Source organism: Passer domesticus, chromosome 2, assembly GCF_036417665.1.
Source record: "Passer domesticus isolate bPasDom1 chromosome 2, bPasDom1.hap1, whole genome shotgun sequence".
In the NCBI taxonomy this organism is placed as follows: Eukaryota; Metazoa; Chordata; class Aves; order Passeriformes; family Passeridae; genus Passer; species Passer domesticus.
This window is the reverse complement of record NC_087475.1, coordinates 59,376,497-59,448,585: the sequence shown is the minus strand read 5'-3', so window position 1 is coordinate 59,448,585 and position 72,089 is coordinate 59,376,497. Positions and strand designations below refer to the sequence as shown.

Here is a 72,089-nt window from a genome sequence, read left to right as displayed (position 1 = left end):
TTGGAATAATCTATCCAGGCTCAACACTGGACTATTCTAATACCCAGAAGTGTGCTGGGCCATCTTATTTAAGTTGTGATTTTGCCAAGGTGATCCTTTAGCACCCAGTCCAACCTTGTACTCTATGATCCTACAATACTGTTAGTCATAAAATGTTCTATACCTTACACACTACTATTTACTGTGATAAATGGCTAATCATGGTAAACACAAAGATGAGGGAGGGTCAGAGGAATGGATATAATAGATAGAGGAACAAAAGGAATATTACAATATTCCAGTTTTCCAGTTGGAATATTTTCTATGGTCATCACAGGAGAAAGCTTAGACAAGGATTCTTCCAATAAAACTCACCGGGAGGGAACTGGACAAATGAAAGAGGAAGACCAGCATGAGCTGAGCACAAGTATGGGAAATTGGAGTCAAAAGATGAATCCAAAGGTAAATGGCCAGTGACCTGCTACTACAATGAGAGACACAGATCTGTAAGGCTGGATGGGAGTCACCATCTGGGTACTGAGGGAGCCATCAGAAGAACTTGACAAGCCACTTTTCATTATTTATCATCTGTCATGGATAGCCAGCCAGATCACAACTGACTGGAAGTTAGCAAACCCACCCTCAGGAAAGACTAGAAAGAGGACTGAGGGAACTACAGGTCTGCCAGCCTGACCTCAGTGCTAGGGAACATCATGGAGCAGACCAACCTATGGACCATCATGTAGCATATGCAGAACAACCAAGGGATCAGACCCATTCAGCAAGGGTTTATGAAAGGCAGGTTCTGCTTGACTTCTTCCATGGCAGTGACCATGGAAGAGTGACCACTGTGGTGGATGAGGGGAAGGCTGTGATTGTTGTCTACCTGGACTTAAGTAGCATCTAGTATACCAATGTGACACAACATAATATGATTTAATTTATTATGATGGTTGCAACTTAGAAGAAAACATACTTTGAATCAGATACTTGCCATCAATTTAAAACATGAGTTTTTGAACTCATTTGCTGAGTGTGATGGGACAGGATGCCTGTGAAGCACAAGTCCTTGTAGATAGCCATGACAATCCAGGAACACTGATGCATTCCTGTTTTCTTATATTTGAGACCATTCATGATGCACTCAAAGGCATTTGGACAGTCGGATAACTGTGGTATTTATTAGACAAAATTAACAAACTAAAACCAGAAGTGAGCATCAGACCTGTGAGATAAAATGAAACTTTCCCTTCACTGTCAGAAGAGACATCAAAATATATAATGGTGTTGAAACCAATTGTACAGGAGGTCTTTAAAAATAAGTGTAAGGTCCTGGTACTATAGAATGATTTCTTTGTTTATAATATCTGTAATGGACTCTGGAAATAGCACTATTATTAAGGAAATTACAGTTCTTCCTATGTTAAAAGATGAAGGTGAAGGGAAGTTAAGGTCACTGCAGTGTTGGTTTTTTTTCTAAAAACAAAGGAGAAAGAAGGAACACTAGTTTTCCCTTTTATTTCAAAGACCTTGAAACAGCACCACATCTCATAACATCACATTCTACAGAAGATTCATTTTCTCCAAGGACAGTCGGTACTGACCTAAGCCAAACCTGCTTAATGTGCAGAATGGTAGTGTTGTTTTTTTCCCTTAATTCTGTTGACTGAACAGTACCACTGACTTACACTCTACAAAAATACAATGCTTATAATGCATCACAACTTTTTTCCACTCTTCTGAATTTCCATTTTAAAGAACTGATTTATTTTTGGGGGGCAGAACCACTTCTGTTTTAGAATACGACATGAAATCTTATTGCATCTAGATTGAATACAACATATTGAAAATTAGTCCAGAAAATAGTGTTGTTTTGGGGCCTATGTGAGCTTTTCTTCCTCTACTTTTTTTTCTGATTTGTAGTAAATAATTATCACCCATATTCTGGTGTGCTCTTATTGCTACTCTTGAATGTTTTCTTTGCTTTCTTGTTTGGACAGGTTCAAATTTTAATGCCAATTATGAACATCTCCAATTTAAGGTTAAAAGAAATCTCTAGTTATGCGTAATCCAATTCTGGAAGCAGTACCAAGTAAGAAATAGTGGAGGATATTTTACTTTACAAATAGCCTCTTTCCAAAAATTAGAAATAAATCTAAACTTCATCAAATGTGATGAAGTCCCAACGTTATTAAATATAGTATTTCTCAGTTTAACTTTTTTTTTTGCTGAGGTTGTTTTCTGTTTGGAGATACTCTATCTAAAATATACTTCTAATGGACAACTGTGCAGCTCTGGTACCTGTGGCCTTCACAGGTCTTTAATGTAGACATACACTGGAATCTTATTAGCTTTATCAAGGAAAAATGGAGACCAAATCACATAAACCAGTAAGTTTTCATGGGAAGGATTAACCAGCACAGACTCTCTTTGATAAAAGTCCTGGAAATTAAGAAACACGTCACTCATCATTTGCTTTTACAGAAATGGAAAGAAAGGAAAGTTGTTACAGATAGAAGGGAGGGTAGGGAGCAGGGAGAAAAATTGCATTTTGTGATACAAGTCAGAGAAAAATAAGAAAATATAAATAATAATACTAATAATTAAAAAATAAAAATAAAAAATAAACAAAAACCCAAAAAACAAAAAAAAAACCACCCAAAACCAGAAGACGACTTCCTATTATCCAAAATAGTTGTTCAACAGTAGACAGAAATGAAGTGTTATGACATGAATAGGTGTTGTATATTTAATACGCAGTCTTATTTTTGTCCCGTATAAAATAAGATGAAAATTTTTTGACAGCCTTTCAAAGTGTCTATGTTTCTTTACTTATGTTGATACAATTCCCAAAATAATAAATAAATCCAGAATTTAGTTGGCATAATCTGTACAACTATAATATGGAAGAATTAGCTCTTAGCAAAAGCTAAGATCAGGATTGTTAGGGAAAATCAGTGGTGCTTTCACAATTATGAGGTTACAGACATGAGTGTCTGCATTCAGAAACCTTAGATGAACTCTCTCATATCTGTGTTAAGTGCTCAGCCAAGCACTCCAACAAACAAGTTAAGCAGACCTGACGCATAAGATGACAGAGAAAATTTTTCATGTAGAGAGTTATGCTACACCCAGCTTTGGTATTGTCCTTGGGCTGTTCCAGAAGAACACAACCAGCAGAGTGGCCCCTGTTCCAGCTGCTGACAATGTTCCAAGACGAGATAGACCCAAAGACAGTGCTGGCTGCGTTACTCCTAAAGTAACTTTTCTCACTGCATGGAGAGGAAGATGCCATACAAAAGTCATAGATTCAGATTTTAAGGTCCAGGTGCAAACTTTTGCTGTACTGGGCCTTGGATTTCTTGAAGGTTGGTGAAGACTGAGATAACTCAAACAAAATATTTGGTCCTGAATATACAGTTCTAGTGCATGTAGCAGGAGAGAATGAATTTGAAATCCACCTCTTTTTTTATTCTCTTCTAAAGAAATCTAGAGAAATAAAGCAGGAAATTCTTCAAGCTTAATTACAAAGTGAATGATAAAATTGGCAGGGAGAAGAGTAAAACTCAATTTTGCTGTCACTGTTCTGGACTCACATTTTTTTTTTCCTTCCTGATTAATTTCACCCTCTGATAATAAAACAAGTCCAACTTCACATACAAAAATACAATTACTGGCATCTCTCAAACTTGCTTCCTAGCACAGGTCATGAAGAAAATAGATTATACCTTTTCCTATGCCATTCTATTTTACATCTTCAGTTACAGCTCACAAACATCTATTCCTTCTTTGCCTTCAATATCCCTCTCCTGAGTTTTATGCTGCATTCGTTTATCTAAAGTAACTGCTTTTCTTTAGGTGGTTCACTGCACCTACCAGTGAAGGATCATGATCTGGAGAACAGTTTCCCCCACTGAAAGTCGGTCTTGAACACATGTCTGGGAGGTATAGTTTTGTTGGCTGTGTCTCCCCATGTCCCCCAGCCCTGTGTCTCCCAGCCCCTCATTGTCAACTCTGCCCTCTCTGGGATTTGAAAGACACTAGTTTACAGCATTTCATCCAGAATTTCCATTCCACTCCAAACTTTGTTGAATAATAAAAGCAATAAAATCAAAGGAATAATGAAAGACATCACTAGGGTTTTAAAATTACAATTGTATTTTATGGTTTATGGCAATTACATTTTGCTTTATATACTAATAGGAACAAAGGCATGGCAATATGTTATCAGTTATCCTATATTGCATTAATCTCACAAACAGAAAATGTGATTTACAGATGCAAAAGCTTTTAAAAATCAGTATGTCCTAGCAAATTCTCTTTGTATATCATATAAAATATGTAATTTGCTGTGATGGACAAATCCCTTTTTGTTTAATCTTTTAGGAATTTAGGAGCTCAGAAGAAAATGTATTTGAGCTATACATTATGAGTCAAAAGATTGCCCACATTAACATATGGGATATAAATACAAAAGTTGCAGGATTTGTATTAAAAGTTATAAACCTTTATTCACTTTTATAGAATAGATGTCCTGTACCTGCCAGACATTTGGCATTGATGAGAGCCTCATCTCAAGTCATGTCACAGGTTAATGCTTGGAACAGAAGTAGGGTGAGAGATCAGCAGACCAGTGGAGATTACAGATACGTCAATTTTGTTCTATTCAACCTCACAGCAACCTTATAAACAGGATAAAAGCAAGGTTCATGGTTTTTAATGGTCAGTAGGGCACACATTAATTTATAAATCTCCAAGACTTCTTTTCTTGGTTAATGTTCTTAATGCACTGACTTTTATGACCTGAATCAATTCTTTCTGTATTTTCTAAAAGTAGAAAGTGCAGGGAGTTTATATTTCCCTAGTGGAGCTTGTCAAAATAGATAAAACATAACACAAACCCCAAAAATCTGCTTGTCTAGAACATATTATTGTGCCACAATCTGAAATTTTATTTTATTCCTGGTAGGTGGAAGCTACTTTTTATAAGCTATGACTACTTAATGGCTGGATTGTACATATAGATGTGCTTTTGCCAGGATAACAGAGAGCAGAAACTATTTTTAAGGTCTGTTAAGCCATAAAGAGGATGCATACAGTAGATCTCAGGTGAGGTAGATGCTCATTCAATATGTAAAATTTAAAATGTATTTCTTTGGTCTGTGGCTTTCTGGAAATCCACTTGGTGAAAATTTTCAGATCTGGTTTTTCTCATATACTAATGTAGAAAACATTCAGAAAAATACAAGGTCATATTTCCAGTCTGATTTTTCTCTGAATTTTGAATAAAGTCAGTATATCCACTTTAGCATTGCTTCTTTTCATCTTGTATTTGTTTAGGGATATTTATAGATTTCCTTCTAGACTATAAACAACAGTTATGGATGTGTTATTTTTTGACACTGGGACAAGAATATTTCCAAAGAGGATTTGACCATCTGGAAATTGTCATTTATTTATCCATTTATCATTAATTAAAAAAAAAAAAGTGTAACTGGACTAAGGCCTTTTATTTGACATAATTTCCATGCTTTCTGTTGAATGCTTCCCTGCAACTCTTGGAATACCAGGTGGTGTCCCTACAAGGGTGTAAGGCATCTTATTTGTATGGTATATATTAAACTGTTATTTAAGTTTTGCAGCAAGCCATTAAAAACAAAGTCACAGGTTCACCAGTACTCTCTTATCTATCCATTCAGACTTTATTAACTGCTCCCTTTTATTTTAAAATTATTTCTGCATTTCTATCCCATAGTCTCCTTATTAAAATTCTCAGACCAAGAGGAGCAAGTCTCTAACTAAAGTGAATTAAACAGCATGAGGATTGTACATTGCTCTTACCAGCATAGGTCAGAGCTGCAACTCAGCAATTTTATGCCTCTCTTGCTGAGGCAGCTCTAATATATGGTGCACTCTGAAGACGTGTGGGGATAAATCTTTGCAGTTCGCAACTCTTATTGTTTTCTCCTTCAATAATTTTAATGACCTGCTCTCACTTAAAAAATAACATAAACATACTCTAAAATTTAAATCAGTATTGGAAAAAATATAGACTGTAGCCACCATTTTCAGACTCTGTTTGTTGTATCAGGCTTCGGAATTGTGTGGGAAGCATATAAAACAATAGGTACGAAAGGTAGGACTAATCTTACCTAACTTTTACCATCTAGCCATCTAATTTGACTTTCCAGTTTCTCTTTACAGCCATAGAACTGTACAACAGAGCAGTACCATGAATTCTTAAAGGTGACCCATCTGACCTATTACTGTTTTTTGTCTCAGAATTAGATTAATTGCTCTATAAAAGGAACTACTTGTTTCTACTGACTATGAAGGAAGCTAATAGAGACAAACTCAGAATTTTTTGTTTTTTTTAAGGAAGATGTGAATTTCATATTACTTTAAGTTTTCAAAAAGTTTCCAAATCTTTTTCTGAGTTTAAGGTTAAATTTTTCCTTATATCTGTTTTTTAACTCCATCCCAAGTACTTATGTGCAAAAAACCCAGCCAAAACAACCCTAACTTATAACTAGTGGAGTCAGACACAGTTTTCACCCCCACAGAACACACTGCCCTATGGCCATTTGGGAGGAACCTTCATTTTTTGTGCTTATGAAACACGACTTTTAGGCACACTGGCTTAAAGAGGGCACAAAATACAATTATTAATTACATGTCTGTATTAGGTGGAGAGGATTCCTTTTTTGCTTCTTTCATTTCACTCTAATTGAAATTGGGATTTAATCACTAACTGTATGGCTTAATATTTATCTGGAAAACTTTTATTGGTGTTCAGCTTCTTTTGGACTTGTGAGATTTATTGTAACTTATTGTGATTTATTAAGGGTCATTCATTCATATTAATAGAGAAGGATGGTAGCCATCAGCCAGTGTTTAGACCGCAGTAAAAGCAACCTTTTGAAGTGAAGGCAAGCTGGTGGAAAACATGACTAAATTGCAGTTTGTTGTATAATTTATAGATTTATAGGTTTAGGGATTGGATTCTGGTAATGATAATGGCCTTCATGTGTAGTAAGAAAGATTTCTTTTTAAATTTGGACTCATTAGATTAGCTCAAAGGTTTGAAATAGGAGTTGTACCAGTGGACATGAATATACATTATGGAGGGCTATGATAGCACTTTTGAAGTGAATACCCATAATTGCACTCAAGAATGTGTAATCAAACACAAGAATACTCATTTGCACATCAGTCTATGCACTTCTATTAATTAAAGCTCTTTTTGAAATGTTTGTACAGAACAAAATCTGTCTTCTAAATGTTTTCAATAAGCAAGTAAACAAACAAACAAACAGAACAAGAGGTACTGAGTTGGACAAGAATTTTTGCAAGCAAAATTTGCCAAATAACAGAATTTCAGAATCACAGAGTCACTGAGGCTGGAATATGTTACTTTGTCCAGTTCTTAGTTTAAACAGTGAGTATTCTTTATTCCATTAATATTATTTAAATATCAGTATCATAGGTTTATGGAATGGCTTGAGTTGAAAGGGCCCTTAAAGATTGTCTAGTTCTAACCTGCAGTGGGCAGGGAGAACTTGACAAGACCAGGCTGCTCAAAGCCTCATCCAACCTGACTCTGAACACTCTCAGGGATGTGGCAGCCACAACTTCTATAGGCAACCTGTTCCTGTGCCTCATCACACCTCATAGTAAAGAATTTCTCCCTAACATCTAGCTTAAAACTATTCTGTCTTAGTTTGAAGCTGTTTCCACTATTTCTGTCACTATAGGTCCTTGTAAAAAGTCTCTCTCCATCTTTCTTCTGGCTCCATCAGGAACTGAAAGGCTGCAATTAGATCACTTTGAAGCCTTCTCTTTTCCAGGGTGAACAATCTCAATTCGCTCAGCCCTTGCTCATAGAAAAGTTGCTCCATCCCTCTGATCAAAGTGGTGGCCCTTCTTTCCTGACTCTTTCCAACAGGTCAATATCCTTCCTTTGCTGGGGACCTTTGATTTTGTTGTAAGGTTATGAGAATTTGGCTCAGTTCTAACAAATACAGTCAATGTTTTTTAAAAATTATCATGTAGTCAATATTTTGTAAGAAATATACATTGGAAAGACTCTAAAAAGCAATTTTCTTGTTTGCAATTCAGATAAAGCTGCTTAATATTGATACTTTCAGTAAAGTTTCAAGTTAGTTTTGGGTTTGATTTTTTTTCCCTTTTGCCTCCTGGAGAAAAATATTTTGTGTTTGTTCATTTAAAAGCTTACAATCCAAATTTTAACAAGGAACTCCGATTGATTTTTTTTTTATTATTATTTTTTGTTTATTTTTATTGCCAGCTGTATCCAGCTTGCTGACCTATATACATTACACATCACAATTTTTTACTGTTTGTTGAAGAATCTTATTGTTCTCTCAGTCCAGAAAATAAAATTCATGCAACACATTGTCTATAATCCAAGCTACACATCACATTTTTAGCTAGATTATCTGCTTTAGCCACTATTCTCATTCTGGTTAGTTTTTCAATCTAAATAGGCAGCTGCTGAGAGATGAAGATTAATCTTTCCAAACTACAAAGATAGAAAGAAAAAAGAAAAAAAAATAGGAAAAGAAACAATCCACAACTAATATTTTCTTGCATTAAAATTCTGATGTAGTGAATTTTAGAAAAAGTATAAATTTGCCTTGCCTTTGGTCTACTACCTCTTCCCAGAGGAAAACTGCTTTAAGCTTCCTTGCTAAACTTCTAATGTCATGCAAGTGTGAATGTCTTATTTCTTTACCATGATACTTTGGAGGAGTTTATTTGTATAAGCTTCATTGATAATTAGTTTTGAGACAAATCTTTGTGGAATACAGGATTCCTTTTAGGAAAAAAAAAAAAATTTGAAAGGGAAATATGTGTATAAGTTTCTGTTTTGAAGAGAAAAGAAACATAATTTTCCTATCATAATTTCAGGAAATAATTAATGTTAAGAAATTCTGAGTAAAGAGTCATTGTTTTTCCAGTGAACAGATATTACTGTAACATTTGGAGATGACAGTTTGCACTGGGAGAATGATTAAGAGAAATTCCTCTGCAATGATGTATGTCATAATTTCTCACTTAATCAATAGAATTCATCATTAAAGACACTGATTCAGCACTGTTATGCTTTTGGGCATATAAACAGTCCCATTAACTCCAGTATCTGCAGATGACAAAATTGTTCAAAACAATGCAGGTATTATTAATACTAGCATGCAAATCCTGTGCCCAGAGAGGAAAGACCAAGGAAGCAAGTCAGCAGGCAAACTACAAAAAGAAAGAATTATCCCAGTCCTATGTAGAGCAGGAGGTTTCTCATAGTCCTTCCAATAGTTTCTGTAAATAATACAAGGTTTATTGGACTGGAGAGGTAGCAAATGTGGATGTTTCTGAAGGTTACCTTTTTTTTTTTTTCCCAAGAAAGAGCCCTGTTGTTAAAGTTTCTGTCCCAGGAATAAATAATTTTTTTAAGGAGGAAACTCACCATCATGATTTATAACTCTGAATTCAAAGAAGAACTAAGCAAAATGCTCACAAGTGGAGCACCTTCTCCACTGATTTGTCAGACAGTTTATGAGAGTTTATGCACTTAGGAATAGTGATTCACCAAACATCGAGAGAAGGCCTAAGTTAAGAAAGCAATGTCAAAATATAGACAGACAACACTTTATAATGACTACTGATTTCATTAGCACAGATATTTCTGGCTAGATTTTCAGTTATAATGTAGAAAACTGTATGTATATATTCTAAAGTTATTTTAAACTCAAGAAGTAAAATCTTCTGTCCATTCCTCTGCCATATAGGAATTTTCAAATGTGAAACTGCTTGAATAAAACGTGATGAAACATAAGAAAAGGTAGAGCAGTATGAAATCCATGTTATTCTTTCTTATGGTTACCATATTGTGACATATCTATCTAAAGAATCTCTTGTGCATTTTGTATTTTTTTGTTCTAATCTGAAATGCTATCAGTTTCCTTTCTATCCTGTAGACACACAGGTGAAGTATAAAGTAAAAAATTCAGGTGGAGGCATAAACCAAAAGAAAGGCTATTCCTTTGCTTCTTAAAGCAATGAAAATATCCTTTCAGGTCACAGACTATGTGAGTAAGAATAATAGAGTTAATTTTCTTGATTCTGAAGGTTTGTGGCATGTGTTGAGGTTTAATGTCCTTTTTTTGAGGAAGTGGAAGCTTGCCTTTCACTGATAAACCACTTTTTATAGTGTTAAGTTTCCTTACATTCGACATGAAAAATACACTTTCAGCTGTATTGCTAGAAATTGTTATACTCTTGGACAAGTTCAACATATACTAAGATATCATTTAGGAGAAGTTATAACTCAAAAATACTCCATAAGTTGTTTGTATGTCTATACAGATATTTTACTGTGCTTTCACACAGCAGCTAAGCATATTTATCTACATTTTACAGTGGTAAAGAAAAAATCTTAGATCTCTGTGCAATAATGTTTTTGCCAACATGGATGTCAAAGTTTAAGAGATTGGGTTTTAATACTTAAACTCTTCCTCTCCTGCAATGAAGGTTTAAAATACCTCTGTCAGTGTTAGATAGCCATAAACAGATTTTCTGACCAAAAGAACCCTGGTGTCATTGTTGTAATCTTTTCATTTTCCTTAAATACTTGCAGGCACTCATTCAAAATAGACAAGATGATTTTTAACACTCATTTTTGCATATGTACGTGGGCCATAGATGATTGTTAAGGGAAGCTCCATATCTGGAATAAAAATGTAAATTGCTGAGTACTTAAGTGGCTCAGGGTAGAAGAGGCAGAGAGGGTGAGAACTTGGGACAGCACTGGCAGAGTTTTATGTAGGCTCCAGTTTTATGCTTAAAAGGATAAGGATATGATTTTGAGTTAACATATACCATGTATTTTTCATATTCTGCCAAATGACACTTTTTGATAGGGTTTGAAACTATATAACCTTTCTATTAAAGATATAAGTCCACACTGCCACTACCGTGGATAGAACCTCATCATGTGTACTTGTGTTAAATCTGCTCTGAATTGCTGAATTCATGCATCTTAAATGAATGTGAGTGTTTATACATGTGTGCTGGTGGAATTACAAATGGTGTCATATCAAACTCCTTTTAAAACCTGCTTCAGCAACCTGTGTTTTTTTAAAACCATTCAAGTTTTAGAAAACTGTTCAGGGAGCGTGGACTGCCTCCTAGATCTTCCTGCAACACATCAGTTAATAAGATAGTATTATCTGCTTCTGATTTTTATCTCTCTTTTTTTCTGCCCTTAGTTGGTATGGCCAGCATTGTACCTTCTGCAGCACTATCAATTCCACTGTTTCTCTGTTTGGTAATCAGAAACTTGCTCAGTAAAATGTCATAGATAGTAGTAGCAGTTGTGATACAATCTGCTGGTATTTCATCTGTGTTAAGTGCCTGACTGGCTATTAAGAGTGCTTTAAAAACGTTTGTGCTGAAGGTCAGGATCTTTACCTATTTTTGACTCTCTGTAATTAAGAAATAACCAAATATTTTATTAAAAACTATTAATATTTCCAAACACTGATTTCTTTAGAAGAGTCATGAGACTGGATTAAAATTTCATTCTACTAAGAAAAAATAATCAATACAAATAATGTTGTTGTATATATTACAAACTTTTATGTATTGTTTCGGTTTGTTTTTTTTTTTTTTTTTGGTCAGAAAATCTGGCTTTCAAAATTGTTCTAAAAATAAATAATATTATAAATAAATAAACAAATAAATAAACTAATAATTAATATTCTTTTTGTCATAAAACTGTTGTCCTGGACTTATGTTTCAATGGTGAGATTTGTCTAAACATGTAATAATGTGTCTAAACATATTTTTTACCACATATAATACAATTTTACCATGTGTTAAACACAAGGTAAAATTAATTTAGCCTTATTTTGTATGTCTAAAAGTTAGATATCTATACTGTAATTATCTTCTGTCTTCTTTCATATCCTAGTAAAAAATGTAGGAACCTCCAGAGATCTATTAATGTAATTTTTATTGCCCACCCTAACATGACATGAAATACCTTATGGAGGTGGCTAATTGTGTCTTACCGACTGCAAAAATATTATGTGACATACATATGTTAGACAATGAACTGTCAAGATGACCAAGTTAGGGTAAGTCAGAGTATGAACTTTAATTTTCAAAGTGAGATTTGTCTATCTCCTGTGTTATTTTCAGGAAGTCTAAGGGGATCCTATAATCTTACACTGCTGACCTGCATCACACAATGTATATGGAAAAAGAAGAAAACCACTTTTGTTTCATCTCTACCTTAAGACTAGAGTGGAATTAAAAAAATTAAGATAATGAAAGGCAAATTGATATTCTGTCTCCAATGAGCCAGGCAACACAGCTACATGGACTACTAATGAATTCTCAAACTACACATAGGCTATAACAGCTGTATAAAGTATAAAAACAGTTTAAGTGTTAAGCAGACATGAGAAGCAAAATAGGAAGTTACTGTTTTAGGTAGTTACAATTTAATGTAAAGTTTCATGTCCATATATCTTAGATCAGGGAAACTAGCACCTAATTTCCCTCATTTGTGGAGACCTGCTTTGTGCCCATTACAATAGGTTTCTCATTAAAATAAAAGCATAGTACACCAATCCTGACATCTTTTAATTAATTTCAGTCTTGTTAACCACCAGGCTTGCTTAAAACATTTGGATTTAAGGACAGAATAGATTGTGCATATATTAAATTTATAATGTGTTACAGCCTGTACAGTTTCATAAATTGAATGGAAACATTGAATTGACAAAAGGAAAATATGTAATTACTTGGAAGAAAGCTGTGATCTGAATGACTGAAGAGTATCCTAGATCTGGTTAATAATCTTTCAATCAAGATAATAAAACCTCTCCATGACACCAAACAGTACTCTACAACGTAAGACATGCGATTTTAAAAAGCACTTTAAGGATATAGTTGTAATTAATTCTCTAAATCAAGTTATTGTTCTAAACTGACTATAATTGACTTGTCCCTAAACCTAAGGCTAGAAGAAGCTTTGTAAATCAATGTGACAGAAAAGTAGTAAGAATAATTATTTATCTGCAGTGCCATCGTAATTTATTTGTATTTATGTTGTGTTTCTACTTATGAGTGATTCCTCTCAAAGGAAAAATTGAATTCCGACATGTATTTATAAAATATCTGATCTTTATACTTTTTACAACACATGTGTCATGGTTTGACCCTGGCACAATGCCAGTGCCCCCATGAAAGGTGTATTTCCAAAATGGTTACTGTGAGATGTGACCCGGAAACAGAACAAAGCAGGCTCCAACTTGGGGATGGAGGGGAAAACACAACACTTTAATAATCTACAACACAGAAACATAAGGGAAAAAAGAAAAAAAACCACACACAACAATCCACAATGGAACACTCCCAAAACACTCCTCCTCCCCCCAGTCCTCTAACATTCAAATCCCCTCTAACACATCGATTCTCAGTCCAATACCCTCCTTCACACAACTTCCCCCCAGTTCATCAGGAGAGAGGAGTCTCCCTCTTGCACCATGGGCCTCCCCAGGAAACACAGTGGAACCTCCTGTGCTTCTGCATCACACGCGGCAGCCGCCCGGAGAGAATCTGCCGTGGTGACTATCTTCCTTCCATGTCCAGCGCTCTCACCACCGGCCATGGATCCAAACTGCTCCTTGGGTCCTTTTAAGAATGCTTTATCGCCCAGTTCCAAGAAGTGGTCTTCTCTCACCATTTGGGACGTCTGTCCCCCCCATATTCACTCCCCTGGGGCCTGGGTCTCGGGAACAGAGATCCTTCTCTGCTGAAGGCAGAGGGCTCCACCACACCCTCCCCCTCAGTCTCTGTTCTCTCTACTTCTCCTCGCGGCCTTATCATTCCTGGCCCATGGCCATCCGCCTCCCCCAAGGTGCAGTTTCTGCATTATCAGAAGAAATTGGTCTCACCCGTGACTATGTAAGAGAAAAGTCCAGCCAAAGCCACTCCAATCATCTCTTCCATCTGGGGCACTCTCATCTGCTGGCATTTTCTTCACTCACTCAACCCTTTCCTTCTTTCCCATCCTCCGTCCCCTCTCAATCCTCAGCTGGGGAGGATCAGTGTTTTTACAGCTTCCATTGTTTCAGTACCAAAGGAGTTAAAAGCTCAGCCCGGTCTCCCAGCGGCTGGGCACTTTGCCCCCCCCCTTCTCCTCCTGTCCATGGTGCCAGCACAAGATATCAAATTCCAAGCCAGCACAGTCTCTATCACTTTCTCCCGGGGGGGCTGCCCAAACCACCCCATATCTCCTCCATGCCTGCCTCTTGCAGGGCTCCGGCCTCCCTCCCCTCAGGCCGCATGGCCTCCCACACCCAGACGCAGCTGGGCAGGGGGAGGAGGTCAGACCAGCTCACCTGCCGGATCCAAAGAGGGAGTTTCTCTCGGAATGCTCTGCTTTTAACCCCTGTGTGTTCTCAGAGGCGTATCCAAATCCCCAGTGACCACACCAGGTGCCAATTTCAAATCTGTCCACCTATTGGTTTGACCACAACCTTTCCGAAAACTCACTTCTGGGTCAAACCAAGACAACATGATAAAGAATTTTTTGAAATTAAGACAGTATGTGTGATAAGTAAAAATGAACTGTCCACTATATGTGAGTATATAAGGAGAGAAAATGTACATAGTCCATATTTGTCCCTGAGTCCATCTGATACAGACTAGATTGTGTTGATACTTTTAAACTCTTTTATCTTTTAAAAAATGTCAACATCTAAACTGCCGATTGGGAATGATCCCCTAGACATGTTGACTGATGCATCACACATACAAATTGCCTTGGAAAGTCAAGTTGGATGTACGAAAAACATGCAGGAATCACTATAGAAATATAATGAAAATAAGAAATACATATATTTTTAAAGAGGCTTCAGTTAGAACTTTTTAAATACTGAGGAGGAGTGGTATTTTCATGTTATTTTTCTTTCAGATAATAAACATGTAATTAATTTACATGCATGAAGTCATGGTGTAACAGCTTATTCTTCACTTTATGCACAAATATAATTTAAAATGTACAATTCTTTTTTAAAGAATAGTTGAAATGCAAGCCTGAACACAGCTATATTGGAAATCTAATGCATTTTTGTTGATAAGCTGCAGTAAAAAGACAGCTTAGTATTGTAACATGTTATTCTATTGAGGAATGATTGCCTGAGAATGTAAATATGTGAACAATAAAAAAAGAAAAAAAAAAAAAAAAACACAAGAAAAATCACAATAAAACCCCTGCAACTCTGGACAAATTACAGAAAACATATTAATTATATTCTTATTCTGAGGAAGTACATTATGGAGCTGTGTAAAACCTGTTAGAGAGAAAACCTTACTTATTCCCAGCAAATGCAGAATGGTAACTGTAGTTAAAGGCAGAAGAGGAGAGACAAACAGATTTTGTGGCAGATGGATAATTTAGGAACAAAGTTAGTTCTAATGTTATTACAAATCATGCTAAATTTGCAGTCAGGTGCTAGTGGAATTTGGGGCATGTTGTCATGAGTTCATATTGGAAAAAGTGTCAGAGAAGAAAACAAAGGGATATTGTGTTTTATGTCAATAAATTAATTAAATATATAGAGCTGTGTTATAGAAGATACAAAAGGCTGATCGGTTGCTTTTGAAACTGCATTTGACAAACAGAAAGAATATGATGCAGGTGGTTGGCTGCTGACCTCCTGATCAAACAGATTTTTATTAATGCTTCAAAAGAGATGAGGAAGTCCCATGGTTGCAATAAAAAGTTATTGCGGAGGACTTCAGCTACTCCATCTTCTGGATATGGCTGAACACAGGCAAACCAGGAGAATTCTGGAGTGCATTAAGAACAGTGTTTTGATTGCTGATGCTGTATGGACAGAAGGTGAGTAGTCATCTGCCAGAACTGTTGCTTCTGTATAAAAATGAGTAATGTGATTGGTAAACAATAACCTTCATTCCAATCCTCAAGAAAATGAGAAAAAGAGAAGGTATAGTCAAGGCATGGGATCTAGAAGATTAGACTTTTGCTGGTTCAGGTAATTGGTAGAAAAAATCCCTTGGACGCTGTTTCAAATGGAGAACAAAAAAATAAAAAAAAATATATAAGAAAGAAACCCACCACCCCAACAACCCAAATCTCAAAATAACCGTTTATTGCAGAGAAGAAACTCTTCAAAGCACAAGGATGGTCTGTGAAATTAGACTGGCTTGACATAAGGCCATGGATAAAATATCCTGATTGTACTAAAATTCAAATAGAAAGAGTATGGAAAGAGGAAATAGATATTTCCTACCAGGAGGAAAATAGGAATATGACATGAGATGCAGGAATGGAATTAGGCAATTAAGTAAACTAAAGCTTATAGCTGACACTGGGAATGTGAAAATCAGCAAGAAGGGTTTTGTAAGTACATTGGCAACAACCAGAACAGAAAAAAAAGATGATGTAGCCTTGATATTACTGAGCCAGTGAATTGCTGATGACGGAAAATTAAAAGGTAGAGATACTAATTTTCTCATTTGTATCAGTTTGTACTTGCAATGTCTGCTGTCAGGCCTCCCATGTCTACTAGATGAAGTGCAACTTAATAGCAGGAAAATATCAAGTTGGGGACCATGTTAACAAACTGTACAAACATTCAAGACTTCTGAGAGACCATCTGTCAGATGCCATTTCAAGGTCCTTGTCTGTCATCTTCAAAGAGTTGTATCTGTCAAAAGAGTTCCCTGTAGCATGGAAAAAGACAATTATGCCTATCTTTTAAACTGGAATGAAGAGCCAAGGTAATACAGGCTGTCTGTGAAGAAAATGCACCAAATCTTTCTGGAAGATATTTCCAAGGAAAAAAGTGGTTGGAAATAGATAGTATGGATTCACTATGGGCAAATCACACCTGTTCAGTATGATTGTCTTCTATACCAAGTTAACTGGCTGAGTGGGCAAGAGCAGCAGGGTCAGCTGTAAAATCTCTATAGTATAACTGAAAAGAAGTAGCCTAAAAAGATAGAGAAAGGGTAGGTAAGACTCACTGGACCGCTAAAAAACTTGCTTATAAGTCATCAGCTGTCCAAAAGCATATTTTTAAGTGCTGTTCATTTGGAATTATTGCTAGGGTTTAACCTGTTTGAGATCTTTGTTAATGACTGTGATAGTGTGCTCCCCACTCTCACTTTTTCTTCTTGAGCAGTAGCCCCCAATGTTTGCAATGATGGCTGCATCTGGCATACAGGTAATCCAATATTTAAGGGCCATAAATCTTGCTCAACACCTAAGAGACATAAGTCTTGCTCAACAGCTGTGTCAACTCAAAAAATGTCTGCCTTGCAAAAAGGGCTATAAGTCAGTCATCTTACTCCATAAATAGTGGACAGTTCAGGGTCTACAGAGCTCTCCTACACAACAGTGTTCTGCACATCAGGATCTCCCCTTTCATAGCAACACCTCACAAGGTTACTTCTAGAGGCTGAGGGAATTCTTATCTCATCAGACACTTGGTAAGTGAATTGGAATAAGTGCACTCAAACTGAAATCGTAGCTGAGTGATAGAAAGAATTTCTTGTGCACATGTACAGGCGCAAACCACTGGCCGATCCTGGTGATCCTGGTGATCCATATGTGGATCCAGCCACACCTAAACTCCTCTCAGAATGGAGTTTAGAACCCAAAGAGGTCCTTTTTGAATATCACGTCTCATCACTAATGTCTTCCTGAGGGTTTTATCTGACTCTACTCCGCAGTAAATAAGTACCTTGCCATTGAATCTTGTTTAATCACTGTTGTAATTACTATCAAGCTTAGTTAAATTGCTGTTCTTTATCAATAAACATACCACTATTTCTCTCTAAAAAGTGAAGTATGTTACTCCATCCACAACAAGGACTTAGTGAGTTTGCCAGAAGAAAGTAAGTTTGGGAAGTAGTTTATATAAAGTCATTCAGAGAGAACTCCAGGAGCTGGAGAAATGGGCTGGCAGAAGCATCATGAAATTCATCCTATACAAACAAAATTTGCTGTGCTTGGGATGCAGTTAGACCATGCTACAATGTGGGTGGATGCTGACTGGATGGGGAGTAATTTTGTACAAATGGATCTGGTGGGCCGAGCTGTCCACTAGTTGAACATGAATCAACAATCTCTTTTAGTGAAGGCTAAAGTTTTACCCTTCTGAATTAGGACCTGCAGACAATCAGATAGCCAGCAGACAATCAGAAGCAGCTGTACTCCCCTGCAGTGCATTTCTGAGGCTGCACTTGAAGAAATGTTTCTGGTGTGGGGTTTCAGGAGAAAGATTGAAAAACTGAGCAATGAAGCGGCAGGAGGAGCATAAGAAATGCAGAAAGGCTGAGGAAGCTTGGTTTATTCAACATGGAAAAGAGAATGTTGAGAGACAATTTGCTGCTTTAATCTACCTTTTACTTGTTAGAGAAAGTATAGTGCCAAAATATTGTCCAAGCTGCAAAGTATAAAGTTTGCACACCATGGAAATTGACAGCTGCCATAATGGAAATTGTATATATGAATTCACCATGAGGACAGTCAAACACTGGAAGAGGTTCTCCAAAGAAGTTGGAGAATCTTAATTTTTGGAGGTGTTAAAAACACAGCAGCAGAAGGTCCTGAGCACCCTCACCTAACATATAGCAGGAGATGAGATCAGATGACTGTCCAGTCTAAGGTACTGTAGGTTCATAGTGAAATTTTTCGCTTTCCTTTAATACTTTGTTTTGTTGCCTACTTTTTATGACAATATATCTTATCCAATCACATAGCCAGCTAGCCATGACTATTGTTATGCAACATCTGCTGAAATTTTAAGTTTGTGGTTTTTTGAGGGTGTTTTAGGAATTTTCAAAGTATAATGTTTCTACATTGTTGTTTAAGTATCCTCTAAAAGAGAACTTATGAGTTTTCTAGTTTCAAGACACTATACTTGCCTAATGAAAAAAATGATCTAGTTTAGGAGCAGCTCAGAAAATTGGAATCAATGCACCGCAATGTGAATGTACACCATTTTAAACAAAATTAATAGCTTATAGATTAGATCTAGTTATTCTATAAAAGGTGGAAATAGCAGCTGACAACCACATTCTATTTTTGGCTATTGCATACGTGCACCCATCTCTTGTTCATTGTTTCCTTTTATCATTAGTATTCATAGCATGCTATCTTGAAAACAGAGGCAATAAAACAATACTACTGTGGTCTTCTCCACAGCAGAGCCCTGCAAGAGATCTGACTGAGTAATCAGTGATGTACAATCAATGTTATTCTATTGCTTTTTTTTTCTCTATCTCCCTCAAGGTAACAGCACTAAAGGAAAAAGATGCTTTCAAATCATACAATGAAGAGAGAAACATATCAATAACAGGTTCACTTGGTGATTCTAGAAATCATAACACTATACCTTTTTTACAAATGTATACAAGAGAACTCTCTGTCTAGTACACGTAGGAGTGCTTTCTGTTAAGCTCTTTAATATTTCCATAATACCTAATTACTGTCTGTTGCTTCTTTTTCAGCCAGGGAACAAAAAACTCTTTGCCGAGGAAGAACTAGAGCTCATTCCAATTTACTGATGAAGAAATTAAACTTCAGAGACCAGCTATGACTTCCCAAGGTCCTTATGGCAGAAAGGAGGGCAAAGAAACTATTTAACTTTGCTTTTTCCCTACACCTCAACTGCCTTACATGTTCAAAGGCTGAAGAAAACACCACAGGGTAATCCTGGTACAAGTTCAGACAGAAAAGAGGTGTCTCTAGGGCAGCCTGCAGAGCAGAGTGCTATTAAGATTTTCAACAATAATGAAAGAGTCAGAATATGTTAGCTCTTCTGATAGAGAGGCCTTCAGCACAATTCCTACTGTAACAGACAGGTCTCTGGCTTCTGGATCAGGGTTTGGATAAGGCTGGCTACTGGTGATCTGAGCTGGAGGTGCAGTGCTGTGAGAAGACCATGCTTTCTAAGCTTTAAGAAAACTCAGGGCTTCCTTATTCATTGGTCATAGCATTGAAAGGAGTCACCTTACCAGCTAGAAAGTACAGATGGAAAACAAATTTGATCCTTTCCCCCTTTTCTGCAAGTTGATCTATGAAGAAACATATTCTCTAAGAACAATACTTCCAAGAATTTGGAATTTTGATTCAGTTTCCTAACTTAACATCGCTCTTATTTTTAATTCGTTAAAAGTACCAGGGGTTCTTTGAAAAAATCAGGCTACAGAATTTGATTTTAATTAACACAAATACTCAGTGAAATAGAAATATTTGGGATAGGAATATTCTACAAGAAGCATGATATCTAGTAGTTTTTGCTGTAGCTATTGTGTAGGAACCAAACCCATTTTCAGTATGTTTTATTTTGTCCCCTACTTTATGCCTAAAGTCTACAGCAAGTCTGTACTGTGGAATTCACTAAGCAGATGTGTTAGAATCACTTCACATACATGTACTTTTTGGGCCTTAAATGTTTAAATGCATATTCTTGCTTAAAAACTCCAGGGTAATTATATATATGCCAGAATTTTCTGTGTGCAGATTTTACAATTCTGGAATAACAGGCATTCTAATGAGAATTATTCTATAGCTTTGTCAAGACAGAAAAGGCAGAAAATGTATGAAGATCTGGCTCTTTCTCAGTGAAAGAAATATTTGCTAATACTAGTTTATAAGCATCTATTTTTGTGCATATGGCACTTAAGTCAAAATTGATTACATTATGTATTCTGAAAAAGTATCCAACTGATTTAACTTTCACCAGTCCACAAAAAAAATTATTACCTAATTCCTCACAATGTTTTTAACATTTTTATAAACTTTAACATTTTTATGAACTTAACACAGAGACATTTAAAATTATCAAAAGACTTTAATACCAATTTTGTACAAAATAAATATGAAGCTCAATGAAGAATATACATTAAGTGTTTGTTATATTTCAGTTGAAAAATTCACAGTCAGGCTCAAAATGCTACTTCAGTCTTTGCATTCACCTGAAATAACTAGAGACTTAGCTCTGAATAACTGTGAGTAGAACAGATCACTCTGTACATCTGCTTCAGGATGTCAGGTACATGACAGTGGGATAATGAAAAATGTAGAAATAGAACAGAAAATGTAGCAAGCTTCTACTCATGAACCTCACACTAAAATTAAAGGAAAAAAATCAAATTTGCTCTGATAGAGCTATTGGTAAAATCATGTGCACATGTAAGACAGATTTGTGAATATAGATTATACTAGAATCACTCTGATCTTTATTTCAAAATTCAGCTATGAATGGCAGTATTTTTCATTCTCTTCTATTAAAGAAAAATTTCATATATTTATTTTAGTAGTATTAGCTCATTTGACAGGTTAGGACATTTAAAACAATTACATATGTATTCTCTTAAATCAGTGTGAAAAAGATCAGCATCAAAATACAGGTTAAATTTTTTATTTACATAATCAAAACATTATGGTACAGATTGAAGGAAGAGAAAGTAGTTTTACTCACAAAGTTTCAGAGAAGTAGGGAAAATACTTGGAAAATATGTTACATTTCTATTTATGAACTCCAGCTTACTTTAATACTAAATGATATAATAATTAAATAGTTTTGATTGTAGGGAATCTACCATTGATAAGGAAGCCTTCCATTAGACCAGTTTGCTCAGAGCCCCATCCAGCCTAGCCTTGAGCACTGCCAGGGATCCACAGCTTTTCTGGGCAACTTATGCTAGTGTCTCACCACCCTCACAGAAAAGGATTTTTTCCCAATATCTATATGTAAACTGACCCTCTTTCAGTCTGAAGCCATTCCCCATTGTCCTCTCAGTGCATGCCCTTGCAAGAAGGTCCGTTGGAAAAAAAAGGACAGATTACTTGAAGAAAAATATTTTATGATGTTCCCAAAATAAATAGAAGAGAACCCGGTATTTTTTTGTGGATACTATTTCAAAACAATTAACTAAGAAAATTATAAATATATTTTCAAAACTAACAGAGCTACTCAGTCATAGCTATCTGTAAGCACCAAATGGTTACTCTTTTGTGCAGCTATTTAAAATCATATTATGTTTTGTGTTCAAAACTTACACAGCTACTTCAGATTTTGTATAATTTACTGAATATTTGGGGATTATCATGTTCATTTTGTGGAAACAGGATTTTTCCCTAATAAACACATCCTTATTCATTCCTGTTTATCCAGCTTACTAGTAAATGGATAAATAAGATTTGAAACATTTTTCTCACAGTTTTGTCTAATACAAAAAGGCGAAATAACAATACGAAAATATAGGGGGGAAAAAATTTCCCCTGTTGTTTAAAACACTTTTTCCTATTTTATTTTCTCAACTTATTAGAATGTTAGTTTCATCAAATATAATCCTTGTAATTTTGTCTTTAGATAAATTTTATTGGTCTTCTGAAAATGAGATATTTTTATTGGCTGTAGTCAAGATTTCATACCACTGCCAGTATACATGACTGCATACTTTCATCAAGCAAGTTATTTCATCACTATATATGTGCCAAATATTTATAGAAGAATATGGATAAAGGAAAACAAAATCACTTGCACATATCATAGACCTATATGATTAACAGCTTCCAGATTTTAAAATAAGGTACTTACATTAAGGAGGCTTGTTAAAGAGATTGAGACCATTATGTCTAAATTTTATCAGCTGAATTTGGAAGATCTGCAGTTTGGAACATCTTTATTGCTAATTATGTCCTGGATGATCAAGTTTAATGATAGAAGAAAAGATACCCATCAACCCACTGCCTCTAGCTCACAGAGATCAGAGAAACACAGGCAAATGGTTGGTTTATGAAGTTGTCCCAGTAAGCCTGTCTTCCCATTTGCTTCCAGAATTTAGATCAATGATGTGCTTGAAACAGAAAATAAGATTCTAGAAGAGAACGATACTTCAAACAGAGAAAAGTCCAGGTGTATTTATGAGTCAAATGAAATAAAAATAAACTTATGCCTCTGCATTTTCACAAGGTAGATCTTCTGCTTCAGTCTGTGAATCTGTGAATCACAGAATGTGACACAGTCATCTTTGGGTACTTCAGAAAATTTCCTCATTTCTAAGGCTTGGATATTTTTTAATGCAAGAAAGTACACTGGTCTCAGGAATTTCCTAACCTCATCATGTGCCAAAAGATCAATTTATTCCTTTTACTCTCTCTGTTCTACTCTTCAGAAAGCTCTTCCAACAGGACACGGCTGTTGTCCATAGTTAATTTCCTGTTAAAATCAGAAACTGAGGTAATGCAAATATCTAGTCTTCTTCACTGCTGCTTATCCAACAATCATGCAATACTTAGCCTTTGTACCGTAAACACCCATGCAATCTATCACACTTTCCATTTTAGCCCCAAGACTAAACACTGTGTAATATTGAGGTCTTGCACCAAGGAGCAGCGCAAATATATGGGTATTGTTCTAGCAACAGATTGTTAGGTTTTTGACTGTCCTTCTTGGACCCAAATTCCTCTAAGAGATTCAGACAGCAATTCAGAGTAGGCTGGAGCAGAATTGCCAGAAAAGTAAGGAAAACTCTGGCCTACAGACTCTTACCTTGCTTGAGATAATACATGGAAAAATTCCAGGATACTGAAGATTCAGATACTTTAATTTGCTGCCTTGCCTTACAGCTTGGGATCCTCTAGGCAAGTATACCTCATGTCACTTTATCATCATATTTCTCTTGTGCCAGAAAGACAGCCGCTACAGACACCACTGCTCACAGCTTAGTCTTGAGTTAGAAAAGTGGCATATTACGTGACAAAAGCTGGGTCAGAGGATTTCTCTGCCTCACATACAGTACATGAGTGAATAACTGGAAGCAATGTATCCTGAAGTATCCTGGTAAATTAAAAGGGGACAATATGAGTCTGGGAGAGGTGAAGACATAAATAAAATGGTAAGATGCTGAATTTTAATTCATATGATCTTCCACACTTTTTTGGGGTTTATTTTTATTCTATCATACATCAAATGTATTCCATAAATTATGCCTTCTTAATTTAAAGACCATTAATATCTTAAAGTGAACCTGGATTAGTCTACAGATATGCCCAAGGCCAGTATTAAGAAACAGAAATAGCTGTAAGATGGATTTGAAGGAACAATCCTCCTTAACAGCTATTAAAAACTGTCAACAAAAGCTTCAGCAAATTTCTGTTTACAGGGTGAAAGAAAAGTATATTCTTTTCTGTTGTGGCTATGTGGGAATTAATACATTTACACCAAATTTATCTGGAATTTCTGAGTGACTGGGATGTTTTCTTTTTTTTCTCTGCACCAGTTTTTGATAGGATGATAAATACTGAAATATCATTCTGGCACTTTGTAGCCATTGCACCAAAAATAGCAGGAAAACAAACAAGTCTGAAATAGAAGAGTGTATCCACGGAAACTGTGTACACAATGGTATTAAAAATTTTATGTTGAAGCAGAGAAAATAATTAGTGGGATGAGATATAAAACTCCAATTTCCACATGCCTACTAAGTCCTACAACTATATGGCCCTCTTTTATTTAGGAAAGAACACAGTCCTGCAAAATGTAGGCCATCATCTAAATGGATCACATGACCTGATTTTCTTTTCCTTTTGTCAATCTCAGAGAAATGACAAGCTGCGTAGCATGTTTAATTATTTCCCAAATAAGAATTTTCAGTATCAATGCAGAAAAGTGTGTGTAGAGTGTGCATCCAGATACTGATAAATTTTCTTTGCTGTGTCTCAGAAAAATCTTTATATGTATTAATCAATATAAACTTGTTGAGATAGCACACACAAATGCTACCACCTACTTAGCATTTTTCCAAATGTCATATTTCTCAAAATAATAAAAAATATTTATTTTAGAAACCAAGAACAAGTGAAATTATATCAGGAATTTATAACAATTCTGTATAAAACAGGGAGCGAAGAGGGAGTTCTAATATTAAAAATAAAATCAGTGCTTTATTTAAATTTGATTCTGAATTAAAAGTATAAGAATGTCATATAAAAGCCAATGACTATTTTCACTTAAAAATAAAGATGGGGGAAAAAAACCACGTTAACTCCAGTGTGTCATTTTCCTAGTGATTACACTTGTGAGTTACCTTGAAAAATACTGTCCTGACTCTGAGGACAAGTCACTCCTGATGGCCAGAAATATAAATATAAAAGAAAATAGAAGTTATCTATTGATCTGTGACACCCTGTGAGTTTAATTTAAACATGTATGATTTTTAATATTTTGCTTTTCCTTTTGCTCAAGAATATGGGAAGATAATTTGGCTTTCAGTGTCACACTTTGAGTAAGAAATTTTGTTTAGAAGCTGCAATTAAATAATTCAAAAATAATTAATTTAGAAGACATCCCATTAAATTATAACCCTCCCCATTGGTTAACTTGGTGCCAAAATGTATTGTTTAATTTATCATTCTTAGTATTTTTAGAAGGCCTCAAGGCAGGGAATGAAGCAATAATAAATAGGGAATAGTGGATAATTAGAGAAGGAAATGTGGAACAAAATTACTAAGGGCTTTAGGTGAAGTTCATTATTACTATTTAATAGTGCCCAAGAGCATTTGATCAAATTATGGATCATGTTTAAAAGTGGGCTGAGAAAAATCCTAGTGGAGGAGAGTTTTCTAACTACCACTTTCAGAATTTTGCAGTAAGTTTTAGAGAATTTATTGAGGAGTAAAAAATCAAAAAGATATTGACCAAACCTTCTATTCTATCACACACAATGCTCTAGTGAGATTTGAAGAAGACAGAGGTTCTTCATTCCCTCAGATATTGTTCAAGATGTGAGTATTACATGATTAAGGAGTAAAGCACTTCAAGAATGAGTGATAAGGTGACACATTGTAAGTAAAGCCCTTAGGGCTTTAAAGCACAAGCTGAAGTAGAATTTTTTTCTTTTTTGAATTCTCCAGGCTGTTTGCTTTTTAGCTACATCTTAAAAGAAGCACATTTTTAACACAGTTCTTTCTAGCTGACTTGTGATTTCGGGGTGATTTTCTTTTTCATTCCATCATTTTCCTTGTGCATTTACGTTATTTCTTTAATTATAGCATAACAAATATCCTGAAAATATTTTTCAACACAAACATATGTGCAAAATTACAGAACTCTTTTTCACTATTCAAAAAAATCAATATGCACTGTAACATTTTTCAGTTGGAAGACTTAAAAGAAGGAGGGAACATGAAATCTATGGCACACAGCAAATAAGTGCATTAAATTTAAGCAGTAAGAGTAAGTTTAATATATGGAATATTTGTTCATATTTAAATATGTTTTCTGAAAGTTTGCAGGTCTGATATATTAAATAATTTTAAAATATTTTTATGTCTTCTTATGCTTTAAAAAAATAGGAAAGAAAAGAAAGAAAAAAAAAAGAGAAAACCCCTTCTGATCTGTATTCACAGTAAAAGAATGGGGGAATAGAATAAGTAACTTAATTACTTCTGAAAATTTCCCTTCAAGGGGAACAGCTACATTTTCAGATATATATGTTGACTTAAAGTAAAATGATGCCTGTTAAACATGAAGAATTTTGTGGGATGGAAATTCTAATTATTCAGCAGTTCTGTTCATTAGAAAATTGAGATCTCCATCTTTGGAGATTTGATTCCATAGACACAGAAATCTGGACATTATGTTATTTTTTGTTTCTATTTTGTTGTTGTTGTTGCTACTTTTTTTTTCCTTTTTCTTTCCTCTTAAACTTTGTTAACAGCAAAAGACTCAAGCTTTTAACTAAGCTTGAGTCTTTTGCTGTTAACAAAGCTGTTTGCCTTTTAACTAAGTTTATATTACTTGGAAAACTGATGTGTTTTATTGGATGTACCACAGTTTAGCAAAGAATTCCAGTGGTAACAGCACTGGCAGTAATAATAAGGACAAAGCACTATGCACAATGTATTAAATGCCTTAATTTTTACTTTAACCAGAGAAACAGAGTGTTCCTACCTCTTTCAATATGGGAATGACTGAAAAGAAATGCTAATTTGCATAAAAAGCTGTGATATATTTACACAGTTTGAGACAGCATGATGAGGTAGTGGAAAACACCACAAGGATGTTTGTTTCACCCAGAATCACATGACAGGACAGAAAGCCTTTAGATTTGTGAAGGTCAAAGTGTTAAAAAAAAAAAAAAAAAAAAAAAAAAAGGAGAAATCTAGTTGTCAGCCAGGGCAAAGAAGACCATTATTTGGATAGATTTTCACCTAATTTCTGTCACAATGATTACTGAGCATTCTTCAAACAATCCACTGTATGTATATGCAGAAAAAGGATGGAGCAGTTTTCCTTGAGACTGTCCATAGTGCCGAATGTATCTTATTTATGGATCTCAGACAGCCTACAGCTCTGTCATAGACAGTCTTGTGTGACTTGGGCCTCCTCTCTTTTATTTCTTGCATTCAGATGCATTCTCTGATCTCTCTGTTGTATTCTGTAATGCTATTCACAGCCATAACCTTGAAAATGAATTATTTACTTTGAAGGTTGGCTGTGTTATCATGTCTCTAAATCCCTCTACAACACTTCCTACTGCACATGTGCAGGTACTTATGTCTGATTCACCACACTGGTATCGCTTCAACAATTATTTCAAAAGCATACCCTTTCTAAATAAAAACTGGAAGAAAACAGTTAAGCAGATATCTCTGGGTACTGTAAGGAAAAGGTCAGATGAGTCTAAAAACTATTGAAAAATAGCAGCACACACTTTAATTGGTTGGACTACATTATTCTGCAGTTTTTAATTTGCTTGACCAACCGCTATGACACACATCTGCAAAAACAGAGAAGTCCAAATATGCCCAAAAGAGAAAATTTTCCTTTTTTGTCTTGGGAGGAGCGTTCAGCTTCTATGTGAAGTAAAGCTGGGGTCATCACACCAATTTAAATAATGCTTTATCAATAATGTAGAATGTAGTTGATTTTAGCACTCTATTTCTTACTGTATTTTCTCTGATGTTTTTTCTTCTGAAAAATTGCACAGACAAAACTTATTTATCTTACAGTGATAATGGTGAAGATAACACTTCTTAAGTAAGGGATTTTAGCATTTTGATGCTAATTTATAATTGTTGAAAGTTTCTCAACTCATGATTTCTCCAGTTTCAGTTTCATTCCTACTGCCAATTATTCCTTTAGTCTTACTACCAGATAATTCTTTACTCGTCTTTTTTAAGATATAATTTGTTATTAAATCTTATTATTTATCCACTATCAAATTCACTTGTTTGTTCTTCTGTAGTCATTGACAATGTTCACCAATAAATCTTAGATAGCTCATTTTTAAGAGGTTTGTGAACTCCAGAACAGATTTCAGAATAGTATTCAGAAATACTATTTTGCACTAAGAACACCTTTTAAATGAAGATTACAATGGAATTTAAGATCATAGATTAAGACTTACAATGGCCTTGAAAACCTGAAATATAAATTATGTTCTTCTACATTTTGAAGTATAAAGATCAGAAAATGGATCAGTTAAAAAAAATATATTCACAAGAGTTAAGTGAATGTTTTAATATTTTTCAGAGGGAAAAGTCACTGTTACTTTTTAAAATCAAGATGACTTTAAATATGAATTATTAATCTAAAGCTACAGACAGTCAGCTGTAGATGTAATTTACATTACACATCTTAGGATATGTAACTGTTACAGTCTGCTTAATAATTAGGTCAATAGAAAGACAGTGCCTTCCAGACAGGAATAGGTTTGGGTCAGCCTGTGAAGTAATTCATCAAACTTGGTACGGTGCCTCCCAGGCAAGCAACTATTCACTTTGGTCTGGAAGAGAAGGCGGAACGTGGATATGTCTCCCAGGTAGAAAATTAAATGGGTCAGCCTTGGAGGCTGCCCAGATAGGCGACTGTTCAGCTTTACTTGAAAATGGATTAACATACTAAGGTCATTCCTGAGTACATAACTATTGGCTCCTGCTCAGATTACAAGCCATTATTCACGGACTTCCTTCCATTTGAAGGGCTGCTTATGGCAGCTTATCTTAAAAATAGATTATGAGATGGTTAGCCTTTGTCTCTAATAATAAAGTCCTATTTATCTAATAATAAAGTCCTGTTCCCTCATGTGAACACGAGTATATGTTTTACTAGGGCATAAGAAATCACTGACCCTGGTGATTGTATCTTTGCCAGGGATAGTAAAAGACATTCCCTCAACTGATATTGCCACAGCTGAGACCACATGTTAATGTATAAGAAAGATACAAAGTATACTGCTGGTAAATGAGCCTTTGGCAGGTGTGAAAGCATACAGAGCATATGCTTACCTGGAGTACACATGTTCCTGACGTGGAAGAGAACATCAAGAGCTTCATATATTTAAACTAGCTTTTTATTCATGTCCATCTGAAAACTGAAAATACTGTATTATTTGAGGAAAATACACTGAAAACTCACACAATTATTAAAGTAAGCCAGAGTCATAAAAACAGAAAACACAGGCATGAGACTTGACTGAACAGGGTAGGAGATCTGGGGGGGGAGATGAAAGGTAGCAGGTTAGTACACAACACAGCAAGATTCTTTATTCCATTTCCTCTCTTTATTTTTTTGTAAGCTCTTGTCAGTATGTTCTGTATTGTGGCTGTAAGATAGTAACATAGAACATGTTATTATTTGAGGAGAGGGAGCCAAGTGAAGAATAGAGGGCATCCAATAAATTAGAAATTCTGATGGGTCTTGCTGAGTGCCAAATGGCATGTGCGTAAATTAACAACACTGAAGGAATTCTGGCAGTGATGAATCGGAGAAAGGACAGTTTTTTATGGGAAGGCCAAGACAGATCAGGTGGTCTATGGTGCATTGAATGATGCTGCAGGAGATAGAAGGTGGTAAGAAAAAGTGGAAAATTTGGATTGAGATTAATTAGGAAGATGCATATTTCCTGTGTAACTCATTACAAACTACGATATTTTATATTGCAAGCAAATAATCTGAGACATATGTTAGGATATTTCGTAGTGATGAAGTCCAGATTTTAAAAGGGACTCTGGAAAAATATACATGTTCAAGAAAACTACCACAAAAATTAAAAATTAACATTAAAGGCTATAATGAATCAGTATCTTATGGCAGACAGCTTATTGCAATGTCTGTTAGGATTTTATACAGTGAATATTTAATGTAAATGCTTGAGATCTACCTGGAACAGACAACAGTTCCCTTTTCAAGTGAATGCTTTCATTACTAGTTAATAAGATATTTCATATATTTTGTTCTTTGCATGGTCCCCAAAATCTCAAAAACAGTACTAAGGGGAATACAGAGCAACTCTATTGTTTCACTTTTTACCCTATTTTTCCTGTTGCCAGTGCTATATTACCTATAATGTGTAAAATGGATGTTGGGCTATCTGACTGCTGTTCTCATTTCATGTCTCAGCCTTTTAAGTCTAGGTTGTTTAACCAAAAAGGATGAATGTGGTGCAGCCATGATTGTGTGTCTCATCAGTAAAAGACTGAATTTTCTTGGGTGGGATTAAACTCACGGTGCAGGTCTAAAGTTTACTGTCAAGGTCACCAGCAGTTGGCCTTTTATAGTCTAAGAGGAGAAATAGGCACCACCAGAGTGCCATTCATCAGCTGTATTTCAGATTCTGTTTTAGGCAGAACTACACCTTAAAATGGCCTTGAATTTCCTAAATGACTGAAGATTTACTGTTCAAGTGAAGGTCAAATGCCACAGGCTCTTTTAGTGCAAGAAGAGTTTTTTGTTTGCTTGGGTTACTTTTGCCATAACAAAACTTTCTTGGAAGTCTTGAAAATCTTCTGTGGAGATACTAATGTATAGTAACTGTTATTAAATAATTTAAGTAATGTCTAAAGCAGCAACTTTTCAACACCATAAACATTAATTCAGAATTCACATGTTTTTATCTATTTGAGAAATCTATGCATCTGGTGTTATTGTCTTAAAACTTTGGCCATCAGAGCCAAAGGGATTGGAAAGGTACTCAGTTACAACATGGATTAACTTCTAGTACTTTTTAACATAATCAGATAAATTAACTAATCAAAAAGAACAGTATGACTCTTGTCATAGCTATAGAATATGATGTTTACTAATTTCCTTTGTGGACAAAATTTAGAATATAGAATGAGCTATGTGCTGCTTGCAGGCAAAATCCATTCTGTATTTTATTTTGATGTATTTTTTATTGAATTATTTTCTGGGGTTCATTTAGCTTCAAATACAAATTAAAAGGTCTAATTTTAAAGCAGCTGACATTGTAGAACACCTGATATATCATTTACAGACAAAGATAATGTAGTTTTTTGCATCCCTTAAAGTTTTTGTACAAATGCCCTTGCTTTTTCTGTGAGAGACAAAAGAGTTTTTCCAAACATCTTGTTTCATCAAATTAAGATCAGGAAAAATGTGAATATTTCTTTTTTCATGTGCAAGAGATTTTTAAATCCCAAGTGTGTTATGGAATTGCCACTGGTTTCTGCAAAGTGGTATCTCTTATCAACCCATCTTGTCTATGTCAGATTTCAAAGCTTGTTGGGTAAAGGTTAAAATTATCATTTATAGGGAATTATATCCATATTTATTCTCTAGTCTTTAAAGTCACAGAAGGAATTACTCTTCCTTCAACCACAATTACTCCCAGAGTTTCTCTGGTGGAGTTGTTCTTCCTGTATTGATTCTGACACATGGTCTTCCTTGAAGATACTATAAATTGCACAATACGTGAATGCGGCTACAGACTCCTACTCCGCTCTGTTTTTTAAATTCACATTATCTAATGCCTACAGGTAATAAGGAAGTAGATAAACCTATTAATCAATAGAATTAAATTGGAAAGTAGAGGTTCTGTGGACACAAATATCCTTACCTCTACTTACAGACTTCCTTGATAAGTAGGCACTCAGCAGAAATCTGTGAGTCATTTATACTTTATATTGGCATGCCATTGCAATCAGTGTTTAACTCTTTCAGTTTTGTGGAGTTCACCTCCACTGAAGTACTAACCTCTGTTTGATGACTGTGGCACTATGAAGCATGTTCCTGAGTTCTGCTGAAGAACAAATAGGAGTATGACTGTCAATGAATAAAGTGGTATGGGAAAATAATAAAAGCAGCAAAATCAACCAGAAAAATAAACCAAAACCAAAACCAAAGAACTATCAACCCCCCCCCAAAAAAAAAACAACCAAAACCCACCACCAAAAAAAACCCCAACAAAACAAACAAAACTCCTCCACTACTAACTGTATTGTAATTCTCTGGAGGGAAAAAAAAAACAAACAAACCAGCAACAAAAATAAAATAACCCACCAGTATGAGATGATGAAATACACCTGGGAAAACATAAGCATAAGACAAAATCAGTGTAATGATGATTTGATATTTGTAGATGTGGTGCTTAGGGACATGGTTTAGCAATGGGTGTGGCAAAGATAGCCTAGTGGTTGGACTTAATGCTCTTAGGGATCTTTTCCAGCTTTAATGATTCTATGAATCTAAGATCTCCCCCTGAAACAGTTTAAGTTTCCTCTAAATGTCTATCATTCCATATTTGTTTTGCACATACAACTTTCATTAACAAAAATTTCAGGGCCCTCTCTGAATGCTATAATGGGCCCTTGTGCTGCCTAGTCCGGCGCTCCCTGTGGGACTCTTCCCAATCCCTGTCCATTGGCCCAGGAGCCTCATTTCAGCTCAGCCCAGGGTCACACGTGTCATTCCTTAGTGGTGTTGTAGGCATGCCAGACTCCAGCTCCACCACAGCCCTGCCCTGCCCCGAGGTGGGCTCCACTGAATTGGGCCCAAACCACGATCTGATCTAAATTATGCATTCCTAAGAGCAACTTTGGATTTTCTGTCAGAGTTGCATGGTTTTCTGTTCCAAATTCACCATATAGACATAAGAAGACGAACACTCTGTGATGAGTTTATAATCTTGTGATAACACTAGGTTATTAAGAATAACTCTCATTTGAAGTAAAGAAGTTCATTGAGTTCCAGGTTTCATCCACCTGAAGGCAACTTTTAGGCAACTGAGGCAACTAAGAAAAGAATATTGAGATGGATTTACCTTGTCTCACTTCAGGCAAAAGCTGTGTGCCTAGTTCAATCAGTCTGTTTGTGACTTTAGATCTGTTTGCATAGCTCTGTGAGAGTTTTATTTCTGACATTTGCCTTTGGAGAGATCCCAATTCAAATTGCTGCTTATCTGAGAAAGTTCAGTGCACTGGAATAAATTTTTACCAAAGGGTAGAAGAGAGTAAAATGGCCATTCTGCTTCACCAACTCTTCAGAAAAAACAGTCATGTCATGAACATAATGATTTGTTTTTAGTCTGTAGCTTATAATGCTTATAATAGTTGAAAGTGGTAAGAGCTTTATAGTTATGCTCTGCTGCAGCATTGCAATGAACTGCTGCAGTTCATTAGATGTACACCCCTGCCACATCTGTCACAGTTCAGGACCAATAAGAGTGTAGAGACTAAACAGACCTGAACACCAGAGCATTTAATCACAGATGTACACAGTTTTATAAATTAGATGACTTGCCAGTACTTCAGTAACCATGTGATCATTCTCCCTTCAGCTCTCACAATCTGCTCGGATGCAGGGCTGGATGGTGACATGCTGCTGTGGCCACCCAGACTGCACTGCAGCCTGGACACCTTGCCATGTCCCCAGAGTCATGTTGGTCAGCCAAACAATGGTGTAAATACATCTGGGTCATTCCTACCTTTTAATGGGGACTGTCCCACAAAAAGTCCCCTTTGTAATGGAGACTGCCCTTTCTGTAGGACCAGGAAACACCCTTTATCTTTGAAGGAGGAGGATAAAAAAAAGCAAGAGCAGATATCCCCATTCAAATGTTCCGTGTCCCAGTCAGGAACAAATGCCCGCAGCAACCTCAGAGAAAAAGGACAGAATCTTTTTCACTTGGCAGCTCCTCTTGTTTTGGGGCAAGCCAGCTCCACCACTGCTCTCCATGCATTCTTCTGCTCTATATTACAGCCTTGATGTGCAGACATCAATTTCTCTTTAGCAGGTTATAAGCACTTTTAACGAACTTCCTTTATTTCTGAACCCTTCTTCTATTCTTTCAAGATTTGTATTTTTTCCACTTAAATCTTGTATGCAAAAATGCAAATCCACACTAATGTTTCACAATTATTCCTATTTCCCTTATAAAGTCTGAAACTTACCTGAACATAGTTTTCACCATAATCCAGAATTTTCTATATTCCCCTTCTAACAGGGACATGTATTTAGGTCAAATGCTGTGTTAGGAGTCTTTTTCATCTTCCTGTGAAGGAACCAGATATGAGTCTTTCTTGCTCCCTTTCCCAAAGCCATCTGTGATTCATGCAATCACTGCCTTACTTCTGACACCAAAGGACAGTGCAGAAACTTGGATACCAATACATTTTAACCACAGATAAATGCACGCTTTTAGGACTGGTGTGGGAGGTAGAGAACAGTGCAAAATGAAGGTTTGACAAGTTGGCATTGAAGTCCCTGGCAGGCATTGTGTGATCCTGGAGCTGGGCCATAGTGTGCCCAGGCCTCTTTTTTATCCTCTTACTGGATACCAACACTGGTCTGACAAAGTAGAGAAAACAAGATGCCTGATCAGCCAGTCATGCATAAGACCTGGCTGTTGCCATCACTGGTACACTAACTCCATACCTCTGGGAAGTTCTCCGTATGTTTGCTGCTTTCTCAGTGATTGACAGGTTGTGCAGGTCAGAGATGCTCCCCTATCCTTAAAACAAGACTACTTCCCTTTCCTGTGTTAATTCACTAACACTATTGTAAACCACGCCTAACCCATGCTGGCTGCTGCAACCTCATCCAGAGAAAAGTTTAAACCACAAGGTTTTAAAAATGCATTTTAAACATTAAGTATTTTCCCATATTCCTTAGCAAGTTATTGCAATGTTTTAATTATCTTGTAGTTGACAAATTGTTACTGAAAGTACTGTGTGAATTTTTAACTTCTATTTTCAGCCTTTCAAGTTTTTTCCATCTTTTGTTTCTGTTGAATTCATCAAACATTATTGCCAAAGGTAACTTCATCAATCTCTAACCTGCTTCTGAATAAGCTGAATATTTTCTTATATTTCTCACTAATAAATCTTTTAGAAGACTAAAAATCCTTTTGTACTTTTCTAGATGCCATCTAGGAAAACTGGGCTGAAGCAGAATAGATGTCTTCATTAATGTCAAAGTCTCACCCTGATTAGTTTGAAGAAATGGGAAAAATTTCTGAAGTGTATGAAGAGATTTAATGGAGTGGAAGCCACACAGAGGTAGTTACAAGGTAACATACACAAATACATCTTTCATTTTATTTTTCTTGTTTTTTCACTTTATTTTATTGATTAGAAACTCTAAAGTAGTATTATGAACTATATAACAGTTAGTTTATTTTAAGGTCCAGGGACCAAGCTAGTCCCATTTGCTTTAGTCACTGAGGCATAACAATTAATAAAAGAACTGGCTTAGGTTTTTAACAAACTTAGATGTCAAAACACTATTTAACCCAGGTATGTTTACACTGCTCTCAGGAGAAAAAGAAAATTGTTCCTTATCTCTGCATAAAAAAATAGTGTAAATGCATTCATAACTCTATTTTAAATATTAATAAAATACATAAGGGCATGTAAGTGTCCTAGTAGACGTGCCAACTCTGTCAGGATCCAAACTTACATAGGTCCAGACCTACCCTATTCAGCCTTGTAGATAGATGTCCCTGTGGGTAATAATCTTTTCCAAGTACTGTAAGCCAAGCAATGTGTTCCTTTGGGACACTCCTGTTAGAGTTAATCTAACAGGATGTGTCGAGGGCCTGATCATTGGCATGCAGTCACCTATACTGCAAAATTGCCAGCAAAGTCCCTAATATCAGCAACTTTCTCCCGGCCAAAACTGAGCCAAGGATCATTCCCCATAGCAATTTGAACATAGCTGGTCTATTTAGGAAGGAAAGAGAGTTTAGTTGCAAAGAAAACTACTCTGCTGTGCCAATTAGCCTGAGGTCCAAAGAGTCCCTGGACTATTTTATTTATTAACATAGCCAGAGTAGTGGTATTTGCAGTTGTACTTTTCTACAGACTGTTTTTAGTGACAGATCTTTCTCCCTTTTTCTCATGTGAAATTACAATAAATATTTACAACTTCTAATAAAACTATCAGGAGAAAAATCTTATACTTCTCAATGGACCTTACCTGCTATTTGGTTACAGCATTATACATGACTATAGAGGTCTTCTGAGAAATATATCCTTATTAAGAAATTGGAAACCCAACTTTCATGTCATTGTCCTGTACAAACAGAACAGATTTCTTCTTTAATAAAAATTATGCTAAACCTCGTGATCAGATAGCAAAAAACTTGAAAAAAATAAGCAACTCCTCAAAACTTCCTTGAATTTTCTTAATTAAAATGTCATTGTCCTGCATACAGTACATGTGAGACAATCATTAAAATCTTTTAAAATTCAGACTAGAATATGCGATTACTTAATTGACAAAGTTCATTAGCTATGGACTTCACTAATAGAAATAACTTAAACAAGAAAAAAAGCTTAAATCTGAAAAATGCAATTAAATAGTACAATATAGAATTTTTTTTCTTTCATGATTATCAGCAAAAGAAAGAAAAAATTCAAACTCTAAACAAACCCTACAAGGCATTGCATAATCTACTTTTCTTTATTTTCTTCCTCTTCTTTTTCTTATTCCTCTTCCTCAACATTCATCTTAACAATTCCTTTTCTTTTTCTTTTTTTCTTTTTCTCTTTTTCTCCTTCCTTCCTTCCTTCCTTCCTTCCTTCCTTCCTTCCTTCCTTCCTTCCTTCCTTCCTTCCTTCCTTCCTTCCTTCCTTCCTTCCTTCCTTCCTTCCTTCCTTCCTTCCTTCCTTCCTTCCTTCCTTCCTTCCTTCCTTCCTTCCTTCCTTCCTTCCTTCCTTCCTTCCTTCCTTCCTTCCTTCCTTCCTTCCTTCCTTCCTTCCTTCCTTCCTTCCTTCCTTCCTTCCTTCCTTCCTTCCTTCCTTCCTTCCTTCCTTCCTTCCTTCCTTCCTTCCTTCCTTCCTTCCTTCCTTCCTTCCTTCCTTCCTTCCTTCCTTCCTTCCTTCCTTCCTTCCTTCCGCCACTTCCTTCCTTCCGCCACTTCCTTCCTTCCGCCACTTCCTTCCTTCCTTCCTTCCGCCACTTCCTTCCTTCCTTCCTTCCTTCCTTCCTTCCTTCCTTCCTTCCTTCCTTCCGCCACTTCCTTCCGCCACTTCCTTCCGCCACTTCCTTCCTTCCTTCCTTCCTTCCTTCCTTCCTTCCTTCCTTCCTTCCTTCCTTCCTTCCTTCCTTCCTTCCTTCCTTCCTTCCTTCCTTCCTTCCTTCCTTCCTTCCTTCCTTCCTTCCTTCCTTCCTTCCTTCCTTCCTTCCTTCCTTCCTTCCTTCCTTCCTTCCTTCCTTCCTTCCTTCCTTCCTTCCTTCCTTCCTTCCTTCCTTCCTTCCTTCCGCCACTTCCTTCCTTCCGCCACTTCCTTCCTTCCGCCACTTCCTTCCTTCCTTCCTTCCTTCCTTCCTTCCGCCACTTCCTTCCTTCCTTCCTTCCTTCCTTCCTTCCTTCCGCCACTTCCTTCCTTCCTTCCTTCCTTCCTTCCTTCCGCCACTTCCTTCCTTCCGCCACTTCCTTCCTTCCTTCCTTCCGCCACTTCCTTCCTTCCTTCCTTCCTTCCTTCCTTCCTTCCTTCCTTCCTTCCTTCCTTCCTTCCTTCCTTCCTTCCTTCCTTCCTTCCTTCCTTCCTTCCTTCCTTCCTTCCTTCCTTCCTTCCTTCCTTCCTTCCTTCCTTCCTTCCTTCCTTCCTTCCTTCCTTCCTTCCTTCCTTCCTTCCTTCCTTCCTTCCTTCCTTCCTTCCTTCCTTCCTTCCTTCCTTCCTTCCTTCCTTCCGCCACTTCCTTCCGCCACTTCCTTCCGCCACTTCCTTCCGCCACTTCCTTCCTTCCGCCACTTCCTTCCTTCCGCCACTTCCTTCCTTCCTTCCTTCCTTCCTTCCTTCCTTCCTTCCTTCCTTCCTTCCTTCCTTCCTTCCGCCACTTCCTTCCTTCCGCCACTTCCTTCCTTCCTTCCGCCACTTCCTTCCGCCACTTCCTTCCGCCACTTCTGCCACTTCCTTCCTTCCGCCACTTCCTTCCGCCACTTCCTTCCGCCACTTCCTTCTGCCACTTCCTTCCTTCCGCCACTTCCTTCCGCCACTTCCTTCCGCCACTTCCTGCCTTCCGCCACTTCCTTCCGCTACTTCCACCACTTCTGCCACTTCCTTCCGCCACTTCCTTCCTTCCTTCTGCCACTTCCTCCCTCCCTCCCTCTCTCCCTCCCTTCCTCCCTCCCTTCTCTTATGTCTTTCTTTCTCTCCTTCTTTCTCTTTTCTCATTTCTTCCTTCTATCCCTTTCTCTCTGTCATTTTTTCTCCACCATTTTTTCTCCCTATTTCACTCACTATTTTTACTTTCTTGCCCTACTCCCTTGACTCTACACTCTACTGCAGCTTAGTAGTTCATTGAGTTAGTTTGAAGAATATGCATGATTTGTCCCATGAGTTCCTTCAATAATCATTTTTGCTGTCTGCCTCTACAAAAGACGGATCTGTGCTCTCTGACCAGATGGAAATAGTCTTGGGAACTGACCTTGTGTATGTAAATAGAGAAGGTGAATATGGTTAAAAGGATGCATACATTTTCACTTAAAATGGTCTTAAGAAGTGGATGTTCTACAGTGGTTGTCTTGTGACCCGCAGATACTGAGGTATGTTGTTAGTGAGATATACACTAATGGAGGTCAAAGTGCCAATTACCAACTTGTTAATTTCTCCCTTAATTATGAGAAAATTTGTCTCATGAGAAGTTTCCAGGTTTGCACGTGACAAACCTCGTCATGTATTTTGTTACTGAATGTTGTTTCCAGCAAAGTATTTACTCTCAAAATATGCTAATAAATTTTAAATTACCATAGAAATGGAGTTGCTTATTTTAAAATTGCAGGATGGGTTTATATAAACAATATCAAAATATGTCTCTAGAGAAATGTATATAATTTTCCTAAAGGAACTTAATTAATTTGCTTAGATTTCATATCCACTCTTTTTACTCTGGGGACACTTAAAATGCAAATATTAAAAATTCTTTTTATTTTGGTGGAGTTACAGATTTGTCAAAGTGTCTACATTTCTAGAACCCCAAAAAGACAATCCATACAAATGAGAATGGAAAGAGTTTCAATTTTCAATCAGATTACAATTCTCTTCTTTCTTCAAACACAACAGAGGTACACTGTTTGAGAATCTCACCCTAAAGACAATTAAAATAAAATATCTGTTAGAAAGAAGGAAAAGACAAATAATATATGGAGAAGTAACACCTCAATTTCCTATGGTAATATTACTTGCAGAGAAGGGATGCTGTGTTTGTGTCCAGCAATATACTGCTGATGGTAATTTAGCCCAGTCTGTCATTTAAACTGACCTTACAAATGTGTAGAGGCGCAAAAAGAACATTGGAGAAGAATTTGCTTTTGTCACATGAGGATAAGTTGGTTAGTTTTTTGGAATAAAAGATCATGAATTTCTTTCCTTTGGATAGAATTCATTTGAACTGATTTGTATCTGACAATCAAAAACCTGAGGCAATCACCACTTTGTAATCAATAATGAGAAGTTCACACAACTAGAGAATGATTTATCTACTTTATATAAATCAGTCTAAAAGCTGGAAGCATCAAACCGGGTAGAGATATTTGTTTACTTGAAGTGAAAAAAACCCCAGTAAGTTTACTTGAACCCAGTTGTTTAAATTACAGTTAAAGGCATATATGGTGCACACAATGTCCAGCTTTCTATGATTACAATTTCATGATTTCCGATTAAGAGGTACTAATGCTTTCTACCTTCACCCGTCAGTTCAAAACCAATTTCCCTAAATTGATTTTGAAAATTGATTCGAGGCATGCCAAGGGGAACATAAAACTGCCACAACATGGCTCCCTCCACATCTTTATTCTTTGAACCAGCCATAGCCCAAGGCTGCTTTTACTGCTCTGCCAATGGTTAGGGTTCAGGTCAGGGTTAGGGTTTCGCATAACCTTAGGTTCATTATCTTTAAGCTGAGTCATATGTCATTTCCTCAATATATTGTATTTATTATCAAAAAGGTTAGCTTTTCAAAACTCTAATTATACATATAGAACGTATGAAAGATACAATATACACAAAGATAAATATTCTCAAGTATTTTATTTTTTTAATGGATAGCATATTTTATCTAAAAACTTAATCCAATTGGGTTCAAAACTGGGAGAACGTAAGTTAGAATAACATAGAGTGATGGAAAATATGAAAAGGAAAAGCAATGGCATCAAGACAATCAGTCACTCTTTTCATTAACAGTCTAGATTCTACAACATGCATATTTCTTTATATTCTTTGAACTATGATGTGGCAAATCACCCCAAAGTGCTTTTAGGCGTATAGCTTATTTTAAGAGCTCAGTCTTTGATTTTGTTTGCTGATTCAAATAATTTCATTGTTCATATGAGGATGTGTGCTTCTTTTCAGAGAAGTTAAATAAACTGTGCAACCCGTCTGAGGTGTACTTTGATTCTGTATTATTAGCTTACACACACATAAAAATATAATTCAACATCTATGTCAGTACAGATTTCTGCTAGTAAAAACTAGAGGTTGTCGAACCATGAGTTTAACCTTTACTCAAGTGTTCTGTGACAGATGGACTGGATGTATGGTCCCAGCTCTCTCCTGACATACCCCTAAGTGGCAATTAGTTCACCTCGTACGTAGCTTCAGCTGTTCTGCGCTGACAATGATAACCAATAATACAAGCTCTACTGGCTTCACTAGATTGACACCAGCTGAAACTATGATGCTGTGTTCCCAGAGAATTAACATAATAATAGCTACTGACATTTTAAGTTTATAATAAATTTTGTAGGGAAAACGTACTATGATATAAGAAAAAAAAAAAAGTAGACATTCAAATGACATAACCAGTTTCCTGAGCTTATACATGTGCAAATAGGTTCAATAAGTTAATATTTTAGGGGGTTGAGGTGAAGTATTTTGTCCTCCTTTCAACAATTCACATTTGCACAAACATCTTTAGATATTTAATGTCTAAGTCCTGTCACACTGCTGGAGACATCTCTGATTGTGTCAGAAGAGGAATTCCAAAAAAAGCTGTATCAAACCCTAGCCTGGGAATCACACATTTTTGAAATAACTGCAAAATCTTATCAAGAATCTTTCACAATCTTCTGTCCTGAGCCTTTTACTTTAACTTTACTCTTTTCACATGTTTCTCTGACAGTTAAAAACTATTCTTTGATTATTTGGCACTAATGCTATTTAGTGGTTACAGGAGTTCACAAATATCAAGGAAGTTTTTAAAACCAATGGATGGACTGCAACTTTCACAAAATATGCAAGTATGTCCACAGATGTCAATCTTCCCTTGAGGATTGCTTGAAAAGCTATTTTTTTCTTGTAAGCTGCTAGTTATGAAAAATGGTCCCCAGAACAGCATCTATTATTGAGTTTTTCAAGTAAAAAAGAAAAAAAATAATGGACATCAGTTATTTGACTGACTCTTCAGCTCTTTCTTGGTAAAGTAAAAAATACTGTAAATTTAAGGGCAGTGGTTGCTGCAATTAATTGATTTTGATTTGAAGGTATTAAAATAGATTATGCTATGCCTGGATCACTTTTGATGATCTTGTTAAATTTGAGAAATAACAATTCAGTATTTGAAGATAAAAATTTGGGTATTGCATCCTAAAATAAACTGACACTTAAAAAAGAATTATAATTTAATGAGATGCAGTCAGCTCTTGATAGTGGTAGAAAGATAGTGGCAGTTCATCATACTGATATTTATCTCCTCAGCCCCCACTTGCTCCACATCCTGACCTTCTCTTCCCTCAGCAAAGACTGGAAAATAAGATACTTATGTACCTGTCTTCTCTTTCACAGATGTTCTTCAGCATGCCCACTGTCTGTCATCTCCCCACTTCAAAGGTGGACTCTGCTTTTGCTGACCATGTAACCTCCCATACTGTATGCACCTGGATAAGGGAAGGTAGCTATTGCACGGTGATCTCTGTCCTGAAATGGATAGTGTGTCCCTGGAACCCAGAGCTGTGGCTCTGACACAACTGACTAATTTCCTGTTTCAAATATGCTCTCTCCTTACTTGTACTTTCATCATTGGGCAGAATAAAGGCACTACCATTATTTTGGAATACCAGGCAACATCCATTCAACAAAACCAATATGTATGGCTCACCACATAAAAAGTCCTTTTCCAGCTAACCTCAAGGGCAAGGACAATGCTATTTGTTTTTTCCCTTGCCTTTTTTGTCTCTAACTGAAACATGTGTCCTTAAACTCGTTATTTTTCAAGTTATACTGTGCACTACAAGTTAAAAATAGCAAAATGTCAGCTCAACTAAGAACTAAAGCACATACAAATAAGTCTTGGATGCTTTTTCTTCAGATACCTGGATTTTTTCAGATGAAATTACATGTCCAACACATACATTTTGAATACTCTTTGGATCAATGATTTAAAAAAATTTCTGGTTTTTCCCCTTACTCATACAATTCCCTTCCTTGGTTTTGATTGAGTCTTCTCTGAAGTACCTCTAGGCATTAAAGTAAGCCAAGTGCAGTTGGCGCATTGGAATGGAGTCATTAACTGGAGTCAATTACTTGCACACAATTATCATGTAAATTACTTACTAAAACTATTTTACATGTTTCCTGCTTAAAACTACATTTATTTCTCTATTCTTGATCTTTCTTCTATTACTTTGAATATAATTTCTGACGACTGACAACAGGTTTTTAAGCTACTGATTTTGTTCGTTGTCAGCTTGGCCATTTTTGTGCTTTTATTTTCTCACCAACTTGGACTCTGAACAAACAATATTTCTTACACCTCCCACTCCCACCTCATTAAGCATCCACATTCTTAAGGAGAAATCACCTAACATAATCAAACTCTCAAATATTTAAGCCAAGTCTAACGGTTTAGTTTGCATAACAATAACAGTCATTGTTTACTCTGGGATGTCACTGGTGAGATGTCTTTATGACATAATATTATTTTTATATTAACTATATCAATTGACATTCTATCCCATTTAATTCTTACTCTAGAATTGTCTTGTAGACTAATTGGTATTTCCCTCATTTTATCTCCTTATACTTATTGACAACCACCCTGTTTCTCCTTCAAATATTGATGAACTAAAACTCCAATTTTCTACCTTTTCAATATATGATATACTATTAATTCATTCAATATTTTAATAGGTCTACTTTATAGATAATATATATATAAGTTTGGAATTACATTTTTCTGGAGCATGCACAGTTTTGTGGTCTAGTTCTTGTAATTGATTTTTAATGACATTTCATTTTTTTTTAATATATTGACAAGTGTATCATAGAAAACATTTACAGACAACTAGATTTTCTCCTTCCAGCAGAACAGTTTTTATGGTATTCCTCCAACAATTTCTTTGACTCCTTAAGTTTAAGTGATACCTTTGCTTTCTTTGTATAATTATTTGGTGATTTAATTTATATAGTTACTTCCCTTTTGTTTTGTTTCTGTCTGTCTGAAGAGATAATGCAGTTCATACATGCAGTTCTGACTGTTGTTCTAGGCTTCTGTTGCCATTCCACTATCCCTTTATAGCGTATATACTAGCATTACAAGTTCCTCCTTTCGCTTTTTTTTTAACTTCTTACATTAACAAAAAATGAAGCTTTCTTGCCAACCACCTTCTTTGTCTTATTATCACACCTGAGAATCTTAGCAATGGTGGTATTGTCTTTCTTCCCTCTGACCATTTCATAAAATCTATGAATGATAGAATCATTTGTGTTGGAAAAAATCTTCAAGGTCATGGAGTCCAAGATCTGAACACTGCCAACACTACTAATGTCCCTAAGTGCCTCATATAGAGAGCATCGGCTGAGAAAGACCTCTAAGATCCTCAGCTCTGACTGTTAACTCAGCACTTCCAAGTCCACCATTAAACCATGTCCCTAAGTGCTATATCTATGTATGATTTAAACACTTCCAGCGCTGGTAGCTCCAACACTTCTTGAACAGCCCATTCCAGTACCTGACCACCCTTACAGTGATTAAATTTTGTCTTCTATCCAATCTAAACCTCCTAAAATGGCACAACTTGAGGACATTTCTGCTTGTCCATTTGCCTTTTACTTTGGAGAAGAGACCAACATCCACCTCATTACAACCTCTTCTCAGGCAGTTGTAGAGAGTTATAAGGTCTCCCCTGAATCTCCTTTTCTCCAGAATAAACAATCCCATTCTCGCAGCTACTTCTCATCAGACTCGTGCTCTAGACCCTTCACAAACTTTGTTACCCTTCTTGGGACTTGATCCAGCACCTCAATGTCCTTTTTGTAGTGAGGGACCCAGAACAGGACACAGGACTTGAGATGTGGCCTCACCAGTGCTGAGCACAGAGAGAAAATCTCTGCTATGATCCTCCTAGCCAGACTATTTCTGATGCAAGCCATTATACCATTGGTCTTCTTTGTCACCTGAGCACACTGTTGACCAAAACCCTCATGTACTTTTCTACTTTTTCCCTTTTCTGTTACTGACACTATCTATCTGCTACTGTTCCTTTATTCCCTTATGCAACATTTTTTCTCACATCACAAGCATTAATAGCAGCATTAGAAGTTGCTTTCACCACTTTCTCATCTCCTCTTGTTCTCCTGTTTGCTAAACATCATTATCCTGTGCTAACCTTGAAGACTGAAGACAGTGCCATGGTCCTTTCTAATCTCTACTTTTCTATGATTTTGTCATCCAAACCTCTGCAAACCTCTGTTTTTTTCAGCATCTCTCAGACTCCTCATTAATTCTAAGAGGAGTTTCCCACTGTAGTGTTTCCCAGCTAAAAGTCTCATTCATAATTTCTCAGTTCTTCCCATCACTCCTTAATAATTTTAGCACTCTTTTTGAACCTCCAGATTCACCGCAGATCCAGGACTGGTTTTTGCGGCTGGGTTTTTTTTTTCCTTAATAAACACTTAGCAGTTACACAGTCCTTAGTGGTCCCTATGAATTCCAGCCTTCTATGTTCCATTTACCTCCAGACCACCTTGTCTTAAACAGTCTTTGGGTATTTCTAAGTCATGAGCTCAAAAAAACAATTGCCAATCATGCAGATTAAAAATATATAAATCTTACACCCTTACACCCTTAAAGAATCTATTAAACTTACACCCTTAGACCAATATAAATGAACATTTCAGGTACTTGAAATGCAGAACACAAGCACCTCTTCACTTGACAAAACCCTACTCCTTCTATAGCCAGACTTGAAATGTTGCTATATTGGGTCAGTCTGAGATGGAGTTCACTTTCCCCAAAGCAGCCTTCAGAGTGTTGTACATTTTAGTGCTAAGTGGAAAGGTGTTGTCAATGCAGCAGTGTTTGGCTGCTGCTGAGCAGGGCTGGCACAGCATCAGCGCCATCTCTCCATCATTCCAGCCTCACCAGCAGGCTGAGGGTGGGCAATATCTTAGGAGGGAACATAATCAGGACAACTGACCCAAACTGACTGAAGGGAAGTTCCCCACTCTATGATGTCTGTTCAGAAAACAAAAACAAAAACAAAAACAAAAGCAACAAAAAAAAAAAAAACCCAAAAAAACCCCAAAAAAACACCACCCCCAAAAAAACAAACCAAGCCAAAACAAAATGCTCAGAGAAAGGAGAAGGAAGCAGGGAAGGAAATAAACTTCTTTGAACTAGGGTGAATGAAAATAACCTTGCAAAGGTTTCACTATGTAAGAAACTCTTAAAACAATGAGAATTCTGCAGAAATAAAGAATAACTTAATCATTCAAATGTTATTTGGCTGATGTTAAAACGTCAGCAGGAGGAGCTCATAATTTTAATTTTAATCAGTTGCTTAATAATCCTTCAAAACAGTGTCTCTTATATAAAACCTGTTTGTACAAATCCCGTTGGTCTTTGGACACAGCATATATCTGAATATTACTGAAATAAAACATTTAAAATTTAACAAATGTGATAGTTGTCTCTTGGGGAGGAGCAGCTGGACCTCTGGATGTAACCGCTGTTAGAACTTACTGCCTGAACTAATTGACCTAGCTTTCCTAGCTCAAAGGCTAGATTAGATTAAAAAATGATTTGTAGTCCAGTCACTATGGAGGGCGAGAAAACCACACAAATTTGTGGGTTATGTGCATATTCACATAATGTTTTTATTCAATATTTATCCTTGGGTATTGCCTAGTCTGAGTATGGCTTTAAAAACCTGCTTCATTTTTACTACAGAAAGTTTACTCATTTTAACTTGCTTCCTAAGATGTTTGGAAGAGTCTGCACTTAACTTTCTACCTTGGACACAGCTCTAAACCAAATCCACTGATCCAAAAATTAGTTTCATGGAGAAACACACTGATGAGAGAAGTTAGAGATGGGAAGAGTCTATTAAGGCATCCTCCAGGCATTATAATCATGCATACACTCACTTGAGGAAAATGCCTGGAGCAGAAAATTGCACAATATAGATTTATAAGGTTCTTATGTGTAGCAGTAAATAGGCAGGATTTAAATTTAAAACTGATAAAAGGATATACTTTGTTGCACATGCATAATTAGCCTAGAGAGCTCATTGCCACAAAAATATCACTGAGGCCTAAAAGATTAGCAGAATTTTAAAAAGGATTAAACATTTATATGGATAATGAGAGCATTTACATTTGCATGGAATTAGAATTATTTCTTTGAAACAAAAAGTTACAAACTAGCTTATTTGAGGACATAAACCAAAATGTAGTCATCAAGAATATGAAGAAATCTCCCACTCAGTAAAATTATTGCAAAATTGCTCATTTCAACTTCTTTATGAGCTTGTGGTTCTAGTCCCTGGCAGCAACAAGATACTGGACTACATACAAAGACTGCTTGATCCAAAATGGCAATTACCAGGCTCCTATTGACTTATGTTATTGACCTCATGACCTCATGGGTACTATGGTGGAAAAACAAAGGTTTTATCATTCGAATTTGTTCATGAAGAGATAAAGGCGGCATGCAGACATGGAAATGTCTTATAGTAAACTCCTCTTTCTTCTACAGGAGGGAATGCTTTTGGGTAGATGCAGGGAGTATTTAATGACTGAGTGGCATAGAAATAGAATTATTGGCAAGAACAAGTTAATGACCAATTAAGTATAAAAACAAAACTAAATTACTTGCATTCGTACCTAATTTAAAACTGTAATTGTAATCCAGGTAATGGAGCTCTGCTGGAAGTGTTCTTAGCACTCCCCTAACAAAAAAGTCATTACTGACTGGCCTGCTGCTTCATATAATTGCTGTGATAAGCCACCACAAATATAATTGGCTTTAGCTTAAAAAAACCCCCTAAATCAAAAGACTTAATGGTAAAGCAAGAAGTATAGTTATACTTTGACTTATGTATTTATATCAATTTAAGGAAATCATCAACACATATAGTATCCAGACATTTTTACTAAGCCAGAAAATGTAAAGAAATTATCTTAAACAATCTTTAAGAAAAAAATACAATTTTCCATAAACTGTGTTCCTTTTGAACACTGAAATTACTTCAATGAGCACTTTAGTCTATTAAAGCCAAAAGGACTTCAGATCAATTTCTGTACTCTTTGGCGAGTTCTGCTATTTGTATACAGTCTGAGAAGCTTTCTAGTCCTAAACAGACTCTGATGAATTGTGTATATTTCCTGTGCTTTCATAGATACCCAGTGTCATGCTCTATTCAAACAAATACGTATGTGAGGTAGTGATAGATAAATACCTCAAAACCATCGACTATGAATATCCAAGGGAAAACCATAAAACCAGAATTTTATTCTCTTTATTAAGATTCCCCCCTGAACACTACCACCAATTCCCCTTCTTCTGATGCTTGTTCTAACAAGGAAATTTGTCAGTGGAATTTTTCCAGAAACACACATTTTTAAATTAATATTAAGCATAGTCATGATAAGCTCATTTAATTATAAAAAACTGCAGTCAGCCAGTGAAGAGCTAATCACATAACATGTGATTTGTGTGTCCAAAAAAACCTAACCAAAGGGATTTTAAAAAAATCAGTTTAAGCTTCTACAATTAGCAATTTATCTAGACACTCTTGTGTATTCCTCTGTGGTCACAGACAAAAACATATTCTACACGAGCTCCTTGCTGTTCCAATGGCAAATTGTATGGATCAGTTAGCATATTTGGAAGTCTGAAACTCCAATTTCAAATAAATACATAAATAAATTCATACATAAATAACTAAAGAAAGCAAAAAAATTACATGGGGGAAGGGGCAGAAATATTGCAAAAATATGATTTACAGTAAATGGCACTTGTTCTATTTGCCTTCATTTATCTAGCCCTGGTTTTATTGTTCATAGGAACAAATTTATATAACAAATTGAAGTAAAATTCGTAAGTTAAGACTTAAAAAAAAAGTTATAATGTGATATTTTATTTCAGTTTGTTGACATCTTTATTGTAAATATTCACACTTTTTACGCAATTTTATTAATTTTAAAAATATTGCTGTATTGTTTTAGGAAAAAATAAAAGTAACTTTTTCTTCAGTATTCTATAAAAAAAATCTCTAATATTATTTTGAAGACATTTTATATTTTGAATTTTCATGGTTTTTAATTTTAGATTTTGAAGAAATTCAGAAACCTTAGGTATGTTTTTGTAGATAATAGATATCAGTGTCATTTAAGGCTTTTGATAAAATTTTATAGATTTTTTTACTAGGAATTCCTAAAATTCTTCTTAATATCCTGAAAGGTACACCTACCTTAGCAATTCAATCTACTCTTGCAAATGCTTTGGAGCATGTTGACCTTCGAGCATGAAAGAAGTTCCACCAACACTAATGGATTTTGGATCAAACCATGAAAAGAGCAGCCATCCAAAGTAGCACTCCTCATCACCACTGTACTGTATCTGTTAATTTCTTATATCATTAACACAAAGAGCCAACCATTGATAAAGGTTACAATGTCAGTGTGAAGAAATTCAGGAGTAACTGCCTTAAAAATGCTATGTCTTCAGAAATATATCATACACTGAGTAAAAAGTGGTCTGATCTATTGTTTTCTCTCATGTATAATATGATAGTACTAGTTGTTATTTATCTTCTTTTTTATACAGAGAAACATCAGATGATAGTGAATGACTGATTAATGTGTATATATTTTAAATATTGATATTTAAAATATAAAAAATACTGAACCTGGACCCCCCTACTAAGCATAGAAACACAATGGAGGAAAAGATGTCCTAATCCCTGAGGTGTCCTAGTATCCTCATGGGATGCTTCTCCTGACAGGAGCCTGTGTTGTGTTTGGTGTTTTATGTGTGGAGACGTGAGTTTGGACTCCATGTTCTCAGAAGGCTGGTTTATTATCTTATGATATACATTATATTAAAATACCACATTAAAACTATACTAAAAGAATAGAGGGAAAAAATTAATCAGAAAACTAGAAAAAACAAGAATAAATTGTATAACAAAATCTTATAACTGCTTACAGCCTCGACACAGGTGGCTGTGATTGGTTATTGAGTAAAAACAATACACATGCATCAATCACAGATGCACCTGTTGCATTCCACAACAGCAAATAGTTATTGTTTACATTTTTCTCCTGAAGTTCTTCAGCTCCCCAAGAGGGAAAAATCCTAACAAAGGATTTTTCATAAAATATCATAACTACAAGCCTGCACTAGGACAAGCTTTCCACAGGCTGCAGCTTCTTTTAGCACATATCTGCCTGCTCTTGCCTTGGGTTTCCTATGGGCTGAATGAGGATCTCTGCTTCACTGTGGGCCTCCATGGGCTGTAAGGGAGCAGCTGCTTCACAGTGGTCTTGTGCATGGGCTGTAGGAGAGTGTCTGCTAGAAAAGCAATGCCTGATAGCTCCCTACATGAGAAGAGCAAAGAGCTCATCAGTTGCTGGACTTGAGGATCTTAAAAGTCTCTTCCAACCTTGACGATTCTATAATATGTGGTGCCAGCTAGCAGAACCATATCTTCAAGAAGTAGATATTGCTGTTTTCTGAAGTAATATTCAACAGATATCACGTGAGTCAGTAATCTCTCTTTATTTCTCTGCCACAACCACTGAATTAATTTGCTCATTAACAACTCACCAGACTTTGTGTAGCTTATTTAGAAGTAAAAATGTCACTCAAGAGGTAGTGACACTGATGAAATTTTGATCACTGCTGTATGCTATGTGTAAACAACATCATTTAAAAAAAACACCAAAAATCAACATCACCCTAAAAAGCCTAACCTCTATTTGTTGGTTGCTCAAGCTTTAAAATAGGTTAAACTATTGTGTCCTTTCTGTGTAATAGTTCAAATATACAAATCCATATATAAATTTGCATTTTCACTTTCATGATTCATTTAGGTACATAGTATCTTCACCCACAAAGATCCATGATCTCTAGAAATTGTTTCATGGACACCAATTAATTCTCCTAATCTTATTTGCTGACCACAAAAAGCTATTAATGCCCTTATGAAATGTGTTATGAAAAAAGAGAGAAACTAATTCTGTCTTTACAAAATTTGTATGATGCAATACTTTTTAATGTTGTTGTCTAGGTCCATAGAAATTCAGGAAGTCATCGACCTCAATTTTTGTTACAGTGTTTCTCAGTCCCCAGAGTGTTGTTTATTCTCTTCTTCATTAGAATCTAAAATAATTTAAAACTGTTCCTGACCTAGCTTTTGTGGGTTTTATTGGGACAATGATGCATAAGAGAATTCCAGCAGAATGGAATGAGGAACAAGGATTGTAGAGTAAGAACAAGTCACTAGGTGGTAGACACACTAGGAATTATATGTCTCTCTAACAGAGGCATTGACTTAACACAGTGAACAATGTAGAAGACTAAATAAGAATAAGATAACCTTGTTTAATGCTGTTATGCTATTTTTGCTACCTTTCAAAAGGAGATTTTGTTTTTACTTGCTAAATTTCATCTCATTAATCAATTAGGTGTTTACTTGTTAAGTATTCATTTAACAGATCCAAGGTCAATGAAGGTTATCTACATCAAAGTATATGGAACTAATTCTCTTCTTTCAAAATAAAAAAGGGTCTAGACTTTATTTTCTATGAAGAAAAATAAGGTATTGATAATTTTGTTTTACATAACTAAAGCAATTGTGAGAATGTTCTTCATGGTTCTGTATGTCTGTGGTGTGTTGGAAACATATATACCAAGAGGCTGATTGCAGCTTTTGCTATTTGAAACTCTAAGTGTTCTTGCACTTGAATGAATTTGCACAATTCAGGTATTGCTCTAAATTATGACTCTAGGCTGTGATTCCCCAGGGGATCACACTTTAGCTGGGAATTACCCAAACAAATCTCATTCCATCTCCAGCTTGCAAACAACCTGATCACATCACACAAGAGGAAAATATGTGTATGCTACGCTAAAGAAAAGCAAAAGCTACTAGGAAAGGCTTCTGAGTTAATCTAATTTGCAAAACAATCTTGTTTTCAGTAAAATTGCAATCACTGACAACAGCAGAAAATCTGGTTCCACAAATTCAGCACCAGTGAAAATTTTCAATTTGACTGAAGCATGCAGTCACTTATACAATAAATATGTAATTTGTGTCTAACCTATACAGATTCATCAATTCAATTTGTGGTGAGTTTACAGAATTATATTTTTTATTTTTATAATGTAGCACAAATCTTAAGCCATTGTAAATATTTGTCTTTAACTTACAATTTAGTTGATTCTAGCCGAAATTTTTTCTATCAGTTTTAAAGGATCGAGAGTGAGTTGTCACAATAGTCCTCCTTTAAGTACCTTCAAAAAATAGGCTTCCCTCTTCACTGCTGCCCACTCCTATTCTTTCTTTTACATTTTCAGGTTTAAAACACAAGGCTCAGTGATATTGAGCAGGTTTTATCTCTCTCTTTTTCTAGACTTATAAGAAGATCAATCCATTATTTTCACTGAATACAAACTGCTATTATGAAGTTTTTATTAAGACTGAAAATGTTCAGCATATTGCTTCAGGAGCGGAGTTTCCTCCACGGTTGCCTGAAGCTTTTCTAGTATATATACCTTTCCCCTATGTTGTCTAAGGGCCTCATATTGTTTCAGTATCTATGAATTCATAATTCTTCATTTTCTTTCTCAGATGCCACAGAGCATGAAATGTGTGGAATGTCTAATTTCTTATCCTGAAGATAAATTGACAGGAAGAACATCTTCCCCATTATTCACTTCCACACTTCCAGAATCAAACCCTTTCATCAACAAAAAACCTGAACCTCTGCTTTATGATATGGATAGATTGAAATCCAATACTTTCAGATGGTCTTTTGCCAGAATGTGTTTAGACTCCTGTTTTTGTTAATTTATTTTAAAGTATCACGAGATATCCTGTATTAATAACACTGGAAAAATATTGCTGCTGTTCTTGAACCAGCATTAAGCTCCATGGGTGCCAAGCCATGATAAGACACAGAGCTTTCACAGTTCACTGCTCAGAGTCACATTTTAATAGGGAAGGATGAGGTTTCTAAATGATTTAAAGTTACCAGCTCCCTGAAAAGTGACTGGTCTCAAAAAAAAGCCGTCCTAGTAAAGAAATACATATTGTCATTAAATATTTTATAGTTTATGAACTTGTCCAGTAATGATTTGATTTCATGAGCTTGAACAATATAAAAATTGGCTGTTCTTTTTTTTAAGAATATTGACTTATGATATTGACATTGCATTTTTCTTTATTTACATTATATTTGCCATTTTAGGTAAAATTAAGATCATATCAGCTTAAACAAAGAACAAGATTAAGGAATCATCTATAGTTCTTTCCTTCTGCATTCTATTTTCCAGATATAGTAGAGAATTTTTTGTGCTATTGGTGCAATCTTTTCTAGTTATTTTTTTATACACCTGTATGTTCCTCAGAGCAGAAAATTTTTCAAGTGCTTGAGTAGATTGTTGAATTACAGTGCAACTGTAAGAACAGATTTTACATGTTTTCCACAAAATAAGAGAATATAAATGACTATCCTGAAAAAAAAAGAAAGAAAATATCATCAAAAAAAAACCCCAAAAAAAACCCCCAAAACAGTAAAAAAACATTGAGCAGATATTCACTGGAACTGCATCTGTTAAAAAATGTCTGTTGTAGGCCTCTGACTACACATGTGAAAAGAACAAAGACTACTCAGAAAACACTATAGTTTAATAAGATTTTTCACCACACACACTACAGATTTCTATACAAAAAGAGTCAGAAAAGACGATATATTAATGAATAAAACCCAGTCTCAGGAAATATTCCTGCTGTACAGAAGAGCAAAATGTAGAAACTTTGGCAGCTACAGTGTGCTAGGAACTCTGGGCCTTGTAGTTTTGAGAACATTAACCCCAGGCAAAACCCAAAAAATAGGCTAAGAAGCAAAAGTAGCATAGGGCTATGGTTGTTTCAAAAGAGAAAGCTGTGGAGCAAGGCATGTTGTGGCAGTTTTGTGCTCCCCTTGGGATGCCTTTTGCAGCTGCAGTGTGCCTGGAGCTCTGGGCTTTGTGCTTTTCAGAACCCTTACCCTAGGCAGTAAGCTAACCCTGGGCTTAACCCTAAACATAATTCAGTGGGCAAAGTTGCATGGGGTTGAAGCATTATCCAAATAGAAAAGGTGGGAGTGTGCCTTATTGTTGCTGTTCTGTGTTCCCCTTGGCATGTCTTTTGTAGCTGCAATGTGCTTGGAACTCTGGGCTTTTTGATTTTTGGAAGCCTATCCCTGGGCAGAGCCCTTATCCTTTGTGAGGGAGTGAGTGATGCATGGGGAAGAAACTGGTGCAAGTATAAAGATGGGGAGGAAGGCACGTTGTGGCAGTTCTGTGTGTCCTTTGGCATGTATTTTACAGCTGCAGTGTGCTTGGAGCTCTGGACTCTGTGGTTTTTGGAACCTTAACCCTAGGCATAACTATAATCCTAGGTTTATTGCTAATCCTTGCTGAGGGGGTAAATGATGCTTGGGGTGTAAGGCTTTTGGCAAGGGTAATGGTGGGGAGGTAACCATGTCTGTTTTCCCCTTGGCACGTCTTGTGTAGGTGCAGTGTGCCTGGAGCTCTGGGCTTTGTATTTTTCAGTACCTTAGCTAATGAATGATCCTTTTTATCCCTTAATGTTAGTTTCATTCTTGTAATTTAATATGGCAAATAATTTTTCACGTGAAACGGATGTATGTATTTTGAATGATTTTAAAAAAATCCTAATTTCCTAACTCTCTTGATAGTTTTGAAAATTAAGAATTAATATGGAATAGCTTTCTTAGTTATTTAATATATTAACTATCACCTAACTGTTGGAGAATATATTCCTATTAGTACTATTTATGGCTATACACATTAATAATATTTAGGATGATTTCTGTGTGTAAACTTACCCCACTGATAGTCTTAAATTAATGAAATTATAACATGGCTCATTTCCTTTATAAATTATGTGGCATGATATGCTATCCTTGTGAGAATACTGAGTTCTAGGACTTGGCAAATATCTTGAGGACCCATCATCAGTGTTTTTAAATGCATACTGATAGATGAACTGCTTTATGTGGCAATGTATCTCATGCTGCAATTTCATGGACTGTATTATGCTCTTGCTCAAAGCAAGGTCAAATTGGCTATTGTCTGTACCTGAGATTCGTAACATTTGTTTACAATAGTAGCATTCTTCAGGCCACCTTAAGAAAAAGAAATATACAACTCCAACTTTAATTGAACTTAGGAAAATTAATTGTTGTATAAGCTAGTCAGATAGCATCTACCACTGTTTTTTTTCTAAAGGATAGACTAAGTTCTCTATGTTATTTGTCCAACAGCAGTTACTAAGTATGTAGTGTTTGGTCAAATATAATGTGCCTCTTGCTACACTACATAATACAAGGCTGATATGTCCCACCTGTAAGTACCCATAGTCTTTTGGGGTAATACTGCTGCACAGATGTTAACAAGGAACACTATTGACTTCAGAGATTAAATTCCTTTTTCAATTGACCTGGAAATCACTCTTTCTACAGGAATGGATTCTCTCCATTATAAAATATCTCTTCCTCTTACCCCCTGCATTATATCTCATCTTGGCTATCTTTTTTGGGAAGAAAGAAAAGCTAGGTCTATTTTGTCTCATTTCCCTAGACACTGTCCCTCACCCTACACAGGTGATATATATATATATATAACACATTATATTAATTTTTCTGCCAAGTGCATATCCTTTATCTTCACTGACTGTAGGGGATGTTCATGATTTACCATGTTACCAAAGTTATCTAGGAAAATTTCAATCATGTTATTGATGCTGCCACTATGGTGCATCTATCTGAGAATTCATAAGATACTGTCCATGAATATATTTATTGATTTTAATATATTTATCTATTTATTATAACATTTATTAAATGTCATGACATTGATTTCAACTTTGTACTGTAAAGGATCTGGCTATGTTTTAGAACCTTTACTAGATAAATTTATCCTAAAAAGAGTGATGATCTTAGTCATCTTTGTACTTTGGATATCTTTAAAAAGACGTTAACTGACAGAAAGAAGCAGAATAATTTAATTATGTTTTACCTTATTTACGTTCAACAGCTTGATTATAGGCTTAAAATCAAAGAGAGACTTGAATGTCATTTTCATATTTATGTTTGTGCTTGACTTTGAATTTTGTTATAGAAGTCACTGGAAAGAAGCAATAGGGAATATCACCAGGAAAAACTAAAGTCACTCTCCTGACTCTAAAATATTCAAACAATCTAAGGCTGTAAAGCTTTTTTTTTTTCTTTTCTCAATGTGAAAGAACGATTATGTAATGCTGTTGTGACATAGGCTTTAGCAGGAAATGTATTCTAAAATAAGTATCTGAATGCCCAAAGTGCTAAAAACAGCTTAAAATCTCAGGAGATTTTGGACCATGCAAGGTAATTTCTTTACTTTTTAAACTGTAAAATTTCGTCACTTTTAAGCCTGAATTTTCATGGTGATATTTTCATTTCACATAGATATAAAAAATCTCATACATGTGAAGGCATGAAATAATTTCCCATAGCATAGAGACAGACTGTCATTAACTTACTGAACTTCAGGTAAATGGCTTAAGGAAAAGAAATTCAATAAAGCTGACACAGTTTTGTCTTCAAGCCCAATTATTGGTCTATTATATATTAAGAGCAACATAATTATGTGTTGCAGATCATGTGCTCATATCATAATATCTGAGACAACATCTGCATTGCATGTGATACTGCTCTTTTGCATTTTATCGACAAAAGCTAAAGGAGAACCAAAATGCAAAAAGGGAAAGGAAGCACACATCTCCAGACTTAAGGGAATAGTGTTCATCGTGTCATACACAAGCAATCAAGCACTCAGTACAATGAAGAGGAAGTTGGTGGAAGACCACACTCCCCATCAAGGTTTGATTTAAATACAGGTTTAGGATTTTCTTCATGAAAATGAGAAAATAAAAGGTAAATCAAGCCATTTAAATATTGCATAAGTGTAATATTAATTATTGTTTAGTCTTCTCTTTGACAGGAGCATACATGTTTTGATAACATAGGTCTGTGATAAACTTAGAGGGACCCCACTGAACACGCTTGAGATTCTTGGCCTTCCAAGTGAAATATTAAAGTACAGTGATAAACCACTCCTGGGTGAATCCCTGAAGCACAGATGGAGACAGCAGCTCTGGTGATCTTCTAGCATGGACTGAGTTCTGCAGTGCCTGCATTGTATTTTTGTGCTTCTTCACAGGTGCTTGGTATCTAATGGTTGTCAAGGTAACAAAGATACATTTACTCCTTGCATTTAATTTGTGGTTTTGTGGTTGTTTCTGTGTTCTGCTTGACACTGGGAAGAGTCTCAAACCCCTTTTCCTGCTATGAGGTAAAGTATTCCCCCAGAAGATATATCCATGAGGAATCTTCAGAATGACGTTTTTTGATAGGCTGTTAATAAATACAGTTTACACCAGAGATGCATGTCTTTAGGTCGATTTCATTCCAATTAACTTAGACATCTGAAACTAAGTCTGTGTTGTAGTTAACAAAACTCCATTCATATTAATGGAAAGAAACAGACCTTTAAGAGGTTGTGATAATCCATTTTCAGAGAGACACTTGAGTCATCTTTACCTAGTGCCTGTATTGATACTTTAACCAAGAGCGAGCGTAAACCAGATAATTATCCTTTGGTTCTCTACAGGTATTGAGGTAAAAACCTATATTAGATGTTTAGCCATCTGAACAAGTGTCCTTGTTTGTCTTACTGTTTATCTTGGTATCAATAAGTACTTAATTATTTTTGATGATGTGTAACTGATTCACAGAAATCTATTCAGAAGAAAAGAGCAGTTCAGAACAAAACCCCTTGCATTACCTCCTTGCAGGTGGATAAGAACTCTCTTGAAAAAAAAAAGGGATTTGGGGTTTTTTGCAGATGGTATTTATCTGTCATTTTGATGTATCTTGAGGAAAAAACATGAACTTGGACATTTATGTAATACACAAACCTGACATTTTTTAGGTTAGTGGGTTTTTTTCTGTATGTCTGCAGGTTCTAGGTGAATAGATTTCAAGCTCTTGTGGAAAGGGTCTGTGGGCCTTTAGTATGGTTGAGTTACATAGGTTTAGGTATTGCCAGAGAACAAATGAATAACTCTAGTTATGGGCCCTGTACCGCACTTCCAAGGATATTATATGAAGAACTATTGTTCCCCCTAGCACCTTAAGCTTTCCTATTCTGAGAAACCCATAAATTTTAAGGTTTTAGTACATTTTAGTACAGAAATACATGTAGCAGATAATTATATACTATTTGTCAAGAATTTCCACTCTGAAGCTGCACTATTAGGACAGCATGTTTTCATTTGGTTTAACCGCATCACTGCTACTACAAAAGGTCAGAATAGAGCAAAGCATCTCTTCTATTCCTGCACATTCCTGACATATTTGTCCATTAAAAAGCCAGCATGCAGGAGAATGCTCTTTTTGTGTTATGGAACAGACTTGCTAAATTACAAAGATTACAGCTAGTGAAAATGTAATATTTTCTCTAGAACATCTCCATGTACATGGATTCCTACTCTTTAATTTGATAAAGTAATGAAAGAGTTAAAGGTCTTAATTAGGGTTTTTTTGTTGTTGTTGTTTTTTTGTAGGATTTTTGTGATACAGCAACATCTATTTTCTAGATTTTTGCTGTTTGGATTGTATTTTCAATCTTCATTAAAAATATAACCCCCAATTTTAGTTTGGTCATATTCAACATATTTAATACATGTAGGCATCAATAGTTAGTTGTGAAAAGTACAATAAAATGAGAAAGTACTATACAATTATAAAAGGCAATGAAAGCTAGAAGAGCTTTTTAAAATTCCAGAGAATAGTATATCCAGCATTTCGGTACTAATTACATTTTTTCTGGCTTCACATTTTAGATCTTCACAGCATGTATATGTACAGACTGCAGTTCTGCAATGTTTGTGACATGTTATAACCTTGTATGACATCTCTTTCTTTCCCAGCATCTGTCTTAGAATAACTTAATGAAAAGCTTACAGATGACACAGCCCCAGATATTTTATAAAATTACATTCAGAACCAGGTCAAGATGTCTTGGAATACAAAGCCCATCACATTTCTAAGGTTATATATATATTTATATATACACACACACACACACACACACATATATCCAACTGTTATTCAGCATATGGGATGATTTTCATAAGCCCGAAGACATCCCAAACTTTTATGTGGAGATGGCTGATTGAACGTGGTGTAAATAATTTACAGCCTCTGGAACCATAAATGGAGGCTGCTCAAGAGAACATGCAGCATTGGAAATCTATTTTTTACATCCCACTGCCCCCCTTTGTGCCTTCTCCAGTGCTCTGATTTGGGTCTTCTTTTGTTTTTGATGCATATTACTTCCTTGAAGCATCATTATTTCAGATGAGAAAATAACTATATTTGAGGAAAATTTTATCTCACCTCAGAGGAAAGAAATAATTTACATGCACATTCTGGAGCTGTAATACAAGGGAGAATCTAGCACTGTCGGTGAGTAAAGACTGCCCTACAAAAAGAGGTTTCAACTTCAGATGTCTGTTTGCATTAGGAGACAGCTTGAGTTCTTTTGGAAACGCCAGTAACTTTAGATAATGTGGCTAAGGGTATATGGTTTCAGCTTCACAGGAATTTATAATTTTCTCTTTGATTTTATATGTACTTGGAATATTGTGAACGTCTATGCCTGGTTTTATTGAAGATTGTCTCTGGAGTTACTGGCTTCATTGTATAATTTTAACTTTATTTTCTGGTTAGTATAAAAACATGAAAAAGACTTTTTATTATTTCTTTATGTAAAGCCGTGTTCATTATCAGAGTAGCTAGAATTTACAGACAAATATGAAGTACAATTTCAATAAAGAATTTTTATTGCTTTTTCCTTTGCCAAATGGTTGTAGTTGAACAAAATACATGCAGCATATGAAATACACTCCTCAATAATGTTAGACTTCAAACTACCTCATGATTTGGAGAACAAATCCCAGCACAAAACTGCTTAATAGAAGGAAAACCAGATCTTTCTTTTGATATTTTAGCAATCATATATTGAAAATATGCTCTTTGCACCTTATCAAATCAATCATTCTGGGGCTTACAGTGATGATAAAAAGGAAGGAATTTAAACATTGTTAAAGAGTGAATGTAAAGCACATAGCTTGCCTTGCATAAATATTATGAGAGAGAATACTGTTTTCTCTGTAATAATAGCACATCTTGAAAAATGGCTTCAAAAATTATCTAGGTCTTTTTTACTAACCATTTCCTTCAAGCAGATGCATTTTAAGTAGTTTACTTGGTTAGACTTGTCACAGAGTTTTTCTACATGGTGTTAAATGCAGTCTTAAGTTCAAAATAGCAAGATCCTTCTGTACACCACTGAAAGAGATGTGCCATTTACCTGGCACTCTGATGTGTAAATAAGACTCAATGAATGACAGTAGTTTGTGTGATATTTGTAGGATATATGTGGGCAGAAGACAGTTACATAAGGTAATTTGGAAGGGAAATATTAAAATGCAGGCATTAGCTGAGGTAGTTTTGTCACTACTTACGTCTCTGACAAATATGATAATAAAGAATAAATAACGCACAATTAAACAAGGCTACATTCAAACATGCAGTTGCTACATCTCCCATGAGTGTCTATACCTCAGGCACACCTCAAAAAATACACTCCCATGAGTGTCTATACCTCATGCACACCTCAAAAAATAAATGAATCTGGTTTCAATCTGTCTCCTTAGGCTCATGGCCACTCTCCTTCACTAGAGAAGCTGGAATATTCTTTGACAATCTGGTGCACAAATTCTGCCTGTCATCTGTAAAGCTGTGGACTCATTCAACAAGTTCCTTACATGGGCTGAGGTTTCTTAATATCCTGAGGCAGGTGCACAGGAGGAATGTGACAACATTCTCAGGAGTTTAAACAACAAACTTTTACTGGCAAACTTTAGAAAATAATGGTACTTGGCAAATTTTAAAGCATCACTCAGTTGAAATAAAGCATTTCACTGACTTAGCAAACTTTAACCCACCCAACTTTAAGTTACCCAGACTCTGACTAGCAGAAATTAGAAGAAGAAGGAATGAGAGAGAGAGAGAGGGAGAGGGAGAAAAGAGAGAGGGGGCAGAGAAAGATTAATAATCACTGATTGAATTCCATTCTATCTTAGCTACTAGAAAATAAAAACGATGTGCTGTGCCCATGTATGCCTTTGGGCAAGTGCTTTTATCTTTTTTGGTCTCCTGGGGCCCTCCAGGTAAACCTTCCAGTGTGCCAGTGGCTGATAGCCATTCTGGGCTGGACTAGAGTGTCCAAGGGCAGGCTGTGGAGCAGTGCACCATGCCACTCTTTGCAGAGCTTGCCCTGGCCCACCCCTCCACACACACACACTTCAGTTGTTTTAAGCCAGTAATACTTTTTTCCATCTCTCACGCCAAATTTTATAACATCTCTGAACATGTTCTCTCATCCTTTATTGTATTTTTCATGGTCATTATTCTCCTTTTTATTCTCTGTATTTTGTCTTTTGCATCTGAATCTGCAGATAATGTGAAATTGCGCTCTGTGAAAACCATCTCCTATAGCTATCACTGTAGACTTTAAACCCTTTGACTTTTTTTTAAATTAGGATTTTTATGTCCAATATCTGTTACATATCTAATAATTTATCAATATGATGTTGTAAACTTCAGAAGAGAACTTTGCAGAATCTTTTACTGTCTGAATTAAAGTATTCTTCTGGAAAAAAAAAATTGTTTTGGTCAGTTGTCTCTGTGGTTTTCTTCTTAAATCAGAGCACTAGGGGTCTCTTCATATATGGTACCTCTTTGATTCTTCATCTCTGTAGACAAGCTCACTACCACATCCCCTTTTTTTCATTAGGGAATGAGCAGAAACTTCTGCAACAGTCACACCAATACTGACCCATGTGAAATTCCATTCCTCTCCCATTTTCCTCTGCTTGTCAGTGTCAAATATCATCAGGCTAAGACCTATGGGTTGGCAAGTTCTTAATCCATTTAACATGCCACACAGGGATAAGATCATAGTGATCATATTTGCTTGTTAATGAGTAATATTCCTTGTAGAATACAAAATGAATGACATTTTGCATACCACATCTGAAGTCCTTTGAAGAAAGACAAAAAATCAGCTACCAATATCCAGTAGCATAAATTATATGGCTTTAATTCTTTATTAGTTAAATATTAGCCAAGAGTGATATCTTATTCGCTGATCTAAGTCATCACGGTTTTTTAAGGTGTTAATCCAGCATTAGCTTTCTTCTTGTTCTGTGGTTTCCCCAGTGCTGTAACACTAACTAAAAAACAGTGTTAGTGAGTCAGTGTGCTATTCAGACACCATATTCAGAATACTTTCAAGTAGGTTGCAAAAGCTGCTGGTTTTGGGGGTACTGTTAGAGTTTTTCTTGGCTTACTGAATATCTCAACGTGAAAAGCTCCTTTATCAATGAAATATAAAACAAAATTTACAGAAAAATTTGCATTTTTAGATATAAAATGAGCGTTAGAAATCAGAGCAACAGTAGTAAGTTCATCAAATGCATTGTCTTCCACAATTTCTAGATATTTGAAAACTGAGCTTTTATTCTCCTGCTCTTATTTTAACTCAGCTCTTGATTTCATATTGCTATAAACCCACTTCATATCTCCTATAATAATATTAAAGTTCAAGAGTGACAGTTTTTATACTAAGATAGAGCAATTTAATTAAAAGAAATATGTGGTGCAATGTTTTTAAACCCATCTTGACATATTTAGATACAGAAAAAAATTGTATCTCCAAAATACTCAATCTCTAAAACAAACTGCAAGAACTTGGTGAAGTTATACAAATCTTAGTATTATTTTGAGCATATTCTCAATAAATCCCAAACACGTAAAGGTTCTTTTTGTGCCTAAAATCGGAATTTGAGCTAATAATTATTTAAATGGAAGTATTTAATGGTATTCCTTAAGATTATGTTCAGTTCTACAAACTTTAATAAGAATAGATTTGCATAATATACCTTTCAAGAAGAATTCTTGTTTTGGAATATTCGTTCTTCTTTTAAAGTATTATTAATTGTTCCTCCTATGAAAATCAATATTTTTGTAATATGACAATCCTTCCTTCTTTTGCCGTTAATTTCTTGTTAAGAATAAATACCCTTATTTTTCAAATGAGAGTCATGATCTACAGTCTGATGTCCTACACATCTAGACGGACTTGGCAAAGTTTTCACATTTAAGGAATGATTGAAGAAGCCATAAGCTATGTCACCTACTTCACATTAGGTAAAGATCAATGATGCTGTATAATGCCAGCCAAGTGTTTTCACTGAGTGACAGGTGACAACAGCAGAATAGCAAAAAAATATCTTGGCAAACACGTAGTAATGAAATACATGGCAAAACTTTAAATTGTTACCTTTGTAGGCAATGTTATTACTTAGATATGTATTGTGAATATTTTGTGAAAATGAAAATTAAAATATTAAACTGTGGCTTACTTGAATTTTCGAAGCAATAAGCAATTAAGGTGATTATAAATAAATATCCTGGCCCTATTTGGCATATGATATGTTACATAATGTAAAATAGTTTGGTCTAACATGTCACATATTACAATATTTTCTTCTCTACATAAACCCTCTGTCATAATGAAAGAGAAAGCGTTGTTTACCAAGAATTATTATAATTTCTTTTTCAAATAAATAAAGAAGAAATAAAAGGACAGGGGTAGGAGAAAGAAGAAATTTAAAAGAAAAATATTCTTTTCCCCTTCCAAGCCTTATGCAGCATGCCTGGTAGCAAAGCTAAGGGTTAAAGGTGTGGTAAGTGAGATTTGATCTCAAATATAAGATGACAGCTAATACAGTGTCAATATCACTGAGAGTGTTAAGATACCCTGATATTTCACAAAATAGTACCTAGAGAACTAATACTAAAAGGAACTCTGGTAAAGTTAATTAAGACAGGGAAAGGTAGCCATCTATTCTATTTTAATACATAATTTAATGAATGGCTCCCAAATTATAATTCAGTGGGTAAATCTAGTTTCACTGAAAAATCTATGCTGAATTTGACTAATTCTTTTATCTTAAAAAAGGGGAAAATTCACACTTTAACTCATTAAGCAAGTGCTTAAAATATTTGGTTTCTAGGATATAGGAAACACAGACTCGGGTGTGTTATCCAGTCTGATTCAGAAAATATATTCTGTTTAAGGCTGTCCATATCTCAGTTGAAGAAATCTAATATTTTTTCCCCAAAAAATAGGGACAAAAAAGCAGGGACGCCTTCAACTACATCAGGTTCCTCAGGGCTGCCCCAACCAACCTGATCTTGAATATTTCCAGAGATGGGACATCCACAGCTTCTCTGGGCAGCCTGTTACACTGGACGATGAAGTTGAGGAAAACAATATATTTTGGTGCCTACAATGCCTAAAAATGATTTTGTGGGCAAAAATATGGTTGCCAGAAGATAGTGTTCCATCACTTTAAATGTTAACCCAGATATGGGAATACCAAGAATGTGATCTCAGGACTTTTAGCAAATGGGTCCTTCTGGAGGTGTTCAAGAGGCATGTGGCTGGGTGATATGGAATGCTGGTTTAGGTGTTACAGTGGATAGCTGGACTGGATAATCTTGAAGGTCTCTTCCAGCCTTGATGATTATATGATTTTATGATTCTATGGTTCCATGATTCTGTGATCTTCCCACTTGAATAGTGATCCAAGAAAAGGAATGAGTGATCCAAGAAAAACTAATGAGTGCAGTATGACAACTTTAACAGCATCATTATGAATATTAAACTTTTTCTGCATAGATGTCTTCTATCTGTAGTAATTACTTTTGATTAAAAATATTTCTTGATCAAGAAAAGTCCACATGGAGTGGGCCTGACAAGCTGTAGTCCTGAGCCCTTGAAAACTGAGTAAAGAGCTTATGGACTTGTCAAACTGGAAATATGATATTACATGGCTACAGAATTATAGGTCAGGATTCTACCCATGACCTGTCTCTTTTTCGCCCATTGAGTAGAGACTGAAATTTGAGCCTAATTCACCAACACGTGTGGACGGCTTTAGTAATGCAAAATAATAAAGAACTGATTATTCATTCCTCCATGAAGGACATGTAGCTGCATTGCAAGTTGAAGAGGTTGAAACAAGCAGTGTGCTGGTAGTTCTGACTTGCATGTACCAGACACAAAATAAATTACCCGTATAAAACCTATGCATATTGTCAAACAACCCCAGTGCTAACATGTTTCAGGTGCTGACTCAGCATCAGATTTGCCATTGAAAACTCAGTCTTCCTTGAGAACAGATATCTAAAAGAATATATTATTTTATTTCAGTTTGGCAAAGTGCTGAAGTGACGGGTTATTTAGTCTGCATTTTCCCAAATATGGCTGTTGAATAATTTTTGGAAAGTTGTTTTCCTTGGTAGTCCCAGCATGCTTTACAGAGGCAGACAAGCACAATCACATTTTCACAACTTTATACAACTGAAGCCACCAGATATACTGCAAAGAGACTCCCACCATAAAATACAGGGAAAAATTGCCGTGCATTCTGTTTTTTGTATCAAGAAATAAGAACACCTATAAACATATTGAAATAATAAATTAAGAAAAATAGATTGCCTTATAAAATATTCATGCAGTCCTTTCATAGGAAGACAAGTCGGTGATTTGCAGAAATTAAAAGGAATTCATATTCCTGAATAACAACAATAAAAAAGAGGCAAACCTAGACATTTACTCTGTAAATGCTTCAATGTAAAAAACTGCATCACTCTCACTTCAAAACATTGCTCTGAGCAATATGGCAATGAACCAATACAGAGGCCAAAAGTAATAGTCCTTTATTCATGATGTCATAGGAAACTGGGAGAACTTAGGCTAAACTTGTACCTCTGTGTCTTTCATGTTGTAAATCCAGTAGCTTATTACACTAATACATGAATCTGAAAAAGGAAAATCCGCTAGAATTATAAAAAAGAAAAGGGAAAACTTTTGAAATTAAATGATGCTTCTAAACAGAACTTAACTACTCATGTTAAGTGTAGCAAAAAAATGCTGTATCTGGCACTGCTTTAGGAATGACAATTTCTAATAATATTATTTATAATGGTAAATTATAATTAAAAAAGAAAGTATGAAGACCTTTTAACTCTCTTTTGTTACTTTATTCTTGTGTCAATAATAAATGGTCTTGGTCTAACAAAACTTTCATTTTTTTCCTCCAGAATCAGGATTTAATAGTATCTTTTAGATGCAGAATAGAGCTGAGTGTGAAGAAAGGCACTTAATTGTAGAAAAGAAGAGGGTTCACTCTCACACGCTCTCTGAAAATAACTTTTAAAGTCTTTATATTTTGGTTATATTTGTTTGAACATTAAAGAAAATATGGTGATGTTAAAATTTTGCTAATTATCACATCCTAACTCAGGTTAATAACTTCAATTTTTCCAGTTTTAAGACGAAGGGAGGAGTGACAGCAATTCTTTGGAAGATCCTTAAGAGGATCTTCCTGGCTAGATGAATATGCTATTTGTGGCTTGTTGACAATGTTAAAACATTTTTAAAGTATCAAAGCCTTTTAGATTTTTTTAATATTGGTTTGGTCACTTGGATTGACTTTGATGGATGGAAGAGTTAACAGGAAAGCCCAAGAAGCCATTGAATATAATATGGACTGCATTACAGGCAGTTCATAACTGAATATTTGAGTCCAGGTTTTTATGTCTGTGTTTGTGCATATCCATACATTTACTGGTCTTCACAGTTCTATGAATGTTGTCCAATTTCTTAATAGCATTTTTAATAAGGCCTTTATAATAAAAAATATGCAATGAATTTCCCAATTTGTGTAATAATAGCTTTAAATATTCTTCTATTAACTGATCGTCTAATCAGCCTACTTCAATGTGCTGACTTTTCCGCTATACATATTTTTAAAATTATTTTTTAACATAATGGGAGATTGAAAGTTGTGGCCATTTTTTAAATATTGAATACCCTTTTTGACTTTAACAAAGAAAATGCCACAAGATTAGATTTACTACTCCATCATCCAAAATCACTTGATTTATACTTTTGTCCATTTATTTATGTCTTGCAGGAGTTACAAATGATACCTCATCATTGTTTTGAGGAAAAGCTATTGTTTCTTTATAGTTTCTTTACTGGGTATTTACCTTGTTATATAAACTTTCCTCTAAAGAAAGGAAAGGAGAAAAAATTAATTTTAAGAGGGAAGAACAAAAAATGTCCCACTATGGTCTTGTTAACCAAACCATGGGCAGAACCCACTGGTTATCATGATAAATTGTAACTCCCATTTTATTTAGTGACATGCTTTCAGGTAAAACAATTTGTAAAATCTAAATATGTTTTAAAACATTTTCTTTTTAATAGACTACTATTTAAGATAGAACATCTACTGTTTCTATGTATATCAGAATTTCTTCCTTGCCTTAGAATTTTGAAATTTTGCAGAAAAGACCTGAAACATATCCTTACATAATTTTTGTGATGTCTTCAAAACTATATTAGATCAATGACCCATCTGGTATCTAATGCACATAAACCACAAGTGAAGAATCCCAGAGAATCCACTACATGAACATAACAAGCATTTTCTTTGATCTTATAGTGGTTTATGCTTCAGAGATTTCCTGGGCCAGAGAAGGTGTCCTTGGATATATCTTTCAGCAGATTTTTCATGAATGAAGTTATTAAAATCAAAAACACTACCCATTTGACTATTTAATAAATAAAAGGTGAAAGAAAATAATGCAGTGTATTTGTATGGTAAGCACAGAGTTTTTCTCTCTGTATACCTACTTAAAGACAGATACTTTTTTGTGTTTGGGAGCACCACAGAAAGAGAAAAGGTTAAAAAGATAAATTTAAAGGCCATATTCTGGAATCTTTTTTCAGAAACACAATATAGTGGACAAAGTCCAGTCAGGTTTAGTATCCAGCAAATTCACAAAAAAAATTTAAGATCAAGGAATAATATTTCAGGGAAGTATGTCTATAAGCAATTATAGGCAAGTCAATAAGGCAAAATCAAAGGAGTAGTTCACAGTTCTTCTCTATACATCTCAGAGGAACAGTCCCAACCAAATAACTTCACAAAAAAATATAGATTCTGTATTCATCTTGTGCTTCAGTGTTAGACAAACTGTTGAGATGAAAGGCTATTATCTTGTACAATATGCATGATTTACCTATATGCTAAATTTCTGTGGGTTTTGTTGGGCTTTTTATTCATTTTTTAAACAATTACTTTAATAGAAATATTTACAATTCAAATTTCTCTTTTCATCATTTTTTAACTTTAGGGTGAATTTTATCAACATGCAAATCAATAATTCAGAACTTGCTAGAGAATGAAATATGAATTTGATAAACAAGAAAAAATTAGGTATCTTCAGTATGCAGACAGTTTTTTCTCAGCTTCCAGCTTCCATGAATATCACAATCTTTGAAATAGCACTTTAAAACATTCATTACGTTCACTACAGTTTTACACCCTATGTTTTTTTCCATGCATCAAAACTTGCTTTTGAGATCTACTTTCTCTTTAGGACAGTGTGTTCTTATTAACTAAGGCTCTTAAAAATAGAATCAACCAGCTAATTGCCAGATATTTCAAAGCAGACAGGTGATTGCAAAAGCAGATGAGTGTGTCATGAACTTTCCAAAAAGGTCTGCCCACTTAGCCATCAATGGATTGGATGAAAGGTACTCAGAAATCAATCTGTAGCTGGACTAATCACATCTAGCTCTGACCTCCTAAAGGGAAGATGTCTGTAGCCACTGATGAAACACAAGTGTTTAACATCAGTGGGATGATTTACAGTTTTGAAAGGGGTCAGATTATGAAATGAGTCACTCTAAAATGTCTCTCTGCTTTACTCTTCTCTTTACTCTTGACTGTCTACCCATGATGGACATCAGTTGCCTAAACATTGGAGTCAGGTGACATATGAAATCTGCTGGTCTAGCCAAAATGTTCACAGAGGAACAGGAGAGCCTTGAGAGGCACCTTTTTGCAGAGGCTGATGGAAGCCAGTTAATATATATTAGATCAACTCAAATGACTTTGGGCTTCTAAGGTAATAGAATACTCACTTTTACACAGGGATTGAACTCCAGATTACAGGCAGCTTCTAGTATTTCTGAGCTCCTTCTGTAGTCAAAAGATCCACAAACTATACAGAGCCCTTCATTCAGTTACTTGGTGTCAAGGTTTGACCCTGGCACACTGCCAGGGCCCCCATGAAATGTGTATCTCCAAAATGGTTACTGTGAGATGTGACCCGGGAACAGAACAAAGCAGGCTCCCATTCGGGGATGGAGGGAAAAACATAACACTTTATTCATACAAATCTAGAAAGGAACACATACAAAGCTAAGAATGAAAAACCTTCCAAATACATTCCTCCTCCCCCCTCCCTTTCTCCACAGATTCACCACCCCTCAAACAATCCACCCTCAAATCCATCAGGGAGAGAGGAGTCCTCCCTTGCCTCATAGGCCTCCCCCGGAAGCACAATTAAAACCTCCTGTGCTTCCGTGTCACCCATGGCCCCGCACAGAGAACATCGGCCCTCGTGACTTCTCCCCCCCATGTCCAGTGCTCTCACCACTGGACACGGGCCAGGACTTCTTTTAGGGCTCCCCGTTTAAAGATGCTCCACCCACTTCCAGAAACAGCAGTCTCTCAACTTCAGGACACCAGTCCCCCCCATATTTCACCCCCTGGGGCCGAGGGGCCTCATGAGCAGAGATCTTCCCCTCCACAGAGACAGAGGGCATCTCACACCCTCCTCAGCCGTCTCTGTTCACGCCGCTGCTTCACTCTTGACTCCAAGGTGTTGCCTCCCCCTAAATACAGTCTCTGGGTCACAGGGAAAAAACACGGGTCTGTCCATGGCTATACAAGAAAGAGTCCAGCCCAAGGCCACTCCATCATCTCTTCCCACCTAGGATTCTTCTCTCCTTGTCCAGCTTTCCTCACGCTTGCCCATTTCATCTCTCATCTCTCTCTCCTCATTCTGATTCAGGAGGATTCAGTATTTGTAAGGTTTCCATTATTCTACAAAGGGATTAAAATCTTCCCTTCTCTCTGCCCAGGACTCCCACAGCTGCCGGGCACCTTCTCCTGCCACATCCCCCGCTTCTGGCCGGCCGTGCTGCCAGCATAATCTCGGTCTCTCTCTCCGGGGGTGCTGCCCAGACATCTCAAGTCTCTTCCACCCCTGCACCTTGCAGGGCTCCCGGCCTCCTCCCCACAGGCTGCATGGCCTCCCCACCCAGATGCATCTGGGCAGGGGAGAGGTCCAGACTCCACTCACCAACGCCGGATTCCCAAAGAGGAAGCTCTCTGGGAATCCTCTGCTTTTAACCCCTGTGTGTTCTCAGAGGCATATCCAAATCCCCAGTGGCCACACCAGATGCCAATTTCAAATCTGGCCACTGATTGGCCTGACCACAACCCTTCCAAAAACTCACTTCCACGTCAAACCAAGACAATTGGGTATCTATTGCTGTTTGAAATGCCCAGTGGTATTCCTACTGTTCTCTAGGTGCATGGATGTTGATGTTTCACTTGTCATTACCAGGTTCTTTGGGTAACTTGAATATCCTAGCACTGTTGAAGTCCTAATTCAGTCAGTTGAGTAGAGTCTTTCATAACACAAACCACTCTAAGATACTGTCAAATATTAATTTAGACTTATGAACTCTGTTTAAATACTCTTATAGCTTCAGTTGTAGCAACTTAAAGTTCAGTACTTATGAACACTGCAAAAAACCTTGGCAGAATAACGAGGATAAACTCTGTTAATAGTTATCCTAATAATACTCAGCTGCATTTTGGCAGTATATAAAGAATATTATTTTAATTTCCTCAGGTGCATTAGCAAAATTTTTCTTAAATACCTTCATGACTAATCCTTAAAAATTCTTCCTTTTCCAAACATTCTGCTAAATATTTCTGAACACTGACATTTCTTTAGGAAAGTCTATATGTCATTTTGCAGGCAATTAGTGACTTTTCTCTCTCAGCCTCACGAAAAATATCCTTGCCTGGTCCCAGACTGGGTAACTGAAGTTAGTAGGTCTATAGAATGATATAGAAAGTCACTGTGTTGGCAGTAGGAGGAGAATAAAGTTTATTTTAGAGGTAGCAGAGACCTCAATTATTATGATGTCTTGGTCCATTAATAATGTCTACTTGACACTGTTATTTCTATAGGTTAGTCTGAACCAAACTTCCACCCTTGTGTGACTGTTTGCATTTCTCCACAAATGCAATCAAAATTTTGAGACATCCATTCCCAACCATGAATAGTGAATGAGACCTTGATTTTTTTCTTTTTTTTTTCTGTCTGCAAATCATTTTTTCAATAGACCACTGCATTGCAGTGATGAGAAGTTTTAAATATTTGCAGTTATTTGAAAAAAAAAAACAACTGTTTGCACAAATTTATTTATGCTTTATTACATTTAAAGAAATATTATACATTCATTATGTTACTATGGAAAATGAAATATTTGAAAAATGGCACAACTTTTTTGTCAAAAGTAAAAAGTAGAACAAAACTGCATTCACTATTCCTTTCTCCTGAGGATTGCACAGAGAAACATGGAAAAAAAATGCAGGCCCTTTGTCTTTATGTCCATGGAATACATTGTGGTAGCAAGAAGTTTTGGCCATATTAATGTTGTGTAAGTGAACAGTAGCCCTCAGGACTTTTCTCGGCGGTGCTAGCTGAATAGCAAAACAAGTTTTGCTCAGGTGAAAAAAGGGTTAAAAATTAAGACTTATCCTTTGTGTTCTCAATCTTTCACAAGGCTCTTAATAAAGACAAAATGTGTGAAACGGAGACAATGAGCATCTGAAGGAGGAACAATACTTAAAGAAAGAATTACAAAGGATTTTTGAGGCATATTTCATATCAATATAACTTTGTTCTCTCTGTACTCCATCTTTTCATCTGTAGCTAAGATAAGAACAGAATTCAGGGACTGTAGCAGGCACAAGGCCTGCAAGGCCCTGGCGAACAGAAGCCTGAGCTAGGAAATACCAAAGTCAGCATGACTAAGGATTTTAGAAGCCCCTCTCTTCCGCCTTCGGACCCTGTTATCTCTCTGTAGACTCATAGGCCACTTTTTCCCCTGACCCTTACTATTGGACAGTTTTCAATCCCCCTATAAGGTATAAAA

The 72,089-nt window shown here is 35.9% G+C and overlaps 2 long non-coding RNA genes across 3 annotated transcripts; one reads left to right on the top strand and one right to left on the bottom strand.

The window, feature by feature from the left end:
* Nucleotides 1–32,342: 32,342 nt before the first annotated feature.
* Nucleotides 32,343–36,888, bottom strand: LOC135293957 (uncharacterized). Its single transcript, XR_010356079.1, has 4 exons — nt 36,734–36,888; nt 36,273–36,368; nt 34,247–34,347; nt 32,343–32,380 (listed from the first exon to the last, which is right to left on the bottom strand). It is a non-coding gene; the product is annotated as an uncharacterized LOC135293957 (long non-coding RNA).
* Nucleotides 36,889–38,385: 1,497 nt separating this feature from the next.
* Nucleotides 38,386–60,147, top strand: LOC135293956 (uncharacterized). Of its 2 annotated transcripts, XR_010356078.1 has the most exons (4): nt 38,386–38,847; nt 42,083–42,188; nt 56,448–56,671; nt 56,793–60,147. It is a non-coding gene; the product is annotated as an uncharacterized LOC135293956 (long non-coding RNA). The 2 variants fall into 2 exon arrangements; XR_010356077.1 differs by lacking the exon at nt 42,083–42,188.
* The last annotated feature ends 11,942 nt before the right edge of the window (nt 60,148–72,089 follow it).